Source organism: Haemorhous mexicanus, chromosome 9 (assembly GCF_027477595.1).
Source record: "Haemorhous mexicanus isolate bHaeMex1 chromosome 9, bHaeMex1.pri, whole genome shotgun sequence".
In the NCBI taxonomy this organism is placed as follows: domain Eukaryota; kingdom Metazoa; phylum Chordata; class Aves; order Passeriformes; family Fringillidae; genus Haemorhous; species Haemorhous mexicanus.
Window position 1 is genome coordinate 28,543,289 of NC_082349.1, and position 60,250 is coordinate 28,603,538.

General features: G+C 49.4%; 1 protein-coding gene across 1 annotated transcript; it reads right to left on the reverse strand.

Annotated features, from left to right (window-relative positions):
• Positions 1-1,675: 1,675 nt before the first annotated feature.
• Positions 1,676-42,708, reverse strand: PRRX1 (paired related homeobox 1). The gene is made up of 4 exons (XM_059854691.1): positions 42,214-42,708; positions 11,489-11,664; positions 10,364-10,545; positions 1,676-5,234 (listed from the first exon to the last, which is right to left on the reverse strand). The coding sequence occupies exons 1-4, from the start codon at positions 42,452-42,454 to the stop codon at positions 5,096-5,098; spliced, it is 738 nt and encodes a 245-aa protein (XP_059710674.1). The 5' UTR covers positions 42,455-42,708; the 3' UTR covers positions 1,676-5,095.
• Between the last annotated feature and the right edge of the window lie 17,542 nt (positions 42,709-60,250).

Consider the following 60,250-nt stretch of genomic DNA (forward strand, 5'->3'; position numbering starts at 1 on the left):
CCCCCCTGAGTGCACTCTGCACCTGTGGAACATCTGCTGGTGGGACACACGGCTCCTCCTGGGCTTTCCCCACTCCTTCTGCTCTCCTGATCTTTGCTGCTTCAGGTGATTCCATCCCACCTGATGGACAGGCAGAGACACAGAGGGACCCCCTTGTGCCACAGCTGGTTGGACTGTCAGGATGAGAAGAGGACAAAGTCAGAGGTGTCCCAAGCAGCTGAGGGGCACAAAAACACCTGGTGGGAAAGCTGGGAAAAACAAGGAGGTGAGCCCAGGAGCAGAGCTAACCCCAGAGCCAGGCTGCAGAGACTCAAACCAGCTGCTGGGAGCTGCCCCTGCTCACACTGGAGGGGCAGGAAGGGGAAGGGAGAACCCCAAAGCCCCTGTGGGCAAACCCTCAGTCATGGGGACACTTTGCTGTCACTGAGGGTGAGCAGATGTGGCTTTGCTCTGAAGCAGCACCCAAGTCCTGGAGCACCACAGGGGTGCAGTGCATGTCCAGGAGACACCTGCAGGGTGAGGGGAGGCTGCCACACCCTGCCTGGGCCACAGCTCCTGGGGGTCCTGCTGGAACATCCAAACCAAACCGAGAGCTGGAGCCATCAGGTGAGGAGCCACAGCAGTGCCAGGCCAGGAGAGGGACACCTGCCCAGATGTGGATGAGAGGAGCTGGCTGCAGGTCTGCATGGGCACCCAGGCTTGTTTCAACTCGCTCCAAACCACTCCAGCCTCTAAATCCACTTGGAAGCCATGCTGTTTACAAGCCTGCTTCTTTTGGCAAAAAGAAATAATAAGCAAGAGGGTGATATTATTATTATTATTATTGTTATTATTTCAGCTTCAGAGGAGGGAATAATCAGCTTTTCAAGGAATGCAAGCTTGGCTGAGTGCTGAAGGCCTTGCAGAGATACCCATCTCCCCTTAATCCCAGGGGTCTCTCTGGAGAAGTTTAACTGCCCAGGGAGGCTCAGAAGCCAGACCAGCAGGGAAATAGGATGCCAAGCCAGCCACAGCTTCCTAACAGTTGTCTCAAATCTGAATTCAGCATTTACTGACCAAGAAGGAAAGCTGCAGAAGCCCCTCCAGCATCTCCCCCCAGCACTGGAGCACAGCCCACCAACTCCACCTGGCCCAGCTCCACATCTTCAGGAGACAAAACCAGCACCACTCCCACCCCTGCTTTAACAGCCTTCACTAATTAGCCCTGATGAGCCTCTGAGCTCCTTCTGCCTTACTGGGAGGGAGGGATCTCCCTGCTGAGCCCAGCTCTGCTCACTCCTGCACAAGGATGGGACTCAACCCTTTTTTCCTCTTCATTTGCTGCTCTCCCTCCCTCCCTGCTGGTCAGTCATCCCCAGCACCCACAGGGGGATGTCCACTCCTCCCTCCCTCACCTCCCTTCACTGCTCCCCTTCTGCCCCACGTTCAGCCCCACCTGGTGTCTCACCAGCCTGGAGGGGTGTGGGGAGCTGGGACAAAGCCACAGGTGTGTCTCCATCCCTCCTGAACTCCACCTCTTCCAGGAGAAGGCTTTGTGGGTGTTTCCTGCCTTGCAGCTGCCTGACCCCAAGCCCAGCTCCACGGGCTCCTGTTCCCCCCCTAGAAGGCTCCAGAGAGTTCCCAGCCCCAGCCAACACTGCAGGACACCATGGGGCAGCAACACATGACACAGGTGTGGCAGCTCACAGAAAGGATTGAGGAGTCTCTTCCCCCTTTTATTGAAAATTATCACTTCTATTCTAGTGCAAACACTGTACATTTTACATCACAAAGCAAGAGATAATTTACAGGATGGAAATCCCATGCCATGTCAATCATCCATCCCTGCCATGCACAAAATTCCCACTTTGAGGGAACCAGTCACCTATTTCTCTGCTGAGAGAGGGGGAGCCTGAGAAAACAGTGCTCATACAGAGTAGGCAAGAGGAAAATGCTTGGACACATTTTCTCCTCTGAATGGTACCCAAACTTAATGGTAACTGTGGTAACCATGGCAACTTCCCACAGCTACAACTGGAAATCTGCTGAAACCCTGGAGAGCTCCACTCTTTGAGGAAAAGGCCCTTGATTTGCACATATATTTACAGGGTTTAATAAAATACAGATTAAACACAGACAATTCTGACATTTCACTTTGCCTTGATTGACGAGGAGTCGCTGTCTTTTGGCTGAGGTCATCAGCAATTAACAAACCCCAGAAGCTCTCTGTTCATCCAGCTGGCCTCTGGCTAGTAAATCCATGTAAACAAAGCAATATTGGGGATGTAAAGGTCTTATCTGAACTGACAACAGCCCAGTCAGCTGTGGTGGCACCCCTGACCAAGCAGCCCGGCCCAAGGCAAGACCCAGCTCAAACTGGAGGTGCAGAAGCTCCCACAGCCTCCCTGCAGGAGCAGCCCCGTGCCAGACACTCCAGATAAAATGAAGAGGCTGAACAAGGGCTTGCACTGGCATTTGTGAGCCCCTGGATATGACCATCCCAGCGTGGGGATGGAGATCTCAGCCCACAGCTGGGTCACGGAGCACCAGGAGCTTCACGCTCCCTTGATAACCTCAGAAAGTGGTGTCCCTACACAGACACCACCAAAAGCTGCTCAGGGTGGTTTTTCTACTGCAGAAAAGCTGAGCAAAGCCTGGGGGAAAGCCAGAGGCCAGAGGGATGCTGAAGGAAAGAGCTGAAACTCCAGGGTGAGCTCTCAGGCCAGCAGAGGGGAACCCCCCCAGGCTGCTGGCACTGCTGGGATGGGGATGGGCTCTGGAGGAGGGCAGCAAGGCAAGGGGAGTGGAGAGCACCAGCTCAGGGTACTCAACAGCCAGTTCAGCCTTTGAGTGATGATACTCAGAGGCACTGGGTCCTTTCTGACCAATTCTTCTGTGTGCTTGTGTAAGCACAGGAAGCAGGAGTGAGTTTCTAAGGGCAGCCTGAGATTTCCAACGTGATCACTCGGCTCTAGGAGCTGGACCTGCCCTGTGCAGGATAAAAATATTCTGGTTTACACATGTGAGGTTCTCCAGCCTGCAGGTGGCCAAAAAACGGGATCAAACAGAACATGATGGATTTCTTAAAGCACAGTACTCACCCTGCCTCCCTTTCCCTGGTTCTGCCTGTGACTTTCAGCTTTTTGTCCTGATCAATATTATGGGTTTTTTCCCCTCAAAAATACCCACACAGGGAGGGGAAAAAAGAAAAACCCAGCAGCAATGCATACAAGCACAGGCACAACTTACTCCAGTTTGGATTTGGGGCTTTCTTCCTTGTGCTAGCTCAAATATTTTGGCTGGATTTCCATTCATCGTTTGCCAGTTTAATTTTCACCTACACTTTAAAGAGATTTATTCCTCATTTCCTGCAACATGCTGTTTTAGACTATCAGAGCCCACTGGCAGACATCTACATATGCCCAGTGTGTCTGCAGCAAACACCAGGCTGGAGATCCAAGCCACTCTACCAGAAACATTCCTCATGGCTGAGCTTCATTCTCCTTCCCTGATGGTCCAGCCTGGACCATGAAGAAGCTCTGCTGCCTCCAGTGGGGCTGTTCCATGGCATGGTCCATCTCAGTCTGGACACAAGTGCTCTTTATTTGTCACAAATACTTTGTCACAAGTGCTATTTGTCACAAATCAACCCCTTCCTTCCTCCCCCAAACATGAGAGGCAGGCATCGCCAGCAATGAGAAAGATCCTGATTTCCTCAGGATGTTTTGTATGGAAGAAATGCCTTTTGGGCTGCATCTCCTCCACTCTTCGTGGAGATAAATGAATGAGGTGCTAATTAGGTCTCCAGAGCCCAGAGGGAGGACAGCAGGCAGGGGAAATGGTTAAGGGTATGGACCAAGCCTTACTGAGCAGTGCTGAGGGATCTTTGGTGGGATGCTCCCTGCTGAGACATCACTTGTGCCCAGAGGGATTTCCCTGGGGATATCCCAAAAGCCACAAGAACCAGCCTGGCTGCACAGGAGACCCTTGTCATGTTCTGTGCAGCTGCCCATGGGGAAAATCTGCAAAAAGGAGTGGGGCTCCCTCCAGCACCACTTCTCTGGGGTTCCTCACGGGGGGAACACGAGCTGCCTTTCCCAGAGCTGCCCAAGGCTGCAGGGAAGAGCTCTGCCAAGGCTGAGAGAGGCTGTGGCTGGAATTTCAATGCACAGCTCCACCTGGATGCAGCACCAACATCCTGAACGTTTTCAACGGGTTTTATTTTGTTTAATAAAAAACACCAACCAAGCTTGCATGTATTATCTTATATATATAAATATATACAGTATATATAAAAAAAATGCATCTGGACAATGCCTTTCCCTGTGGCACAAACTGTAAGGCATAGAAAGGAGTGTCCTGACAGTCCTGATCTTGGCACTACAGAGAGATCCCCCTGCTCACACACCCACGGTGGCTTTGCTCTCTTCTTTGGCTTTTTGAGGCAGCATTGCAGGGAATACTCAGCCAAACAATGGAGCTCTGCAGAGCCCAGGGAGGTTTTCCAGGCAGCTCAGACAGCAGGAATCCATCTTGCTGCACTATCAGGCAGACTGAGAGGAACGTGCTGCCTCTGTGGCACAAGGGACTGGAGGGATGAGGGTTGGGTGGATATCATGGGAATTGGTGACCAAACAAATTCTTCTTCTAGGGTGAGCTGGGGCAGCAGGGAGATGAGCAAGCTTTGTATCTCAGCGTGCTGGTGCTGGGACTGGTCTGTGGGCTGAGACTGGCAGAGGTTTCTTTTTGCAGTCCCTCACAAAAATGGAAACCAGCAAGGGTGAGACTGTCCTTTACTGAAGAAGCTCGCAGTATATTGAGCAGAAGCAATAAACCCGACGATAACAAGAAAATAAAAAACGGTGGCATTATCCCAAAAGGAAGGAGGAACCTGATCACTCACAGGTTCTGTTTGCTCCCCGTGTTCAGTTCTGGGTGAGGGATGGCTTTTTTTTCTTCTTTTTTTTTCTTCTTTCTTTTTTTTTTTCTATTTTATTTTTACGGTGGTTTTTTGTTATTGTTCTCTTTTTCTTTTTTTCTTTCAGCACAGACAAGTTGCAAAGCAGGACGGGTGCTCTTGTGTCTTCTCCTTCTGCAAGGCAGCTGTCCCCAGCTGTTAATTGACTGTGGGCACCTGATTCCTCTGTAAACTATATTCCTTTGCCTTCAGTCTCAGGTTGGCAATACTGTTGGCCATGTTCATGCCCTGTGCTGGGCTGGCGTTGGTACACGTGGCAGAGTAGGTGGCCATGGCACTGAGGGATGGAAAGAGAAACATCACGTCAGACATGGCCTCCAAACCACAGCAGAGCCTAAATCCTGTTTTTTTCCATACCTGTGGGATGTCATCCTGGAGTGCTGTCAGCAGGGAGTCACCACTCCCCTTTATTTAGCAAATCTTTCCGCTGCTCTTCACGTACCCAGCCCCAAAGCTGGTTGAAGTCAACGGGAAAAATTCCCACTTCCTATTTTCTAACCCAAAAAAAGGTTTGCAATGAGGTCAGCCTGCCAGTTAGACCATTGTCCTTAAAAGTATTCCCACTGGAAGCAGTGTCTTTTTGATGAGACCAATTGCTGGTTTTACAGCCTGTGAAATCACGTCACTTCTGAAACACATGTTACATTAAAGAAACACTCTGGGAAAAACCCCTTTCAACAATTGTGATGTTTTTCTTGTTTCAGCCTTTTGGAATGAAAATTTCCACATTTTTTTCCCCCCTCAAAACTTCAGCTGATTATAAAGAGCGTGTCCTAAAGGCTGAAGGAAGAAACCCAAAACATAAACCACTTTGTCTCCCTTCAAACTGGACTTTATTCATGAAAAACATCACTTCTGACAGCAGAGGCTGAACAAAGATCTCCAGGTCCTTTCTTATCCTACCAAAAAATCTGCAAAGCTGCTTTCCAGACCGCTAGAGAACTTGTTTAATCCATGTGTCCCATGGGTTTCTGTGAAAAGCAGCTCCCTCTGCCAGCTCCCCAAAACCCAGCAAAGCATTTGACCTGCTGTCCTTCCTTTACATGGCTCCACAGATCACAAGCAGCTGAGAAGCACCACGTGAAGTGGAGGTGCCCACTGAACACAGAGTGCTCAGGAGGAACCCCCAAATGCTCTGCTGGAGGCCAGCTCAGCTCTGGTGCTGACCTTTCCCATCTGCCTGCCCAGGTGGCTCACAGCTGGGAAATGTTCTGCTCCCTCCACACACCAAAACACCAAGATGGGCTGGGGTTTTTTGCCTTTTTGTTTTTTCCTTCCTATATATATTTTTTTTTTAAAGGAAATTTTTTCCAGCACTGATCTCCACAACTGGAAATGCAACAGCAAATCTCCCTGTACAGACAGGGGCACCTGCTGCACAGAGCCAGGCTGGAGCTGTGCCTGCTCACCCTGAGGTGCTGCTGGTATTTCTGACCTCCCAGAAGGTCAGAAACACTCCTGAAATCCTCCAGAAATACTTTCTGACCTTCTGGGAGGTTATCTGCCAGCAGTTTATCTGCCACTCGGTGCTGTGTGAATCCTCAGGCTGCAGGAGACCCAGAGCAGGGAATATCTGCATTTCACCAGCACCCAGCACGTGTGGATGTGCTGTTTCTGGAGCTCTTCTCAACCAGCTGCACCCCCCATTTCCTCTCCATGGCTGGGCTGGTTGCTCTCCTCACCCCCAAGTGCTGCCTGCAGGAGGGTGCAAAGCTCCACAAGGTCTAAAGGTGGTGCCTACTTAGACCCCCATGCCCATCTGCTTCCACAGGGTGCATCTCCCCCATGAGCTGGAAAGAAATCTGGAGACCTTCAAGGGTACCCTACACTAGATAAAATAGGAGTTTTCAGTCAGGGCTGTAAACTGTCCCCATTCAAAACCAGGTTGCTGGCCAAGTCTGGGCTGAAACTCCAGGGTTTCCCTGGCTCCCAGCTCCCCAGAGGTGTAGGGAAGGTGGTTTCACTTCCTGCTGCCAAGGGAAATCCCTGCTAAACCAAAAATCTCTAGAAGTACTTCCTTTCAGCAAATTATTCCAGCAGGAGCAGGGCACAAGAAGGCTGTGTCCAAACACCAGAACAGCTTGAGGCCACAGCTCCAGAGACTCTCCAGGGTCTAACAAGGGTTGAAGTCACCCTGCTGCCCACTCCCTCCACCCCATTCAGGCAGAGAAAAATCTCCTTCCTCCACTCAGCTTTCATGAAACACAGAGGAACATCATGCTTCTGAGGCCTGAAATCCTTCTTTCAAATAAGGTTTTCAGTAGCCTGTGGAGCCAAAGGTTGCTGGAGTGGGAAGTGTGGGCTGCCAGTCTTGTTTTCTTAGGAACCTAGGCTAAAAAATGCCTAAATAAAACATTTCTCAACTTCAAAAAAAAAAAAAAAAAGAATAGTATCTACTTGGCTGTCTGTGTGACAGAGATCTGCAAATAGCTTTGGCTGACCTGTGGCTGAGTGTATTTGGAGAACAAACACAGGGACTGAAAACTTTTCCCAGATCTGAGGGAAGCCAGCCCTGGCCACGCTGCTCTGGGCCCTCCCCAGGAGTGGCTGTTAATCAGGGGCTGCTACAGCACTGCTGGGAAGATGGGCAGGGGGCAGGGGGCCATGCAAACACTCCCCTTGGCTGCAGGGTTTCACTATTTGAATATCTGAATCACCTTACTGCAAAGCCCTTTCAGATCAATGTGATTGCCCAGAGATGATCAGAAGGATCAGAAACGCTGTGCTCTGTGCTCTGGGGAGCACAGAGTGTCTGAGGGTCCTCTGCACCCCACAATATGGAAAGCAGCTGCTCTGCTCCTCTGCCAGTGCAGGGCAGTGGGAGGGTGCCACTGCAGTCTGCTCTGAGGTGTGAGCTGCAAATGCCTTTGCTGAAACCTCTTGGCTGCAGACAAGACAAGGGGAAGGTGTGTCTCTGCATCCTGCACAGGCACAGCCTGGAGCTGAGGGGCTGGAAACCATCCCTAAGGCTGGAAACCATCCCTAGGGCTGTCCCTTCTCCCCTCTTCTCATCAGCACATCCCAGGTGCTCCAAGTGACCTCAGACAGCCCTTCCCAGGGTGCCCTTGGGAGTTACCTCTGCAGGGTGTTCTAGCAGTGATTATGAAGCCCATAAACATCATCTCAAGGAAGGATGATCTCTTTCTGCAAGTGTGAGAGGTGGAAATAAGCCATGAGCATTGAGTAGGGATCTTGTACTGTGAGCAGTGCAGTCCCACTGGGCTGGGGAAGGAGCTCACTTCCCTTCCCTATCTCACCTCCCCAGAATGCCACAGCAAGGAACACTGCACAGGAAGAAAGCCTTAATCCATAAAAGAGGGATTTTGAGAGAGAGCAGCCATCAGAAAGAATCCAAAGGATAATGGCCATTTCTAAGATGAAGCTGGTGGTCACCAAAAGCATCCTTTCCCTTTTCTACAGTGGCTGGGTCTATGACTTGTTCTTCTGCACATACAGGGTGGGTGAGGAGGACCCCACAGACCTGAAGCAACAAGCAGGAAGACCAGACCATGTGTCTGCAGCTCTTGCTCTGCAAACAATGCTTGGAGCAAAAGGAGGGTCAAGGTGACCCAGCAAGAGAGGTCCTGAGCCCGGTGTGGCTCCTGGAAGGCAGTGGGAAGCTGACAGTGACCAGGCCAGATGAACAGGAAGAAATCCAGCCAAAAGCTTCTGGTCCTGACCAACAATGAAGCCACTGTGCTAAAAAACACCCTCCAAGATCATTTTTAACTGCCTGTGAGCCAGCTGGCTCCCCACAAACCAACACATCCTGTGGAGCTTGTGTCCACACCCAGCTCCTGCAGAGCCAGCAATGGCACGGAGAGGACAGGGAGCGCTGTGATGTGCACAGACATCCCAGATCCTCTGAGCCTGGCCTTGCCACATCCATGCCCCTTTCCTGCCATCCCTCGAGCAGCACTGAGCACAGGAGGTGCTGCACTGTGCTCTGGCACCTGGCCCTTCGTGCAGGCTGACCACAGTGCAACACAAACACCTGTGCTCAGGCAATGAAAGAATCTGCTCACCAGCCCGGTGCTGAGAATGCTGCACAGGGATGGAGTGAGATCCCAGCCCGTGCTGGCATCCCCAGCAGTGGGACAGCCACAGAACTCCCTCTTCTGGCCACTGTGTGCTGGCTGAGCCTCCCCAAGTGCTCTGAGCCCCCTCCCCTGGATCTGTGCCCCATGGAAAGGTTTCCTCCTTGCTATAAACTGAGGAAAACCTTCTGTTTCCATGCATTTCTACCTGAGCCTCTCTAGAAATTCCCTGAATTGCAGAGAGAAACTCCCAGAAGCTGCCAGAAAGACACAACAACACTGAGCTGGGACCACACTGCATAACTGGTAATGAGATGGTGTCACATTCACATTTTCTGAAAAATCCTTTGTCCAGGATATCTCTCCTGGGAAGCTGAGAAACCTCAGGGAAAAGGAAAACAATAATTATCTAATTTGCTTCTCCTGTGTTTTGCTCCTTTGGAATGTGTTTGGAGATTGTTTACCCACAGGTGATTGTTTCATTGGATTCTGCTGTGAATCATTTTGACTTTTTGGCCAATCAGGGCCAAGCTGTGTTGGGGCTCTGGAAAGAGTTAAGAGTTTTCATTATTATGTTTTAGCCTTCTGTAAGTATCCTTTCTGTATCCTTTAGTATAGTTTAGTTTAGTATTCTTTACTATAATATAGTATCATAAAATACTAAATTAACCTTCTGAGAACATGGAGTCAGATTCATCATTCCTTCCTACGTCTAGGGGCACCCCAAATACAATAAATAGGGTGGGAACAGGTGAGAAGAACCAGTGGGATGGTCAGACTGCTGTATCCTCCAGCTGTGCATACATCAGAGCTGTCTGAGGGCCACTTTTGGGGTGGTGCAGCGGGGTCGGTCACTCAGTCAGTCAGACAGACAGTCACTCAGACAGTCACTCAGTCAGTCACTCACTCACTCATCCACTCTCACCCACTCACTCTCTCAATTACTCACTCACTCACCCACTCTCACTCACTCAGTTACTCACTCACTGACTCACTCAGTCAGTCACCCTCTCGGTCACTCACTCAGTCACTCACCTACTCTCACTCACTCAATTACTCACTCACTCAATCACTCACTCACTCACTCACTCACTCACTCACTCACCCACCCACCCACCCACCCATCCACTCTCACTCACTCACTCACTCACTCACTCACTCACTCACTCACTCACTCACCCACCCACTCTCACTCACTCAATTACTCACTCACTCACTGACTCACTCACCCACCCACCCACTCTCACTCACTCACTCACTCACTCACTCACTCACTCACTCACTCACTCACTCACTGACTCACTCACCCACCCACCCCCTCTCCCTCACTCACCCCCTCCGTCCCTGCCTCCCTCGGTCCCTCCCTCACCTGTAGGGTGAGGCGGTGCCCCAGGACAGGTAGTCGGTGGCTCTGGGGGCGGGCCGGGGTACGATGGGCTGCTCCACGGCCGCCACGTCCCCGGAGTAGGATTTGAGCAGGGAGGCGTTCTTGCTGGCCAGCATGGCGCGCTCGTTCCGGCGGAACTTGGCTCTCCTGTTCTGGAACCACACCTGCAGGGGGGACAGCACAGGGCCACCGACCATCACACCTGCTCTGCCACTGGCCACATCCCCATGGGATCCCATCCCCATCCCCATTCCCAAAGCTGGCTGCTTCCCAGGCTGTCCCTGGGAACCCTAAGGATGGGAGAACCCTGGTGCCTGCTCTGATCAAGCCCTCAGGTGAGGGGCTGGCTGAGGGACACGGGCGTGTCCCGTGCAGATGGCTGTGGCAATCACATTTTCTGGAAAAATCCCTTTGCCCAGGATTTCTCTCCTGGGAAGCTGAGAAGCCTCAGAGAAAAAGGAAAACAAAATTATCTCATTTGCCTCTCCTGTGCTTTGCTGCTTTGGCATGTGGTTGGAGATCGTTTACCCAACATGTGCTTGTTTCAATGGTTTCATGTGAATTGTTTTGACTTATTGGCCAATTATGGTCAAGCTGTGTCGGGGCTCTGGAAAGAGTCACGAGTCTTTTTTAGTATCTTTTAGCCTTCTGTAAGTATCCTTTCTGTATTCTTTAGTATAGTTTTAGTATAGAATTCTTTAACATAATATAGTATCTTAAAATAATAAGTTAGCTTTCTAAGAACATGGAATCAAATTTATTATTCCTCCCTTCGCCTGGGAACCCCCCAAATACAAGAGATGGCAGCAAGGCCTGGCAGTGCTGTCCAACACACCGTGTTCCACGGTCTGCTTTCACCTGCAGAAGGGGCAGGCCTGCAAGCTAAGAGCTCAGCAGCCTGATCATCCAACATCTTGGCCATATGGACACACCTGAGTGGGCAGGTGGTGAATGGGGGGGCAGGTCAGGCCTGGCAGTCTCCCTCAAGGCATGGTGGAGCCAGGATCGTGGTGACCCTCGTGTCCACACAGACCCCAAGGATTTCTGCTGCCTTGCTGGAGTGGCCCGATGATCCCCCAGGTGAGCTGTGCCCGGGTGTGGGGTTACCTGAACTCTGGCTTCAGTGAGGTTGACTCTGCGTGCAAGGTCTTCCCGTACGAAGGCATCGGGGTAGTGAGTCCTCTCAAAGACCCTCTCTAGTGCCTGCAGCTGGCTGCTGTTGAAGGTAGTCCTGTTTCTCCTCTGCTTTCTTTTCTTCTTCTCTTCTGAGTTCAGCTGATCATCTAGAAGAGACAATTGGGGATGTGAACAGTGAGAAAGCCGCGAGCCCACAGCCACGGGGTGAACGACCTCGATGGTTTCGAGAGGGAAAGGGCTTAGGAAGGGGCTTGCACAGTTTTAACCCCACACATCAACCACACTGGGTTAGTCCCCAGTGAAGAGGAGGTGGAAAGTGCACCAATCTCAAGCATTTCTTTTTCAATTCTACTGTGTAAGACTTGTGCCATATCTCTTAAGCTACCCCAGGTCTCAGCTTCCTTATCTCTAAAAAGCAGCAAAAAAACCCCAAAATGCATCTCCCCATTCCTCACAATCCCAGAAAACTTTTCTGATGGCAAAGGATCACAAAGCCCTGTTCTCTCTGCTTCAATTTCCAAGGACTGCTCTGACTGGGACGTAACACAGCTCCCTGGGGTAAGAGCACACTCTTGGATGCTGCTAGGGAGGAGCAGCTGTGCCCTCTGCAGCATACTCCTAGCCTTGCTGAGCCCAGCAAGGTGTTGAACAACCACCCATAAGAGCATGCATTGTTTTGTACCTGGTTTGCATAAACTCAGAAATTAATCAACACATCTGGATCACGCCAGCATGTATGAGGTGCCACCAAAAAAATCCACGTTACCCTGGGGGGACCTGAGGCAAGAATCATGTCAGCATTAAAGTGTATTGATCCCTGAATCCATAAAAATGCACAAGCTAGGGAATCATATTCTAAGTTCATCCCTGCACACCTTGGCCCAGGTGAGTGTCACCACTGAGAGTGCCAGGGCTTGACCTGCTATGTACAGATGGAGAACACCCCCTCAACAGTCACTCCTTTTGCCATGTACAAGTATGACAGCTCCCCTTATCCCTCTCTTCTCCAGGGGGTATGTGAGGCACAGGGAGAGGCTGACAAGGAAATTAAAGTCTGCAGTTGTTGTCCTCACCACCTGTTTGTGCTGCTTTTCACAGCCCATCTGGTACCAGTTACTGCACCTGAACACCTTTGGAGCAAGGCCCATCCTTTTGAGAACAAAAGGACATTCCTCTTAAATTAAAGCATGGCTTTCAAATTCCTTCAGGTTTACAGTGCCTCCATCCCTAATCCTCCTCCAACAGCCTGATGATCCCCAGAAGGCTCCTCTCCAGCCTGGGGATTCCTGGGTGCAAAAACACACCCTTGGTTTTCCCGTATCCGAGAGCAAGTGTTTGGAGACAGGTTTTTAGCAGGAATGCTGAGTTGTAAAGCTGAGCTGGGAAGGGACTGGCAGAGGCAGGAAGGTGCAAGAACAACAAAGGTATGAATGAACTAAAGCAGCTCAGGTGGTGGGATGGAAGTGCTGCTTGTGCACACCTTTCTCCCTGCTGCGGGGTTTAACGCCGTCACACGCTCCATCCCCTATAAAGGAGAAAAACCCTGCATGTCCCTCTCTTGACTCATCACCAAACCCTTCTCAAAAGGGGTCAGCTATTTCCCCCTGGCTCTGCTGTGCTGCTGTGCACCACACAACACAGCAAACAGGGCCTCAGGGCACAAATGTCCCTCCAAATGCCACGAACACTGCAAGGCCAGCTGCTGGAGAGGCCAAAAACAACATGGCCTCCTTTGGAGTTACCAACTTCATGCTATTTTTTAATCTAAACCCTGCCTATGCAGAGAGCATATGAACAAATCAATAAAGCCTTTGGGACCCCTTCAGAATCCCATCCAGGCCTCTGAAGCATCATTTCTGCCCAGAAGACAACACCCGGCCGCAGGGAACGTGAGTTCGGCCCTGCGTGACAGCTACACATGAGGAAGGGTGAGCACATCCCTCTGGGAAGCAAGAAGAAGGGCCAAAGTCTGGAAAACACTGGAGAACACTGAAGAACACTGAAGAATTCCCCTTGCCAAGCACGTTAGCACAATTTGCCTGGTTTCCTCCTGGCTAAAGCGAGACGCCGGTGATTCACGGCTCACCTCGTAATTACTGCGCCCAAAAATAGCTGGGCTGAGGGACAGAAAGTGTCTGTGCTGGGTGACTCATGGCTGGGTCACTGCTGGCTAAAGCATCCCCAGCCTGGGCTGCCACAGAGCAGGGCTGTCAGTCACTCTCTTTTTCCAGGACAGAGCTGCATGGGGGTGACAATAAAGCACAAGCTGCAACAGGGAGCTCTGGAATTTTGGGAGCTCCCATCGCTGTGCCTCTGGAACAGCACGAGATCCAAATGTCTACAGGAGTGATGTGGGTAGCAGGGAAAAAAAACATAATAACAGGATATTAATGCAGAGCAGCACGGGGTTGGTCAGTCCCTTTGTCTTGCCATGTGCTGCTAAGGAGGAGGGACTGCACACACCTAAACCCAGCCTGCCTGCAAATGTCACCTGGCTCACAGCGCTCCTCAGCTGCCTCCAGCACGTCAGCAGGTGTTTCTTCTTCTCTGCTGTTATTTCTTTATCATGAAACAACCCTGAACACTGGGAAATGGTATTCCTGAAAAAAGGTATTCCTGAAAAATGGTATTCCTAAATGGTGTTGACAGCACAAGTGACTGGGGTCAGCAGAAAGGGAGAAGAGAGGGAAACAGCTCTAAAGCTTTTTAGGTAGGTCAGAAGTCTTTTGTCAATGTTCTTTTAATCAGAAAAGTTTTATTACATGCAGCGTTCTCAAAAGCTGAGCAGCTTGCAAATGTGCCTTGCAGAGAGATCGAAACGTGTGTTCTCCTCTCAGGAACCCAGGGCTGGAAAATCTGGGAATTTCATTGCCAAATCCCAACCTTCCATGCTGGGACTACATTTCCTGTTTCCACATTTGCGTTTTCCTGTGCTATTTCTACATTCCCCCATAACATGTAGGTCCTGCTGTCATACACAAGTGCACCAAAGCATTTTCAAGTGCTCCTAAATGATTCAGCAGGAAACATCCTATTCTTTTTTCCTCTTGCAGGGAGGCAGATCCACACTTGCAGACACTCCAATCTATTCTCACTGCACAGTGTCTGTCCCAGTGCCTGTAACTATCGCTGGGGCACCACCAGGCAGCTCCTCCTGAGATGCCACATTGAAAATAATAAAAAAACCCAAACAACAAAACCCCAAAAACAAACAAAAAACCCCCAAAATTAAATTAAATTAAATTAAATTGAAAAATAAACCAAATCAGAGTTGAAAACTAAATGCCTATGTAAGAGTTTCAAGACTGGTATTTTTTTCATCAATACTTACAACCACAACATATTTTAGATTTCTAGTTTGCAGGAATGCTTGTGCATACTTGCATTCATTCCAGGTCAGAACAAAAACCAATTTCCAGATGGGATTTACATTGTGTGGGCAGTTTGGAAAAGTTTTGACCAGTTCTATTAAGTCCAGAACCAGCAATTATAGTTCATTAATTGGATGCAAACTGAAAGTAAACCACTGGATTTAATTAAGGGAGGGGCAGAGACACTTAACCACAGTATAATGTATGGTAAGGCAGCAAAGATTTGTCACAGGAGTGATAGAAATTGTAAACTAGAGAAAGGATTCCAGGAAGAAAAGAAGGAATCACACTCTAATCACAGTCTTCAAAATAAGAAGCTAACATCTGTACACAGATTTAAGAATAAGACAAATTATTTCACAGTGAAAAAAACCCCCAAACTATAAATTAAAAAGGCAACAACTCAAAACTCTTAAAATATAAAAGAATACTGCAAGCAAGTGAAAGAGAAAGTTTTATTCAGATTGGTGAAGAAAGAAAGGAAAAGGGAGAACAGATGGGAAAGAAACAGGGCTTTTTATTGGGTTTAAACTTAAATTTCATGAAGCTTGAATAGAAGTATTTCTGGGTGTTCCCCCAGCTCTGGGCAGGCTCCTCTCCCCAACATCAGCCATGCAGTTTTTAGCCCATCACACACTCCCAGTCCACTTTCACTGACGCTCTGCTTTGCTTTCGATTCCTGACATCCCTCCAAACACCGCAACACTCTGCGTGCAGGGCAGCTTTGTCAACTGGCATCATAAAAACCCCAAAACCAAAGCCCAGAGCCGAAATGTTTAAGCAAAGCAAACACAAGGTTCCAAGCAGAGCAATGGAGACACACAAAACCCACACAGTGACAGAGCCCTGCCCCACTGATCTGAGACAAGGCTCACTCGATTTCCCACCCCGCTCCTCCCGAGGACTCCTTGTCCAGCAGCAGCATCCATTGTCTTTGTAAGATGTGAGCAGGGGTAGGGGGACATAAATGGATAAGATTTCATGCCCAGGGCTGCCTGAAGTATCTTTCTTTCTAAAATCCCTCAGGAGAGAACAAACTCCAGCTTGCAAGAGAATTATTTCTGAATGGAAGCGAGGTTTAACCTCAGGGCACACAAATGCTGCACAGAGAAGGTGCAGATATCCCACAGCAGCCATCACAAATGTAGGCAATATGGAATGAAGATAACAAATTAAAGTAAATATGTTAAGGTAGGAGATGCCTTTTAAGTCCTGTACTCCAGTACAGCAGCGATACCGAGCTCAGCTGTACGACAGTGATAACAGCAGGTTTTTATTCTGAGTACAGGTCAGAATATAGAGATTTCTGAACTATCATTTTCTTCTCATTACACAACACTAGCTGAGCTTTTTTCCTAACCTCTGCTGTTTGGGGTTATTTTTTCCTGTATTAACTTATTGTTTAAATTATTTCAATTACACAGAAAATCCAAGGATCCAAAGTTCCAGTCTTGCTAAGAGCATCAGGAACACAGGAAAAAAAAAAATGTAACAAAGAAACAGATGCTCTATTTCCTTTAAGAGCCATCTCTTGTGATTATCTTGCAGTCAGGTTCAAGTTTTGCACATAAATAAGAAGTTGTCCTGTGCATGAGCACGAAGCTTCAGAAAGGTGACACCAAATTTTTCACACCAAACCTGAGTTTTCATGTTAAACAGAAAAACATGCATATTTTCAGAATTACCCGTAGGGCTACAGCAGTTCCTCTCCAAAGTGTCTGCAATGTGGGACCTATCAGGGTGATTTTTAGCTGCCTGCACACAAGTAATTACAGATCATTGCAGAGCTGTGAACAGCTGGGATAGCAGGGAGAGCCCTGTATCCTTTGGAATAGGATAATAAATACCTACTTTAATAAATACCTACTTTATTCCTTTAATAAAGGAATAATAAATAATTTAATAAATCTCTACTTTCTTCCTTTAACAATGTCTAGCCTCTGTTCCAGTCAGCCCCCAAGGCATCACCCTATTGAACTTGGCTCAGCCTGCCAGGACCTGCTGAGGTCCTGCACAGCCACAGCCTCACCAATGGGGAGGAGGAAATCCTGGCTGAAAAGGAAACCCTGGCTGTCCTCCCTCAGGACAGTGGCCTGAGCAGAGGGAGCTCTCACCTGCACCGTGGCCAAAGGAGACATTCCCAGGTGGGATCTGAGGCACAGCACAGTCAGGGACTCTTGCCCCCTGGAATGAGGTCTTGGGGCTGTCATTTTTCAGGTGGAGAATCTACAGATGCCTCCAAGCTGCTGAGAAGAGTTTCGAGCACGCAAACAATCTCCACCCAAACTTACCAGGCACTGGGGACTTGAGTGCAGAGGCTTTCCCCGTGTTCTGCTTTGCAGGGATAGGGTCCCATCAAAACCCCAAGCTGCCCTATCCTATCCTAAGTTTGTAAGCCAGAACTCCTTTTCAGGGTGGTTTCAGCTCTGGGGCTCTGTCTCTCATCTGGTGGCAACCTGTAGAGCACATGGGCAGTTTCAGCAGCTAAGATGTGAGCCCTCTCTAACCATTTCAATGTTCCCACTTGCTGGAGCTGACAGAAGAAATTATATTTGGGGGGAAAAAAAAGTAATCATGATCCCATGGAAATCCGGAGAAAGACTTAACATTCAGTGTTAATTATTGGGAGAATAACATTTGTGGGGGCAGAAGTTTACATCCTCCTCCAAAAATTGGTAAAAAGCCATGGAAAGTCCCCCTACATCCCACAGACCAGTCTGAGTTGTGCTGCAACAGTTCTGCTTTTATATTCACTGGAGTTTTCCTTCTGGGCATCCTACAGCTCATAAGACACATGGCTTAGCCCTGCTCTTCTAACAAGCCTTTCTGATGGGTCTTGGGGTCAGAGTGTTCCCATAATACAATAAGCACTGTATGGATCTCATAAGCTCCAAGGCACAGTATGTTATGTGTTTGGAATTCCTTGTATGCTTTTATACTTTGTTTTACATATTGTAATTTTTATATGCATTACCGCATTGATCCTTGGAAAATTAATTTTAAAAAAAACAACCCAAAAAAACAACAGACATAATCAAAAGCAAACACATCCATTTTAAAGCCTGCCAGAGGCAAATCGTGTTCTATGAGGCTGCACTTTGTAACTGACAAAGAGACCAAACCACCAGGCTGTGGCAGAGCTCCAGCAGTGTGGATTCACCAGGGGATCCAAGGGGGCTGAGCTCCTCCATGTCCCCCCCCCAGATCAGCCCCACGGTGCAGAGCTGTGACATAGGAGCAGAAATGCACTCACAGAGCTGTGCTGGCCAAACCCCACCACCACACCCCAGAGTGTCACCCCCCAATGTCCCAGCACAGCCCTGAGCTGCCACGGTGCCAGTGGGACCTCCAGAGCCTCCTGAGAGCCTCTCAGCCTCCACAGCCCCTCCCTCACTCCTGGCTGTGATGCCTTGTGCAGGCTGAGCTAGAACAGAGACTGGACAGAGCTAAAGAATGAAGTAGGGAATTATTAGGAGGCCTCAATGGATCCGCCTTGGGCAGCTCAAGAGCCCAGCCAGGGCTGCACCCAAGATGGACCCAAAATGGTCACAAAAAAAGACAACCAGTCATGAGGTCTCTCACTTTTATAAATTCTGCTCCATTTGCATATTGGAGTTCATTGTCCAATTCCAGCTTTAGCCCAGGCAGTCCCATCCTGCTTGTTTCTCTCTCTCCAGCCCATGCTGTTTGTGCTCTTGGGCTGAGATTTGGATCATTTGTCCTTGGTCCCAGCTAGAGAAGGAATTGTTTTGTCTCCCTGCTCTGTGTACAGAGCTCACCATCCCATAATATGAAGCCCAGACCCACACACTAAAGCAGCACAGAACCTGAAAAATATAAAAGCTCAAACCTGAGGCATCAGTTTCAGATCTGGATCAGTGCTTGAATGTGTGTGACCTCATGGCCTTGCAAGGTCAGGGGTTTGGCTTCCAGCACCTCTTCCCATCAGCTCCTCAGCTCCCCTTCCTGTGCTGTGTGTCCTGATGCTTTATCTTAGGAATGGCACTGATTCAGCACAGATCAAACTTCCCAACCTCCGCCCTGCTCCATCGGTATCTTCTGACTCCCAAAGACGCCTCTCCACGTTCTTGATCCCCTCCCTGTCCCAGTTCACTCCAGAAAAAAAAACCCAATAAAAATTTCTCCTCTTCTGTCCAACACCCTTTCCCCTTCCCTTCTCCACAGACTCCAAAAGCCAAGCTGTGGGACACTGCTCCCTCTCATGCACACATGATTGCTCCAAACCAGCACATCGGCTCTGAGTGTCCTCCAGAGCCACCACTGCTCTTAACTGGACTGTGTAATTAACCCTTTCCATGCAGGAGCATGGAAAGACTGAGGTGTCAGGTATATCCACCTGGATAACCCCACGAGCTGCCTCAAAGACAGTAGCAACAAGCAGCACTGCAATTAGGACAAACAGGCTACTAATCCATTTTCCACACTCAAATCCCCCTGGAGTGAGCTCCATGGGGTTACACATTTTGCAAAAGGCACACGGTATTATTTCCACCCACTCCCCTGCTGGATTTTCCTAGTGTCCCCTTCTCTTTATGTACAGAAGTGACTCCCCAGACCTACAGCTTGCCATGAATGATAAACAGGTGGAAGCCATGAAGTGAAGATCTGGCACCTGAACTCTGGACAACACTGCTTTTAATAAATTTATTCTTGTATTTAGAAAAAGTGGCAAAAAAGTCCTCAGGAACTTCAGCTAGGAAAGCTTTCAACTAAGAAAAATCAGACATTTTTACAACAAGCCGACTAGTGCAAAAATAAAAAGGAGGGTGGGGGAAGAAAAAAGAAAGGGTTTTTGTGAAGACAGAAAAGAGCTGCTTTGGGGGGGATTTTTTTTCCAGTCCACATATCCCTTGCAGATGAGCCACTTGGCATTTCAGCTGGCTCATTTCCAAACGCTGTGGCAGCCACGAGAGTCTGCAAACGCTCCTCAGTAAGCTCCTCTCAGGGGGAAAGACTGACTCAAGCTGAGTGGCTCCATGAGTGCCTCTGCTCGTCCAGGTCCCCACTGTGCTGCTGAGAAGTGCCATTATCCAGCAGCCCTCCCGACTGGATCTGAAAATTCACTTGGATGGGTTTTTTTTTTGGTACGTGGGACCTACACAAGCAGACTGACGATGACCAGTGGGGTGCACATGCCAGCTGGCTGCTCTGGTAGGCAGGAAGACTGCTCCCAATGGATATTTCATCTGTGTATTCCTGGAACATCCAGGACTGCAAAGTGCATGGCACAGAATGGCCGTGCCAGGACCACAGGGCGCCACGAGCCGGGAGCAGGGGAGGCGCGAACGGCAGCGAGAACACGGCAACGAGCTCTCCAAAGGCTGTGCTCCCCTTTCATTAGCATCCAAGAACAAATGGGTTCCAAGGAAATTGGACCATCACCACCCCTTCCCAAGCAAACTAGACTGGAGCCGCTGCAAAGCTTCACTTAGAAATCCATTTTTTTGCTGCTAATGGATTTTATGGGTCCCTCTTGATCGCAACTGGAAAAACGATGGCATCCGAGGTCCAGAAATAACATAACTTGAGCCTGGCTCTCAGCATCCAGCCCACCTGCCTTTTGCAAGGGCTGAGCATCCTGAGCAGGAGCACTCTCCTTGGGTGGGGGATAAAGGATCTTACAGCTGCTGCAGGAGGCAAAGGGATCAGAGCATGTGGGGCCATCTCAGAGCAACTTTCTCCTTCCCAGGTCTATGGTGAAAACCTGCTCTTCTAAGGAGAATGGACAAGGAGGCTGCTGCTGGTGTCTGGGAGATTTTTGTTGGAAACAGGGACATCCAGCAAAACAGGAAGGCAGATGGGACAGAGCATGGGCTCCAGGATGCTCCACACCCCAGCTCTGCAGGACAAAAAGGGAAACCAGGCTCAGACCCCCCTCCATCCTCTGCCTTTTCTGGACAGCAAATGCATTTCACATTAGCTAATAAATTGCTACATCTTATGTTTCCTAGCCTGCTGGAATGATGAATATTTTGGAATGTATTTTGAATGGTTCCTTGCCAGAGTGGAACAATCATCCAGAAATCTGAAATCAGAAAGCTGAGGAATGGAAAGCCCTGTCTTTCCAGAGTTCACCGCAGTTTGAAAAGCACAACTCCCAGCAGAGGAGGCAAAATAATGATTATGAGAGATCCTGTGAATTGAGGCACACAAGGGATATGCTGGAAATGACAATCCTTAATATGGAGCATTAATTTTTGCTTCCAGCTGATGAACATATTATAAGATATCTGTTTATTCCTGCCCTTAATCTGCCTGAAATGTCAGATACTCTAACCTGGAGTTAGACAGGACAATTGGACAATTTAGGGGACCTGTGCAAAAATGTGAGATATCTCAGCCACAAAGCACTGCTTTTGCTCTGGTGCAGGGTTAGCAGACAGCTGCTGCTGCTCTAGCAAAATTTAACACAATTTAAGCCTTTTAAAGGGCTCTAGCTAATGAATCACACCCACTGCCAGACCAGCCAAATCCTCACCTACCCAGGAGTATCAAGACCAGCAAAAGGTTGGATGGCTCATGTGGATCATCAGCCACCAGGCTGAGCCAGCTCAGCACAAACCCCAAGCCTGCATGGAAAGTCTCCATGGATAAAGGAGACCAGAAGTGGTCTGGTCTCACTGGAGCAGCTCCAAGAAATAAGCTTTTCTCTCCCCCATCGAGATGGGCTGTCTAGACACATTGGCAAGGCTGCGCTGCCGAATTTGCAGTGCTGCATCCTTCTCACATCCAGCCTGTCAAATACAGCAAATTCCTGTCCCCCAGCCTGTTAGCATGGGCATTTTTTCAAACTTCCTAGTGTTACTCACGGCCAGAAATGCCATTATGTTTAGTGAGAAGTTTTTAAACAGATTTCTCCTCACATGTAGGACGACATCTTAGATTTTCTTTATCGACCCTCTGGCAAAATAATTATTTTGTTATTTCATTAAATATTTTTTGCTAACAACTAAAGTAAAAATAAAGTAAATCGAGTACAAAGTATTTTTAAGCCAAAAAACACTGATATGTGAATATGATTTGCAATGGAAATGTAGAAAAAAATGTTCTCCAAATAATAAAAAAATACTACTCAGCAAAACCTTTGGGACTTAGGTGATGTTTTTCACTGGAAAAACAATGAGAATGTTTAGAGAGACCTAGCCTCAGGGCCATGTTCAACACTGTATGGAAGTGCAGATTTAAACCCATCCACATCAAAGCCATTCTGAAATAAGCAAATTACCTTCCACCAGATTCAAGACTGCAGGGGTGATTAGTGTGGGTCACACAGATTTCTCCATCCTCAGAGGTCCTCAAAGCAAAAAGCACATGAAAATTCCATATGGGCCTGGAGTAGAGGTGGGCTGTCTCTTTGTTCATAACACATCCAGCAGCCCCATGGTTAGAGGGGTGCAGACAAAATCACCTCCAAATAAATCACAAGTGAGATGCACTGGCATGATGTTCACACTGTTGACCTTCACAGCACAGAAAATAAAACAACAGCAAGTAATGAAACCCACTGTCAGTGTGTAGTATAAAGGTACACACAGCAGCTGTTTCATTTCAGCTGCATACACAAGAGATAGCTGGTGTGCTGGTGAGTCCTGCAGCCCCATTTCCCAGCCACTGCCAGTGCTAGCAGGGCACAGAGCCTCAGATCACCCCACTGCTGCACTGCCTTGCTGACCTACTGACTTGGGATTTAGACAGATTTAGACAGAAGCATCCATGGTGTTGGAACCCTGGATGCTGAGAATTTTGAACTTTCTGTGCTTAAAGGCACAGACCCACAGAAGAACACTGCATTTGACCTGAGGCCATGGAGAAGGCTTCCAAAATTGATTCTTAACGCTGGGATTATGGGTGTGTAGTTGGTTAATATCACAGGGTGGAAAACTTAAAAGTTTGGGGTTTTAGAATATAGAAATAAATATGAAGCAAGATGGAGGTTTTAGGGTGGAGGCAAGTTGTTCTTCTTTACCTTCTTCTTCCTTCTTCTCCATGGGTTTGGGTGGCATTTTGTAATTGGACAGAAAAATCTGCACTGAGGGCTTTGAGTGATCAGTTATTGGGTTAAAAGGGAAAATAATCCAGGTGTCCTTTCTTAATTGGATAGTTTAGCCTTAAAAGACCTTGTAACAAGAGATTGTTGGCCATTTTGTGCCTTGCTAATGAAAGGCTGCAGAACTCATGGTTGTGAGACTCTTTCACTGATAAGAAATAATAAACACCTGAGCCTGAACATGAACCACTGTCTCAAGTGCCTTCAATCCAGACCCAGAGAAACTGATTCCACGGGATGGGCTTTCTCTCTGCTTCACTGCAGCATCCCTCAAGGGGACTTCTGAAACCACCCCATCCCTAGGAAAGAAAGCTCTGCTGCTTCTGGCTGCTCAGAGAAACCTCAAGAGCCTTCAACTTCACTTAGGAAATCTCCACCAAGATCTCTGGTCCCAAGTGCGCAGGTCAGACGTGTCCCTGTCAGAGGAACCCTCCTCCCTCTTCCTCAAGCACCTTTCCACACATCTCCCAGACCAGGGGACCAGGGATGGCCAGCTGAATGCCCTCTCTGGCCAGCCCCATGTCCCCAGGTGCTGGACATGCTGAGCTGGAAGCAAGCTGTGAGTAACCAGAGGCTCCTGGTTGCTCACAGCTTGCCACCACTAGCCCAGACTCCTGTGGGCACATCCTCCAAGTGGCCCCACGGCCCAGTCCACTCACACCAAGTCTTCAGGCTCCCCTGTGGTCACAGAAATTGAATTCAATTCCTGCATGGGAATCCTACAGTGTCCTGATGTGCCAACAACTGTATCTGCATCCTGGACAGAGCCTGGGTTTTCTGGTACAGGTCAGCTGCAAATGTCCTTCCATTCCAGGCACAAGGGACACTCCAGAGTGGTGCTGGGTGCACTGAAACACCCCCCAGTCAGGTCCTGGAAGAAGCAAATTGCTACACAAAGCCCACTACCATGCAGCATGGTGTAACAGAGATCAGAGCACCCAAAGAACCCCAAACCAGCTGGGAGAGAACTAAAGCACGACGGGCTGCTCCTGAAATAGGCCCTCTTTTTCTTTTAAGCACAGCTCATTAAATGTTTGCTGGAAAAACAGAAAAGCATTTTCCACAGAGAGGAGGACATCCAAGAAAAGCCCTTTTGGACATAAATTGGCAAGAGACTCCCAAGCATTTATCTTCAGCATAGAATGTGCTCTGTCAGGAGGGCTGTAACTAACAATACGCTGAAAAACACGCCACAGACTTCCACTGTATTTTACTTGGCACTAAGGGGTTATTCCTCAACACAAAGTATTCACAACTGGCATCAGTTAAACGAGAAATTACAACCTTCAAAAGACCTATTTAGCATCAGCTGCAGAAAGTATGGAATTTGCCACGGGCTTTGATGACAACAGATTATTCCCCATAAAACGCTGCGAAGGCGCTCGGCGACAATGCTCGGCACGAGCTGCCGGTTCGGCGGGGGGATTGGGAATTCAGCACTTCCTGCCCCTTCTCAGGAGGCTGCTGCCTGCTTTGGGACTGCTCATATCCCTCTCCTCAACTCTCCAGTTTGCTGGCAAGCTCAGCCACAGGGCTTGGGACACATCAAGCTGATTTCTGCAAGGACCTTGCTAAGCTGATGGCTGCTAAGCTCTAAGCAGGCTGCAAAGATACCCTGAGCTCATTCACCCCACAGCTCATTAAGTTAAGGAGGAATATGAGGAAAGCATCCCATTCCTCCAGGCTGGATGGTCAGCTGGGATAGACTGAGGTCAACAGCGTGGAGGTTTGGGAGCTCCATCACCTCCTGACTCTGCACAACTCAGCCACAAGCCAGGACAAAAGGCACCGCCCCTTCCCTGTCCCTTGATTATTCCCACCTCCGCAGCAGGAGAAAAGAGCTCTGCCACCAAACTCCTCAGGCCCTCAAGCTTTTTTCTACTCAGGCTCTGGAAAAGGAGAACTCACGAGCTGGGAATCCCTGCTGGTGTTTCTCAGGATGAATGCTGCGTCCATGCAGAGTGCACGCAGGAGAGGGAGCACGCCTGGGGAAGGGAAAGGCCATTGCTGGCTGCCTGCACTGCACCAGGGCTATCTTTAGTTAACCTGGAAAAAGTGACACTCCAGAAAACAGTCCAGAAACAGTCTCCACCCTGGCTCTCAAAGGGGGCTCCAGAGGTCAGCCTGAGCTATGTTTTCCTGACACAAACCTGGAGCCTGCTCAGTGAGCTGTAAAACGTTCCTGTCCCTCTGCTTGGCAGAAGCTGTTCTGTTTCCTTCCCCAGACCTACAGAGACAGGGGTTTATTGGGCAGATACCCTTTGTCTACCTTGTCCTGGAAGGAGATTTAACCATTCACAGGACTTGTGCAGCACCAACAGAGAAGAAAGGGAAAAACGAGTCCTTTCTGCAGGCAGCTGCAGCCCATGGCATGCAGCCTGCCCGCTCCAGCCCCTGTAAAACCCAGCCTGCACCAGTTAACCCCTGCTCCTGCCAGGCCAGCAATCGTCACCTGGCTTCAAATTCAGTGAATCTTACTGGGCTGGGGAAAAGGGAAAGCTTTGCCATGGCTGTGCCACTCAGAGCTGTTCATGCACAGCAGGAGCAGCCAAAGCAGGACCAACCTAAATATTCACGCATCTTAAGCTGGATCCACCCAGAACTGTGCTACTGCCCCCGCTGGAGATCAGCATCGACACAGGCTCCAGACTGGCTGTGCCTTCTCTCACTGCATTCTCTGCTCCTCTTGAACCTTAAAGCTGGCTGAGTCTCATCCTCCCGCCGTACACACACTGACAGACTTGTGCTTTTTTTATCCCAGGTTTTAACACGACCCCAGAATCTGAAGCCTAAAATAAAAATCAAACAGATAATTAAAAGCCATGATCCTTCAAGCAATGCTGGGCTTCGCTCTTGCTGTGCTGGCACAGCATATTCAGGTAGTAAGTGACAATCTTCCCATAAAGGCTCTGGGTATTCTGTCTGGGGAACCAGGCAAAAGCTGGCATCCTGGCACTAATGGCCTGTCATTAGTCAATGGTTTTGTTTTTAAAGCTGAAGTGTGTCAACTAAACCCACCTGCAGAGCCAGATGTTGCTCTAGCCACTCATAGTGAGGTACAGAACTAAAGGCTGAAACACCCAACTTGAGACAATGCACAGGAAAATCACAGCCATTTCCCGGTGCACAAGTCAGATGGCAATTTCTATAGGGCAGAACCTGGAAGACAAACCCTGGAGTCCTCTAGGGAAAAAAAAAGGCTTTTTAAATTTACTCTCCCAAGCCAACATCACCAAGTGAATGTCCTGGAATCCTGCTTTATTTGCCAAGTTCTGACGGGAAGGAGCTCATCAAAGCACGGTCACCCGCTGCCACGGATGCTGCCCCACGCACAGCGAGGCACCCACCGCTCCCAGCTCACACTCTGCTTCCACTCAGCACACAGCTCAAGTGCCCCCGATGAACAGAGACACTTTCCTGAATCAAAACCAACAGGAAGAAAACCCCAAGTCTCCACACAAAGTAAACCCAAGTTGTATTTCAACTGAATCAGGTCTCAGCATTAGAAGCATTACAGGAGTTGGAGATTAAAATCTCCTTTTAAGCTGGAAAACTCATCCCCGATGAAGGATGGATGAGTTACTAAAACAAATGTTACATTTGGTTCTGGCTAACAGGACTCTGCTCAGGGGAGCTAAAGTACTCCCAAAGACTATCATTTATGCACAGCTGACTTCAAGTCCTCTTGCTTGCTGAGCCCAGGCTGTGATACAACCAACAGGTTTCTCCCACAAACCTCTTCTGTTGGTCAGGTGTTTGTTTTTCAGTCGCTCTGGCAGTTTTATAGACTCTACCACTGGGGCACAGAGGTGATAAAACACCAAAACTCTCAGTGCTGGACATGGGTTATACCCTTTCCTGGTTACCTGCCAGCCTATGGCCCAAATCAGGGGACCCATCCTCAGTGCCTGCCTTGGAGCCCTGCTGCTGCACTCCCCCAGAGAGAAGGGTGCCTGTGGCCACCCTAATCACAGATCTGCCCCAGAGCTCCATCAGCACTGACCGAAACAGGCTGCCCCAAAACAACACCAAATCCCTGCGACTGCCCAGACAGCTTTGGGGTATCCTGCCCCAGGGGGCAGCCCTGGTTACTGGGGACCAGCCTGCCTCACTTTCACCTACTCCCCACGCTTCCAGTTTTCACACAGAAAGGGCTTTGACTTCTCTCAAATCATCAGAGGAAATAAGGAAATAGAGGAATTAAGGAAATAAATGTCAAAGGCTTGAAACCCAAACAGTTTCAAAGTTGCTACTGACAGTAACCAAAGGGGTTAGAGGAGGGGAAATGCCTCCTGTTTGCTAGAGCAGAGATGCTGCTCCTGCACCATCTCCTGCTGTGGGTCTTGCCCTTAAACTGCAAAATCAAAAAAGAGGGAAAAGCTCCTAGAAAACCCCACCAAAGATCTGTTCCTCTCTCCTGGCTTCCCATCCTCCCTGCTCCCTGTGCTGGCTGAGCTGTGCCTTGCTCAAAGTCCAGCTTGCCACGCTGGAGCGAAGCGAGCCGAGGACGCGCCTCGGCCCTTTGAAGCAGCCACAACAGAGAGAGAGGACATCCTGTCCTCAGGGACCTGCCACACGGGGCTGGCCTGGCCACCAGCACAGCAAAGCCAGCCTGGAATGTGTGGCAAGCAGGAGACAGGCAGCGATGGGGAAGAAGCCATGGGGCAGAGCTCACAGCAGCCTCCCACAGGAGCTGGGTGTTTTGGACTGTGCCCTCCAATCCCAAATCCCTCGAGGTGCCTTCCAGAAGGGCAGCCCAGCTTTCCCAGCTGGTTTCAGCTGGCTCACCAGAGGAAATGCTTACGATGCAACAGGCTCTTTGCCTCTGATCTCATGGCAGTTTTTGAGGAATTGGCCAATTTCAACCACCTTTTGATCATTTGAACAGAAATAGTGAAGGAAATTCAGCTCCTATTAGTTTTTTGAAAACCTGGTGGCTCAGTAAAAGGAAAGAGTATTATTAATGTCAGCAGCAAAGACCAAGCAGCTGGGTGAGCCCAAGCTTTTACAAGACCCAAGAACCCAGAGTCTCACCCTGCTGCTCTAACAAAGCAAAGGAAAAGCCAGCAGAGCTCAGCCCAGGTTGCTCCACGGGCATCCCTGGAGGTGCACAGCGGCAGGAGCAGCACTGCCACCCATTGCCACCTTCACATAACATCCCCCTCACCTTCCTGGTAAGACCAGGACTGGAAGAGCTGACTGAGCAGACCAAGCTCCAGATTTTGGTGGTTTTAACTATAAATCGTGGGGAAAGCAGAGCTGGAGACGATGGGGAGTGCAGCACCAACTGTACCTGTGTGCCCTGCAGGGAGGGAACGCAGCCCCCGCTCCTGGGCGGACACTGGCCACCCCACCCCGGCCATCCGTGCTCCAGTCCCCGCTGCCACAGACCTTCCTGAGGGCCTGGGCCAGTAGATGGCACCAAAATAACAGAGAAACCCCTCTGCATCTCCCCACACCTCCCGCAGCAGCATCCCTTCCCCAACACACAGGGGCACCGGGCACTGGCACCAACCGATGGCTCTCAACTCTCTATTTTGAAAACCTGTTCAGAGCTGACTTCTTCAAAAGTTCTACCACACAAACTCCGGGAGAAAAAAAAAAAGAGATTTCAAACTGAGATACCCTGATTTTTGGAGGCTTATAAAATCTTTTTTTTTATTCCTACAACTTAGATGCTGCTTTTAAATGAACCACAGAAACAAAGTATTTACCCAAAGCATCTGCTTTGTCCATAATTGCTTTAATTTGGAGAAGGCTTCCTCTATTCAGCTAGAACTAACAGAAGTTCTCTGCCTGCTGCATTTGAACAGGATCTGTATTTCTTGATGTAGAAGCAATTCACTTGAGAAGTGCCAGGCTAACTTCTAGGTAGGAAAGTCCCCTTCTCTTTGGCTCTTGTGACTGTCAACACTGTTAGAGGACAGACCAGTGCTGCCTCCCCAGCTCTCCTCTGCTGTCAGCTAATGACAACATCCCTGACTCCAGCGGGTTCAGCATCATCTCAACCCTCTCAAAACAAGCACCAGGACTGGCCCAGGCCAGGGTGGGCATTTTCCCCAAGAGGTCCCCACCCCTCTATTGCACATCAGATGTGCAAGAATTTTTCTCTTTACAAAGATGCCCCAAAACAGAATTAACAGCCAGTGCACATCCTGGAGCAAAATCCATCCCCATCACAGAGAGTTAAGGATGAGCCTATTCCCATTCCTGCCTTGTGGTACCTCCTGATGATCATCAAGGTGAAAAACCATATTTTCAGAAGGAGCTGGGCAAAGACGATGGTGGTCTCCAGGGATGGTCTCTACAGGACAAACAGGATTCTCCCAGTCCCTGTCTCAGCTGTGACATGTGACAAGATGTATGTGGGCACTACATGGTGGCACCAAACACCCTGCAGCTGCAGCCACGGCTCTGCCTGGGGCAGGTCTCATGTGCTTAGGGAGGCACCAGGATTGACTTAGAGCCCTGAATCCTGCTTGGAGGATCTGGGACAAATTCAGAGACCACCTGACTTTTCACACCCAGACTGAGATTTGAACATGGCTCAGCCCAGCAAAGTCTTTAAAGCAGTTTGATGATTTTGATCTTTCCCCCACATCCCCTTTATTAATCATACTGAAGGAAAGTGTAATTCCTCCAAACCAAACCACTGCCAAACCATTTCTTGGCACATTTTTTCCTCACTGTCCCTTCTAGGAACAGAGCACATTTGGAAACCTCCACAACTCCACACTCCTTGGCCAGCAGCACATCCATGACCACATGTCCACAAACACTGAGCTTTGGGGCTGGAAAAAGACCACACCAGCCAGGTGGAGAAAGGCTCCCATTGCCATGGGCTCAGTGGTGGAGCAGGGAACCAGCCATGAGGGCTTTGTTTCATGAACCTTCCTGGAAGAGCTGCCCCTCTGCAGCTCTTTGGGCATTTCTGGTTTAGCAGCTCTTTCCCTGCTGGTGACAACTGAATGCACAGCAGAGTGTGGACCAGGGGATGGGTGACTGCTCTGATCATCCCAACCCTGCAAACCCTCCTGCTCCCTTGCCTTGGTGCCAGCCCTGCACAGCCACCTCTGACCTCCCCAGGGAGCTCACCCCACCACTTCAGAGATGCTCTGTCCCACGAGGATGCTGAGCACGTTTATCCCTCTTCCCACCACTGATTAGATTTGCAGCTCTCCCTGTTTTCCTCATTTTTCCCGAAGCTGGCGGGCTGCAGCTACAGGAGACACCACTCACTCAGAGCCTCAACCTGGCCAGAAATAGGAGAAATCACACACAACAGCCTGCTGCCTTCAGAGCTGCAGTTAACTCCAAAGAGGTCCTGAAATACAAGAGAAAGTTGGGCTATTCCCATGGCTGATGTTTGCCCTTCACAGCCCTGCAGAGGCTTTCCTATCTCTGTTATTCCTAACAGTGGGATTTTGGAGATTTGGGATTTTGGAGAGGGGACTGTCCCATAAATGTGAGGCAGCTGGCTCACATAAGGGCCTGAGTTAGGATCAGAGATGAGGACATTGCTTTCCTGTTGTGTTTCTCACAATGTTTTGGTTCAAACCTGTAAACAGACTCGTACCAAGTGGATCTGTGCTCTCCATCTGGTCCTGTGTCCTGATTTCCTGGCAGGAACATCCCTGCAGCACATCTCCCATCCCTCAGCCCAAGCTGAGCTCTCCAGTTGCTGTGTGAGACTCAGCCATAGCATTTCACCCAGTTACCCCACTGGTGAGACCAATAATTCATGGCTGACAAAAGCGGCTCTTCCAAAAGGGCTTCCAGACATTCATGGATGCAGCAGCCAGCGCTCTCCTTTGGAGTTATTTCTAGTGATCACACAGCATCTCACAGCTAAAAAATGCATTTCCTACCTCCTCTGAATGCATGTCTGGCTTGTGCTCCCAGCCACTGGCTCTCATTCCACCTTTCTCTGATGGATTAAAGGCAGGGAGGAGAAAGGCTTCTACCTAGAAAGTCACAGAAATGTGGATTTCACTCCATCATCACGAGTGTCTGGAAGAACCCTTGCCACTTTGTGGCCCAAAAGGGACAGTGATCCATCACACAACCTAGAGTGCTCCCACTCAGAGCGGAGATCAGGGAAGCAGAGCAGCGAGCAAAGTCCTTCTGAGGATTCCTGGGGAGCAGCACCATGGGTGTAGCAAGAGAGGCAGGGAGAACAGGGAGCAAGAAAACCAGGATTCAGCACCCATCTCCACACAGAGCTCTTCAACCCCCCCCCAGAACAAGGCACCCCTTCATTTGCTGGCTGTAACCTCCTCCAGACATCAGCTCTCTTCTCAGAGGAACACACAAAATGCACAAAGATCTGTCTTCATCTGTCCAGAGTAATGAAGGGCAGCTTTCTGGGTTGGTTTTCCTGCTACGTTATTATCCTAGTTGTTCTTTTCCATCATTCCATCCAGTGACTGTGACCCTTCCCCATCCACACTCAGCTCCATGGGTGCCCCCTGCCCCACAGGCATCCCAGCTGAACACAGCACAGCACCCTGCCTGGAATGTGGGGGAAATTCAGAGAATCTCAGGATTAAATAACTTCCCACTAAAGTCATGCAGCCACTGAAACTTGGGAGGATCCCTTCCCAAGGCAGGATGAGCTGTATGCTGTTTATTCCTTGTTTGTCTCCATCAGATCCGTGATGAAGTCTCAACAAGGTTTCCTTCCAAGGAAATCTCTTCCAAGGTTTCCTTACCCTCTCTAGACCTGGGACAATTGCCCTACTGCCTCACATCTGCAATGGCAGTTGGTGGGCTTGGAAATCAGTTTTTACTTGAGCCTGAGCACCTCTTCTTTCCTTCTAAACTGGAGCCAGAGCTCTTTTTATCTCTTCTCTGGACTCTTCTGGACTCAGTTTGCACCTTCTTGACACACAGAGCCCACCTGGAGCCCTCCCCAGGGCCGAGCAGCACAGGGAGAGGATGCCCCACAAACAAGGCAAAGCTGTAGGACATGCTGGGGGTGAAAAACATCTGCCTCTCATAAAGATGTGGTGTTCTGCATTGAGCAGGAGAGCTGGTCCAAGGCCAGACAAGCAGATTTACAAAAGGCAATGGATCCACAGCGCTCCAAGGGAGCCTCTGCTCCCAGCTCATCCCAGATCCCGTGCTGCCCTCCTTTCCAGGGAGAAACACTGCACTGTGACATGGGGAAATCTCTGTGATCTCACCAGAGGAGCATGGGCAACCTCTTCCCCCGCAAGGCCAACTTCTCCACTGGGAATCCCTGGTGGAGACAGAGGGATCCACCCTGCCAGGGCTCCCGTGGGGGAGCAGCTCCCCCGCAGCTGGAGGCCTTGGCTGGTGGCAGGGCTTTGAGCAGGAGGCTTTGCACCAAAATAGGTCATTAGTGAGCAGTGTGGGGTTCTGCATTCTTCTCCAGGCCCTGCATTTTCCTAACGGGAATGCCTCAAAAACCCAGTAGGGGGGAAAGAGGAATTTACAGCTCCCTTCCAAAACCCAGTCTTTGTTTGTTTGATCGTTTTTTTAAATGATCGAGTAACTTGTGAATACATTTTCTGATGATTCCCACATCCTCCCAGCTGGAGAACGGCTCATGAACAGACTCCAAGCTCTGTAAATGAGCTTGTTAGTCATAAGTCTTCAAACAGGCTTGATAAACAACTTTCAGCCTGCAGGATATTCATCAACCATTCTGTCTGCCTGGTCTCCTGACACTAATTTATTATTTACAATGAGAGATCCCTCTCCTAAATCACAGGTGATTGTTTCTTTTTACTGATTAGTTGATTTCTTTTTTAAAAAAATTGAGGGGAAACAATGAAAAACAAATCACAAACAAGCATAGTGCTGCAAGCACTTATTCCTGAGCAGTCCTCCTAGTTTCCATGACACGTATCAGAAGTTTTCCAAATGAAACAAACTCTAAGTAACGATCTTTTTTGGCCAAACATTCAAGAGCAGGCTGTAGCCAAGAAAAAGAGTGTGACCATCCCAACCAGCCGCTGGGAATTTCACTGCCTGCCACCAAACACTCCAGGGACCTTCCAGCTGATCAGCACGTGCTGCTCCTTGCATCCCTTGGGCTTGTGGAGAGCCCAGGCACCCCAAGATGTCCAGGAGATTCACATCCATGTGCAGAAATCTAAACCTGAAAGCCATCCCAGCCCATGGGTGGGTGCACACAGCAAACAGCTCTGGCCCCAAGGGCATGGGGTGCACTCAGGAGCATCAGGTGGGGTCCCTGCCGGAGCAAACCCTGCTGAGGTCTTGGAAGGAGATATTCTCAATGTTAACTCCACAAAGACAAGCAGATGGAATAGCAGTTTGCTGGGGATGGCGCAGGAAGAGGAGAATCTTCCCAAACTGCTCTTTAAGCCAAGCTCTTACATAACACACATAACCAGAAAATTCCAAAGCCCCTAATTAGGGCTCAGGGTTGTACCCAGTTATATTGGTAGGAAAACTGGAGGCATGGCAAGGTGATCCTGGTCAAGTTATGGCAGGGAGTATAGAGTAAAACAGACCTCAAGATTCTGTGGCCAACACACAAAGGTGTATTTGAGCAACAAAAGACAGGCTGGGTCATCTGGTCTGATGTCTGGAGGGAGAAAAGCCCTTCTGTTCCAACTGAGAGTTTGGGTGCAACCCTTTTCTGGGTAGGCTGCTCCCTACATCAGCACACACCTGACCCTAAAAACCTGCCCTGCAGTTCTCCCAAGTGGAGCAGCCCTCAGTGCCTGGGGAACACACAGAGCAGGGGCTGCCTGCTGTGTGTGCATCAAACCCACACTGTGCTTCCAACCCCACCTCAGCTCCCCTGGACAAACACGGACAGAGTCCCATCAGCAGTCACAGTAAAGGCAGTAGGATGCAGAGCTTGGCTCTGGGCTGGTCTTGAGAGCTTTTTCCTCTCCCTGAGTGTAAAATCACCAACACATTTCCTCTGACAAGCTCAAGTACTCGGCCCTGGACAGACAGAGCTAGCAGCCCGTGCCTACAGCCAGTGTGCCCTGGGACACATCCTGGTCTCCAGCCTTCCTGGTTCACAGGAACCATGCACCCCGAGCAGGAACTCTGTGCTGGATTCACAAACCCCTGCCCTGTGCCCTCCACCCAGGGTACAGGTGATGCTGCTGGCAGGACGATCAGCACGAAGCGCTACCAGCACTTCGGGCCACAAGGCAGGGAGAGGACTCTAAAGCTTGATGGGAAATCAGCCCAGGCACGGTGGGGACAGGAGCTGCCTGCAGAGCCACCAGCAGGACCAGCCCTTTGCAGCAGCAGCCCCAGAGCATTAACACTCTGTTTTCACTGTTACGGCTCAGGCACTTTTCCCTTTTAAGTCCAATCCATCCCCGCCAAGCCCCGCCGCGGCTGAGCTGACACGGGGAGAAGTGACAGCTCTTTGAAAGCTGCAAGCATCTCTGGTTTGTTGGTTTGTTTTTTTTTTTTTTAAACAAATATGGATCATATTAGTGACACTTCCAAAAAAGAAGATGATTTCCAGAGGCACAGAGCAGGTCTGAGAGCCTTGCTGGCACACGGGCTGCAGCTCAGCCCAGCTTTGCCACCACTCACTCAGCAGAGCAACAAAGCCCAGAGCACACAGAGCACTCCAGGCCCCCGTGAGCTCAAAACCTCAACCTTCACTGCTCCAGCACCTTCACTGAGAGGGCTGGAAGCTGCTTGGATGCTGCCTTCTGCAGCCACCCACCCTTGCTCCATCAGCACCAGGCACCCTGCTTTGATCCCAGTGCCCTGCTGCTCCCTTCAGAGCCTGATTCCATTTTCCTTTCCCAAGCCTACCCACTCAGCAGCTGCTGCTGGCAATTCCCTCTTACCCCAGACTGGCAGGACCAAGGGGAACTTGGATTTTGCTTTGGTCAAGGAGGCCAGAGGAGAAGTTCATCCGCTGGTGGGCTCAGAGCAGGAAGCAGCGTCCCCAAGCTGCTGATGAGTTCCAGCTCTCGGTGCAAAAGCAGTTGTGCTGCCTGAGCAGCTCATCAAGACGTGGAGAGGGTCCCAGCCAGATCCTGAGCGTCTCTTTGGAAGTTTGCCCTGCCCAGCAGTCTTGCTGACTGGCTGGAGCTTCTCCTGTAGGAAAATTTCTCTAGCCAGAATGGGGGAAAATTTGGGTGGAATACGAACTGGATGCTGCAATAGGATGTAGTGATTTGTTAAGAGTGCAGCTGGCTCCCTTTGCCTTTCATCTACCCTTCCCTTCCAGGAACACGAGGCACCAGGATGTCCTGGGCTGCCACCCCAAGGCAAACATTCGCTTCACATGGGCACGTATGAAATCCAGACTGTCTGGGACAGTGCTCTAAACAGTGGTGTAACCTTTTCTCGGCCCCTGGAGGTGAGAGAGGAGCCCAGAACGCTATGTTAGCTGAATTAGATGCTCCCTGGCTTGCTCATCAGGCCTCTCTTCCCTCTTGGCCTTCCCACACTCATCCTTGCAGATGCTTTCCACTGCAGGAGGTGGCCCTCAGCTTCAGCACCACTGCTCCCTTCCCTTCTCAGCCAGAATCCTCCAGACACTCTCACCTGAAAGAAACTTCTCTTTAAGTGATGCCCCCAAAGTGCCAGCAGACAGGCATGGCAGCTCTGCTGAGCTCCCATCATCACCTCACAACATCTTCCAGGGATCAGCTGGGCCCAGCAGGAGCAGGGCAGGAAAAGAAACATTGATTAGGAACACAGCACAGATTTCCAGGGCAAACCTACGTTTACAATGCAAAGGTGAGCAGGGCCGTGAAAAACTTCAAATTATTTCCAGCTAAGGAATGAAATGGATGGATTTTTTTCCCTGTGAGGCCCTGGCACAGGTTGCCCAGAGAAGCTGTGGCTGCTTCTGGATCCTGGAAGTGTCCAAGGATAGACTGGACAAGGCTGGCAGCATCCTGAGATGGTGGAAGGTGTCAGGATTGGAAATGGATGATCTTTAAAGCCCCTCCAACCCAAACCATTCTGGAATTCCACAAAACCAATCATAGCTGAAAAGCCCCAGAGATGATGAGGAGCTCTGGCAGCTGTGCTGGCCCTGGACAATGGGAAAACTGCCCCAACACAGGGTGACAAAGGACAAATCCCTACATTGTAAGGCCAGTGCCACCTACACCTACACCTGTGAGTTTCCACTGAGTCTGTAACACAGAGCCTCCACAGAGATCTCCAGTGGGTGGTAAGAGGTTGGATTTCTGCTACATCTCCCTCTCAGGAGGAGGCACTGCTGCCATCCTTCTCCATGCCCTCCAGACTGCCATTTCACCCCTCCTTGGAGCTGTCTGCTCTCCCACCAGAGCAGCCAGGGAGTTCTGAAGATATTTCCCACATGCAGCAACCAAACAACAGGTTTTTCTTGGGGGAACCAGACTAAAAACCTGCTCCACCACCCAAGCAGAAGCTGAAGCCTTTCTGCCAAGAGGTCAGTTCAAACATCAGAGACATGGACAACAGCTCCTCCAGCCAGACTGTGATGGGTCTCGCTTCAAATCTCCACAATCCGCCCCAAAATCCAAGGCTCCTTTAGGAAAGGCGAGCAGGGTGGGGAAGCAGCAGTGCAGTGATTCATCCTCCCCAGAAACAGAGGCCCAAGGCTGGAATATTGTGACACTTGGTAAATATTCGTGATGTACTTCATTATGCAACAGAGGCCCAGCAGGAACACAGCTCCCTCAGGGCTACTTAATATGGGCTTCAAAAACGATTAAATATATCATAAACAACTCCCAACCAGGAATAAACACCTATAATCCCATCAAGTCATTTTGGTGATGTCAAAAACCATGGGAGTCAACTCGGTTACCGGGGGGAAAAATAAAAATACATCCTTGAAGGAATTACAGCCCTGTAATTCTGTGTCTGCCTTGTCAAAGACCCAACTCTCCCAGCCCCTCCTGCTTTTGCTCTGTCTGGGCTCTTGCTCTTTTCCTTTCAGGCTCCCTCACATCACAGATTTTGACGCATTCTGCACTTCTGCCGAGAGGAAAAAGGATCGAGCTCCCGACTGCAGACAGCAAAACCGCTCCATGCCCGCACAAAAATACTCCACTGGACGAAAAAAGACCTTTTTTGCATGACTCAAGGCTGCTGGTCAGGTCTTCAATGGCACACACATAAGTGGTCCATTGAATCACATGCAATGACTCGTGTGAGTAAGGCCTGCACAAATTAACCCTGAGATAATATTTTCCCATGCAATCACTGCTTTATACATCATCAAAAAGATGGAAAATCGACCGGCTAGCAGTGGAAACTCAGTGCAGATGACAGAAAGCTGATGTTCATTAAAAGCATTCGAGCAGTTTAGACCAAACCTTTCAGTTTTATGAGAGATTTCAAAATCTAATTTTCATGGAAATGTTTTCATTACATTAAGGGGGGAAGGAGGGAAAGTAAAAACCTTTGGCAAAATCTTTTTCAAATTAAAAAGTTGGAAGCTCTGAGTGGATGGATTGAAAACACAAATACCATCAGCAAATTATGAGACCATGAGAACCAGGAAGCAAAACTGATTATGATCAAAAAAAAAAAAGTGAAATTCACAAACAAATAGAAGTTTCTTTTCACCCCTCAAAAGGAAAAGCACTCCCAAACAGAGCCAGCTCCCTCCTCTACAATTCACATGGTTCTTTTTTCTTTGTTAATAACAGTACCTTGACCACTTTCGTTTATTTTCTTGCGCCTTTTCTTTTTTAAGAGTCCAGATATGTGGCAGAGCCACATGTCCATCTTCTGTCTTTGTCCAGAAGCTGCAGAAATTTACACAACAAACACAAAACGCTTTTGCACTTCAAACTGCAGGATTCAGGGATGTAAGAAAACTGACACCGCGACAGTCGCTGCAATAACCACACGTCTGCCAGCCTGAGGCCAAAATTAGACAGATATGCCCAAGGAACATATATGGAAAGGAGTTCATCAAACTTCTAACAACTGCTTGGTGTTAGTTCTCTGTTACTCAACCTTTAGTCAAGCGAGATCTCGTCAAAGCCTCGAGGATACGCGCAGTAAAACCGGCACGCGCAAAGATGCTGCCGACCAAGAACTGCGTTTTTCAGGCAGATAATTTACAACAAGCACCTTAAAAATGGCAATAATCTGATTCTGGCTTTTCCTACATCGGTTTCTGGAAGAGGAGAACTCTGGAGAGTGTTTCTTGAGGAAGATTCGCTGTTGTTGGTGGGCACCGAGGCGCCAGCGGCTTGCCCGGCTCACGCCGCTGTAACCGGGGGACACCAGCAGCAGCTGCTGCCCCAAGACTCTCTGTCCATCAGCAAGACAAGACAGGAAGAAAACTCCTGGGTTTAATCAGTTTTCCCCTCTTCTATCTATTGGTTGCACATCTCCTGTCTACGGACTCTGGGAATAAGGGCTGTGATTTACTAACAAAAGAGATGCTCAACACTCCAAGATAAAGCAGAGGTTTGCAAAGCAGACCCTGCAGATGTCCCAGGTGCTTCTTCTTGCCTTTGTCCTCAGCAACTCAGCAGCCCAAGGAACTGCATTCCACATTTCCAAGCAGTGGCAGAGCTTTTCCACCTCTTTTTATAATTTCTTCTGGTGAAGAATGGGGAGGCACAGAAGCACAGACAATTCAGTACTTAGACACTCTCTTTTACTCCTGCAGCAACCTCACTTGTTCTCAATAAAAAGAGGCAATTAAGGCAAAATGAACAGCCATGTGGGAACAGACTCCAAGTCCTCCAGCTCAGGATGCTGTTTCAGACAGCCAGGAACAGCAGTCAGAGGGTTTAAGCCCAGGCAGCAAGGGAGAGATCCCTGCCCCAGCTCATCCTTCCAGCCTGTGACTGGCGGCTCCCTGAGCCGGACGCTGCCTCCAAACACTGCTGCAGCAAGCAGCCATGCTCAACCCTCCCTGAATCTGCCAGTCCTTTCTTGAAATAACACCTATTTCTCACCTGTACAAAATCCTGGGGTGACAAGCCCCATCATCCAAGAGTGAGAAAGCTGAAAAAGCCTTTCCTCAATCTGCTGCCAGCGCAGAGGGGCTGAAGGCACAGCGATGCCCTGCCTGAGCAGAGGAACTCACTCACCTTGTCCCAGCAGGACTTCTGGGATTTCCTTGAGAAGGAGCAGCAGCACTGAGGAGTCACGATGCTCACTGGGACAGGAAAAAAATCATGGGGGGACTCAGGCAGCCTGTGCCCAGCTTTAATTGTGAATCAGCCTGATAAGAGGGATTAAAGGACAGCAAGACCCCCAAAACACAGAACTTGAGCATGCAATGGACTGGAGCACAGTTTATTCACTCCTTACAAAAGAAATCCCAGCGTAACAATTTTTCTTTTGCTGTTCATGCTTTCTCCACACCATTTTATGAGCCATAAACAGTGCGCCTCAAACAAACCAAGCAAAAAAAAAACCCATGCAGAAGTAAAAAATGCCCATCTGAAAAAAACCCCAAACAATAATTGAGGATTACTCTAGAGCCACAAGCTTTGGGAACCCACAGGCAAGTGACAGGTTTCTGTCACCCTCAAAGGGCACAAAAGCAAGAGGAGATCATTGCCTTTTCTGGGAAGTTTAGGGGATCCCTTCAACTCAGCATTTTCATCCCAGCTTTAGCTGGAGTTAACGAAAGCTGTGCAACCACAGCAAGAGTTGGTTTTATCTTAACAGGTTATTTTGTGACAAATTGGAACTGGGATTGCAAAGCCCTCCCAGCCAAGCAGCAGAGGCAGGGAGGTTTGCCCTGATGTTCATCAGGTTTTAGGGTAAGGTGTTCAGAGCTACGAGTTGAAGTGAACTTGGTCAGGATGACAGCTCTGCAGCACTGCTGCAAACTCAGCTCCTTAACCCACGGACAGCTCTCCCTGCAAATATTACAATCACAGTTACTCCCGGGAATGGTTTTTTTCTTTTTAATAAGAGAAATGTTTTATCCTAAATCTCTCTCAAATAAAACAGTGGTGAAGTATTTCCTTCAATTTCAAACATCCAAACAAAACCTTTTGTAATTTCTGCATCAAACTTCTTAACTTTTGTTTACAAAACCAGCTCCAATAATTTGGTTTTTCACTTCAGTTTGGAACAAAAATCAGTGGCAGACCAGCTGATTGTCCTTCAGGCTGGAAGAACATTTTTAGTATTCTTGAGAAATCCACAATTTCTTCAAACGGCTTTTACCTTTTCTCACTTAAAAACATGGAGAGTAACTGAGCCCTGTGTTAGCTTTTCCACTGAACCAGTTCTCATTTTTCGCTGAGAAAAGCTCCTATCTCTGCTGCACTTCCAGCTCCAGCACAGTCCCTTTCCTGCATGGATTGCTCACACTTCACAGAGCACACACAGCAGGTAGGGAAACTGAGGCACAGAGACTCCCGGGATGTGCTAAATGCATCCATGAGAGAGCCAGAAAGCCCAGATGACAGTTCTGCCCAATAAACCTGGTGGAATTTATTCCTCTCCCTTTCTTTTTTTGTGGTCGTTGCTTACTTTAGAATACTTCTAAAACTTTCTAATTCACCGCAACGGTATTAAAACTTTTACAGCATTCAGAGAATTTCTAAATTATTTGAAGCTGTAGTTTTGTCCCTGCTCAGCAGTGCTGGCTAGAAAACAAGCCCTTGGACTGCTTTTTTGTTTGTTTTTTTTTTTTTAATGCTTTAAGAACAAGGTGAGTATTGGGGAAACGCTGTCCTCCTTTTCCACACTGACCGAGCTCGCAGTTGGCAAGGAGCAACATCAGGAGTAAATCAGGAGTAAATCCAAATAAAATATGATAAACTAAATTAGGTAGAGAGCAGAGGTAAAAAAAAGTTGCCTGCATCCGATATCTTGTGGATTCTCCAGCGGCTCAAGGAGTTGAACCAGGGGCAGCCGCAATCACTGTTTTCCCCACTACAATACACACCTTTAGAGTCAGAAATTGTAGTTTTTCGGGTCCTGGGAAGGGAAATATTTTTAAGTCACGTCCCAGCGGCGGTGGATGCGGCTCTCGGGGGAGCAGAGGAGCCGCTCCGGCAGCCGCGCTCCCTCGCTCCGTTCCGAGCGCGCTCCTGGAGGATGCTCCCCGCCGGGAACGCATCCGGCCGGGCCGAGCCCGGGCATCCCACGGGCGCTTCTGCAAGGAGCGGCTGCTTTTGGGAAGGCTTCCCCCTTCCCCAGCTCGGTTTCCTTCGGAATACCGAGAAAACCACGTCGGATCCACGGAGAAAAGAGGGTCGGAGGCGGCTCCGCCGGGGGAAAAAAAACCCACAGAAAACTAAACCAATAAAAAAAATCGAAAAGCGAATGAAAATTGAAAATGGCATTTTCGTTCGCTTCTCGTTCCGTTTGGTTGTTTTTTCCCCGTTTTTCTCCGGGAAGCGCCCTCGGAAGCGAGCCCGTGTCCGCAGCCGCGGCCAGCCCGGACCCCCACGGAACTCCCGGCGGCCGGGGATGTAATTATTTTAACAGAGAGCGGCTAAAGGGGGGTTACTGACCCTGCACAGCCCCCTCAGCCTTTCTGACAGCGCTGCCCTGGGAAAACAACACGCGGCGCTTGGAAAACGCCGCGCAAGCCGGCGCCCATCCCGCTGCCCACGGCCGCTGGGCCACGGCTACTCGAGCTGCGAGCTCGGACTGTTCAGGATGGGAAGCTCAGAGACCGCTCTGCCCTGTCCGGCCCTGCCCACCCGGATCGGCGAGAAGCGGGGCTCGGGGGAGCGGCAACCCGCGGCTGTACTCGAGAGCCGCGCACGCACCCTCGGGCTGCTGGCGAGCCCCGGCGCTCCCGGCAGGGCACCGGAGGATGGTCCAGACCCCATCCAGATCCCTGAGCAGCCTCCCGGTGTCCCGCTAACCACGGCGCCGTGCCCGCTGAGACGGGCCGGACGGGCGGACGGATGGATGGGATGGACGGATGGATGCTCAACGCCTACCGCGCCTCGCCCCGTCCAGCCAAGCGCCGTTCTCAGCGTACCCCGGCAAGGAATGACGAGGGGGCCGAGCCGGCGGGCCCGATCCTGCCCGCTCCTGCTCCCCGGGATGTTCTCCGGTTCCCCGCAGGGTGCAGGAGCCGCGGCACCGGACCCGACGGGCGCGGCGGCGAAGGGCAGGCCGCCCCTTCGCCGGGACGCGGCTGGGGGAACACAAGGGTTTTCACACTGCGGCGGGTGCCGACTCCGCCGGGGCTCCCTGCACGGCAGGGAAGGGCGGCTCGGGGAGCGGGGGATGCGGGGCTAAGCACCAGCGGAGCCCCCTCGGAGCCGGCACCGCCCGCCGCGGCTGCCCCGGCGAGAGATGGAAGGGGAGGATGCCCCCGCACTTACTGTCCTGCTGCGGGGTGTCGCTACCGCTGGTCAGCCCGGGGGACTCCAACAAGCTCCGGCCGGGCTCGCCGCCGCCCTCCTCCGCCTGGGCGGCCACCATGTCGCCCGCCTCCTCCAGGTCCAGCAGGTGACTCACGGAGAAGTTCTTCTTGGCTTGTAAATTGTCCAGGCCGGCGGGGCCGTCGAGGCGGGCGGGCAGCAGGGCCTGCCTCTCCATGGCGTGGGCATAGCTGGACGCCATGGTGCCGAGCGGGGCTTCTCTGCCCTCGCCCCCCGCGGGCGCCCACCGCCCCCGCGCCCCCCCAGCCGCCGGCGCTTCCAGGGGGGGAGTAGCGAGGAGCAGAGCGGGGCGAGCGGGACGGGACCCGACGGCAGCGGCGGGTAGGGAAGCCCGAAGGGGAGCGGGCAGGGCCGGGCTTAAAACATGCCGGAGGGGAGAGGCGGCGGCCGGCTCGGGGCGCCGGGGCGGCGGCGCGGGGAGCTGCCGCCGGCCGAGAGGCGCAGGGCGGCTGTGGGGCCGCTGGGGCGGGTGCGCCCCGTCCCTCCGCCCCCGCTGCCGCCGGCTCCGCTCCCTCCGCCCCTGCGCTGCCCTCCCCTCCCCTCCGCCCCGCACTTCAAACGGCGGGGGCGGCTCCGGGCACCCGGGGGAGGGCGGCCCGCGGGGCCCCGCCGGGACGTGGCACCGGGCCGGGGGTGGCAGCGCGGGCCCCGCGGCCGAAGGGGGAGCTGGGCAGGCCTCCCTTGTGGGCCGGCGCTGCACCTGGAGGGGAGGGTGGACGCGGCCCTGGGAGTGAGTGAGGAGAGGAACAGCGAAAATGAGAAATGCAGATGAAAAGGTGAGCGAGGGTAATGGAAGAGAAAGTGCGAACAGGAGAGAGGGAAGGAAGAGGAAAAACAGCGAAAGAGGAAGGAAAAGTGCAGCAGAGAATTGAGAGAAACAGAGCAATAGGGGAGCAAAGTGAAAAGAACAGAAGGGAAGGGGAAAAAGAAAAAAAAAACCCCGAGGACACAGTCGGAGCTGCTCAGGCCGGCAAGCACAGAGGTCCCCGCAGGGTCTGGTGGCCCTGGTGGCCCCTGTGGCCGGGGACAGGTGGTGGCCCTCGGGCCGTGCCCGGCACAGCGGGGCTGGCGAGGGACCGGGGCCGCGGGCAGCGCGGGCCGCTGCTCCCGGCGGCTGCGGCCGGGGCTCCGAGCTGCCACAGCCAGCCCAGAATTTCCATCCCCCCTGATCTGGGGAAAGAACATTTGATGCCATCAAAGGGCTCCAGATTGAAAACAGATGTGCTTCCCCGAGCCTCTCCATGCATTTAATTAAGGCACAGGCATGGAGGAGACATTTCCATCATTAGTTTGCTTTCAGGCCTCCCCTCCTCTGGTCCTACTTTACCCTTTGCAGTCTCAAAGACCCAAATGAACAGGGCAGGGCTGCAGAGCTCTGCTGTGCCCAGTTTGGGGGGCTAGACAAAGGTGGAAAGGCCAAAAAAAACCAACTTTGAGGCAAGTTGTGCATGTGCACAGAAGCGTGTGAGCGTACATCCACCCAAAATGCTGTGGGTGCATCTGTGTGTGCAGCACAGAGGGACTTCTGCATCTGAAGGAGGATTTGTGTGATGTCCTCTGGTACATGTCCACGTGTTGGATGGGGAAGGAGTTGTGCCCTCACGTGGGTGTGCAAGGCTGGCTTTTGTATACTGGCATCCTGTACCCTGGCTCTGCAAGTTCAGGCAGGGCAGGGTGGGTGATCACCTGTACATACCCTGATCATGAAATGCCCTTTTCTCTGCCTTTCCCAGATATCTAGTTGCTGCCTCCTTTCTTGCTGAGCTGGGGTTTACCCTCTTTCTCCCTGATCTGCTTCAAATGGATGTTTGCAGCTGGCTGTCCTGAGTGGGTGCTGCAGAGGCCCAGCCATGAACATCCCTTTCCGTGGGCAGTGGAGTCTGCTCTCAGCCTGGGGGGTGTCAGCAGGAGCCACAGAAACCAGCCCAAGAGGTCTCTGTGACAGCAATGCCCTCACTGACATCCCTGCCAAGATCTCCCCATGTCTAAGTGCATCCTTCAGACCATGCTCCCTGCCAGCCCTGGGGTTGGGAATGCAGCCTGAATTTCCCCTGGAAAGAGGAAACAGCCAGCTCCAAAACTGAGGCTTCATCCTGAAGTGAGTCCTGGCTGCTGCCCTCACATGCAGCACCCAGAGGCTGAATTCCAGCACAGGGTGCCTGATTCACATTCTGAACATGACCAGAACCCCTCCTACAGCAAAACTCTGGATTTCTGTCACTGGGTGGAAGGGACAAGCTGAGTCCAAGGGGAACTCTGGCAACTCTGTCTGTCCCAGAAGGAAGGAGACTGGGAGCAGTGCCTGCACAGAGCACTACAGGGCTGCAGTTCATCTCTCAATTATCTCTGCTATGGCCAGACAGGCCCTGTGCCAAGGCACACCTAGGATGTGGAAATGAGTGCAGCAGGAACTGCCTGGGCTCTGACAGCCCGTGCTGCCACCTCAGTTTGTGATGCATCAGACCCAAAGCAGAGGTGATAGCATATCCCAGTTCTCACAATCCTGAGGCTGGGGAGGACTGCCATGCCACAGATGGCCCATGGCAGCAGAGCCAGGTACCCTTTTAAAATCCCACAGGCCACCAAGAAGTGATCAGACATTTGTTTCTTCCTTCACCACTGCTCTGGGGTCAAGCTGAGCAGGTAGCTCCCCTTCCTCCCATCCTCCCATCCCACTTTTCCTCTCCAATGTGCACCTGCCCAGAGGCTGCTCACAGCCCCATTCCTCCCTTTCCCAGCTGTCCAGCCAATGGTTGCCTTCTGCTCACACTCCCAGCAGGGCAGGAGCCTCTGAGCCACTTCTGCCAAGGGAAAAGAAGAAAAAAAGCCCAAAAGTCCTGAAACAACCAGAAGTCTGCCTGGTGAAGCACCACACCTGAAAGGCTCAGCCTCACACCACAGCCAGACCCCAGTTTTGCCTTTCCTTCTCCCAAAAGTGCTTATAATTTTGAAGGACATCAGTGAGACTCACCAGCTGGAGCCTTGTCTCAAAACCTACCTCCCCTCTGCTGTGATCATGTCCAACACTGGGAGAAAGTGAAGCAAAAACCACAAACTCCCCCATTTTTCCTTCCCTAGTTGCATTTCAAGAAGGGGAACCCCAAATATCTGCGTCTCTGCAGATGACCAGCACGTTTTGCTTCTGCTTTCCCTTCTCACAGAAAATCACAAGCACCCTGCAGTGCCAGTGAGAAAGCCCCTAACTGGAGGGTATTTTTGATTCTTGAAGTTTCCCATGAGGTCCTGCACTGGCAGCTCCTGTGGTTCCCAGCTCCAAGGATGTGCTCAACCCTCAGAAACATTCCCTTCACATCTGTCTGAACAGCAGCCTCAGAGCTCCACAGTTTTGGTGCCACTTTTCAGGCTGATGAGCCTCCCAGGGTCTTGGAACCAACAAGAAACAGCCAGAGCAGATGAGCAGCTGTGAAATCCCCAGGGCAGCTCACAGCCCTTGGGGTTGGCATGAGTGGGATGCAGGAGGATACAAAGCAGCAGGAAAGCCAAGCCTTCCTCTGCCCTGCCCTGACCACCACACCATGTGCCTCTACCAGCACAGATTGCCCTCTTCTTTCAGGTGCCCTAAATATCTTTTCTTCCACCTGGGTTTGAATAAAAGAAACCAGGCAGAAGAACCTGTGGTACCCAGGTGTGTCCTCAGCTGGCTGATGGTATCATGGCATTCAGGTGAAGAAGCATTTTGCTCAGTGGGGGAAAGTCCTTTGGGTCTCCCCTACTTCATTTTCAGTGTTTAAATTCTTAGAGCCTTTTTTTGATCTACCAAATGGGTTTCATCCTGGAAATTAAGGACAAAACTAATGCAGGGGGGCAGTGAGGAGCAGGAGCTGACAGCCAGAACAAGCTTGTAGGAAACCTGACCAGAATGCACACACCATCTATTCCTGCTCCTTGCAGGGCACTGAGGTATTTGCAGACATGCTGAATGCCCTCCAGCTTTGCTCTCTTGAGGGCCTGTATGGGGTGCAAGCAGTTTAGATTGGTGATTCAGATGGCAGAGGGCACAAATGATGTCCACTCCTCTCCTAGGCCCAGCAGCTTTGGGGAGGGAGTGTTCCAACAGACATCTTTGCACTCTAAAACATCAGCCAGGGCTCCTTAGGGGAAAGCTGATGAGAGGCAGGGATTCAGAGCATCTCTCTGCCTCTTCTCAGCCTGTATCCAGTGTCCCCCACCCTGCCCAGCCCAGTGAGATCCCCACTGCTGGACTCCTTGATGCTGCAGTGCTGTGGAGCCAAAGCAGAACTCTTTCCCCCTGAAAAGTTTTTCCCCAGCCCTCCCATGGTGCTGGTTCACTTTCATGCCTGGCCTCAAGCTCTTCTGCACTTGCAGCAGCCAGGGCTGGGTGAGATCTGCCTGGAGCTGGGGACAGGGAGCACCTGCAGGGACACTTGTGTGCATCTCACATCCCTTTACAAATTCTGGGGGTCTGTGCTCATATTGGGGTCTGCAGCCAGACCTGTACCCCACAGACTCCTGCTACACACTTGGACCAAGGCTCCCTCTTTTCTTCCCTCCCCACACAGAGGTGTGTTATTACATCTGTGGGGATCAGGTAGTCTACAGTCCTTCCAAGCTGTAAACTCAACATCAGGGTTTCTTTTAATCCCAAACATCTTGATGTCATCTGGAAATGCCATGAGCAGTTTATAATTAGGGCTTAGCATGCAGATTAATACCAGCAGCTCCAGGGTGAACAGACCATCAGAGTCTAATCAAAGCTTAAATGGGGCAGCAATTTAGTACTGAGATTTATTATTCCTCTGCACAATATTTTGAACCAGAGGCTGAGTTCACAGCACACACAATCATTCCTGGAAGTGCTATCACATCTCCAGTCAGAGCAAGGTGCTTTGTTACTGGTTCATGGGGGTGATAAAGACTTGGCTCTGGGAACTTATTTAGGAATATCACAGCACTGACACTGTACAAGATTTAAAACCTGAGGCAGGAGAACACTTGAACACGTGCTCCAGCCCATGTGGATGCTGGGGCAAGACCATGCACTTAGATTTTTTTTTTTGCTGTGCACCAGGTGTAATAAGGGAGGTGTCCCAGGATAGCAGCTGAGGGGATTTTTTGCCATCTCCCCTGGCAGCGTGTGGGGGAAGAAGGATGGAAAGCTTTGTGGGGATGGAGCCACCTCACAGCAACAGAACCTTCAGGGGACCTGGAACTCTGTAGCAGGCTCAGCTGAGGGCTGGGGAGGGAGTTCTCTGCCCAGTGCAGCCAGGGACAACCCCTCCTGAATGGTATTTCTGCCAAGCCCCCTCTGGATGGCTCCTGGGAGTACCCCCAAGTCTCAGAGGTTTGATTTTCATAGTAGGGGCAGCTAGGCTAGCTGTGCAGCACCTGGGCTGGAGTTTTCACCAACAGGGCTCCAACCTGCCTTGCCCAGACCTCCTCTGACCCAGCCTGGGCTGGAGCCTTTCCCTTGCCTTGTCATTTATAAAACACAAGTGGAGGAGAGGGCTGAGAGAGTGGAAATTTGTTTTTCAGTTTGTCTGCACTAGTCCCAGTTTTTAGACTCCAAGGCAGAGCTGCCACAGCTGTCACCCAGCTTTCAGCAGGGATGACAGGCACATTCGCCAGCTGCCAATGGCAAGAACTGCTTTTCTGGTTCCTTTTTCCATCATCTTTCCACCAAGTGGGAGAGGGGCTGGGAGGAATGTCCTGATCCCAGCCTGGCTGGCTGTGGATCTGAATTAGAGTTCAGCTCTTCCCTCCTTTGGCTTTGCTCTTGCCAGGGATGCCATGGGGCTGGCAGCCCTGCCTCAGGCCCCAGGGCTGGTACCACAGGGCTGCAGGGGGCAGATGTCACACACTGTGACCTCTCAAGACAACCCATGACCGTGGGTTCCACCAGGAGAGCACACAAGTACCAGCACAAACAGCTCCTCACCGCAGTTTTGTTGCAGTTGCTGTGAGCTGTGTGAGCACAGGGCACAGTCCTGCAGTGGGTGATGCTGTGTTTATTGCTCCAGCGCCTTGGAGGCTTTAGTGGATTTACCTGCCTGGGAAGAAACCAGGCTGTGGCACTTCCAGGGTTCCTATTCCCCTGTGACAACGACCTGGTGGCACTGAGACAGCCACCAGGACCTGCAGCCACTCCCCCCTGCCCCAGGGCAGCTAAGCAGGGTTGGCCAAGCTAAAAGAGGGCTAAGCTGCTGTTCCCAAGGGCTCAGACTCGAGCTGGCTCCAGAGCTGGCTGTGTAAGGAGCCTGGGTTTGGATAAGCCAGCCGTTTAACCGGGGTTTTATTACCAGGCAGGGGAACAAAAGCACTCAGAGGTCACCCGGGAACTTTAATCAGCACCGAGGGTCATTGGATAGCAGGGTAGGAGGGAGGAGGGCAGGGCCCAGGGCACACAAATAAATAAATAGATGTATTGAGAACACCTCCTTCCTCCAAGTGATCTCTCTCTCTCTCTCCCTTTCTCCCTGTACACACTCTGCTCCTTACAATCAGACCTTCAAATGGCCCTAATTTCCCCAGCAGAAAGTCCAAGATCTCCTGCAAATTGAACTAAGACGTTTATCCACAAGGTTTGGTTGGGTGTTTTATTTTAAATCCCTTGCTGCTGGAGATGAAAGTTCGGTCTGCTGGACTGCTCTTGGGCTGTGTATCAGATATCCCTAACCCCGGAGAGAGAAAATGTCCCACCAGCTTCTCTCCCCTGCAGGAAAGGAAAAAAAAAACCCCACCACCTCCCATAATCAGAGTCTGGGCAGACAAATTGGCACCACTCTTTTCTCCCTCCACCCCCCTTTCTGGAAGAGGACTAACCCTTCAGAGCACAGTCACAACTCACAAATATTTGTGGGTATTATATTGCAAGAGGGGAAAAAAATCCAAAGGAAGGTAACTGTTAAAAGCTTAGCCCCTCTCCCATGGAAAGCAGCTTTATGCACGTCCATAAATCTCCTTTGTAAGTGGCCATTAAAATTGCGTCTTGTTTAATTTTTTTTTTTAATCTCGTTTAAACACTTTTTCTCATCTTGCAAACGAATGATGTCATTGGCAGGCCCAGTAATGAACTGAAAAAAAAAATAAAAATCAACTTTCTAATGTTTTGGGGGCTCACTCTAAACGCAAACCCTTCAAAACCAGTTTGCTAATCCAGCCAAATACTTAAGCACGTGCTTAACAACCGACTTGTGTTTAAGTGCCTTGCTCCCACATCTGTCCACACTCATCTCTGGGCACAAATGATGTGCCTGAAGGGAGGAGAGGGTTTAAACTGTGGCAGGGTGAGAGTGCCTGGCTGCTGAACTGTTGGGCTGCTCCTTGCATGGGCAACACAACAGGACAGAGAGCCAACAGCATCTGCATAGGACAAGATCCTCACTTTGGCTGAAAGGCTCCTTGCTGGCTACTTCTGTTGTTTGGGTTTGGTGAGTGGCTGGAGGTTTTAGTTTGTTTTTTTTTTTTTAATTTTTTATTTTTTAAACTCTTTTTGGAAGCTGTTTTAACAAAGTGGGAGCAAAACCAAATAGCCGGCTGAGCAAACGGGGAAAAATAAATATGAAACTTGCAAATGAATAATTGGTGTGGTTTTAATTAAAAAGTGGTTAACTGTTTCGGGGTGAAGAGCATGGCTTTGGGTTGACACCATGTGAACCCTGGAAGGAGCACGTTAAGCTGTTCACCATACTGTGGGTTAAGAAAATGGGAAATAAATACATCCCAGCCCCTTGGAAAACTAAACCATCTTTAGGGCTCAGCTGTAAACTTTCTTCAGCAATTTATTAGAGTTCCAGAAAACACTTGTTGAGTAGCCTCGGCCTGTAATAAATATCAGTCCTTGTTTGTTTGTTTTTGTAATGGGAACAAAACCACATCTTTTTCTTTCTCAAGTGGATAATTTAATTACATGGCAAGAAACACATTCATTGTCCAAAATACCCAGAGAAGATTGCCACGAAACTCTCAGTTCTGTGGTGAGAGGAGGAGAGCAGAGCCAGCTGATACCAGAACAGGATTCAGGGAAGGTTTCTGTGGTGGCACCTCCACTTTTGCTGGAGCTGGGGTTGTCACTACAAACAGGAGACAGGCTCCTCTGTGCAAGGCACTTCTTACCCTACATGGAGCACCAGAAGGGAAAGGCAGAGGGAACCAAAGGGAATGAGGAGCAGGGCAGGGAAGGGCCCTGTCTGGGCCACACAGAGGGTCTGAGGTGGCAGTGAGGGAGAACTGATCCATCTGTTCTCATGTGCTCCCTCCAGCCTAGCTCTGGTCTGAAAATAGCCTTGTTTTCTTCAAGAGGCTGAAATACTTGAACATTTCTTGCTCTGCAGGTTGTCACCCCTTCCGTGGGGACTTGTCCTGGCCTCAGTGGTAGGAGGCAGAGAGGGATCCCTTGAATGTCTGGAGGTGACCCCCTGTGAGAACAGGGAGTGCTTGGGGGCATCCATCCCCTTCTGTGCTCCCATTTCTGGGAGCCTGCCTTGCAGAAAGAGAAACAGGAGTCAATCCTTCAAGATCAACTCTTGATGGGCTTGGTTCACTCATTCCCTGCAGGCAGCTTTGGTTTAGCCCTAGAAAAGTCTGAAATAGCTGAAGGGAGGCACTATCCAGATAAGCAATTATCCAGTGCTCCTTGCCAGGGATAGCCTGGCAATTATGGTCAGAATCCAGGAATCAGATGGTTGCAGAAAGACAGACCCTCACTCCTCTGAGCTCGTCTTGAGGGGCACAATTAATGTGATTAAAGCCACGTTCAGCTCTGGGATACAAGAGCCAGATGCACCAGGTGACTCCTCTGAAGGTGCTGGTTACCTGATTTGTAGCAAATCAAGTAGAAATCAGCCATTCCTGTCCACACAGCTCTATCGTGCTGTTAAACAGCCAAACCCTCTTCTCTTACATGTCTTTGAGGGAGATGAAATCCATATGGCCCAGAGAGTGAGCACAGGCCAGGGATGGAAGGAAGGACAGAAACACCCTTTCTTCAGGACAGAAGACAATGGAAATGTTTCCACTGATTCCAACAGGTTCTGAGTCAGCGGCTGCAACCAATTTTCCTCCTAAATGGACTTCCATATGTCTAAAAGAGTCTTGCAAGTGCTGGAATTTGTTACAGAACAAACCTGTACTTTATTACTCTGCTCCCTGATTCCCAGTGTTTCTCCCTTTAAACTCCTTGCTCAGCCATTTCTGGGCTTGGGGGTTCACTTCTGACAAATGCATTCATTTCTAAAGCAAACCTTTCCCAGGGGACAGACAGAGTGAAGCCTGCCCCCTCTGCTCCCAGATTTCACTTGGCTTTGCTGGGAACTTGTGCCTTCAGGTTCATCAGAAAATGATGTGGTTCTCTGTGCAGAGGAAAGCATGGTGAGGAAATCAGGCTCATCAGACCTAAAACCTTCTGTATTTTACAGATTTCCTCTGAAACATTTGGGCAAAAGTTGAGCAAAGCTGGTTTTTACCAGAAATTTTCCGTTTGTCACATCTCTTAAAACAGAAGAGGTTTTGCCCTCTTTGCGGCAGGAATCTTTAAAGATTTTTCTGTTTCCTTCTTTCATTAAATCAAAACAAAAATTGGCAAAATGGACTTTTTCCTTTTCATCAAAGGCTGTTTTTTATGGAAAGAGAGTCACTTTCCTGCCCATGGCACCATTTACTACATTTAAAGGGATTTAGGAACTGTTGTACCATTTTCAGTAGTGGTTTGGGGACTGCATGGGACACTTGCATGACTTGCTTCATATCCATGTTTGAGAGCAATCAGTAAAGGTTAAGCAGTTAAATACCTTTTATCTCATTCTGAGGTGTCAATGAAAGACAGGCTTTCTACAATGTCTTGAAAATATGGCTCAAGTTTGATTAAATTCCTTAAACTGAATACACTTTTCAAAGCTACTGCTAATGCTACACTGAAACACCATAAATATTACAGTTTTCAAATTCATCTATTTAAGCAAAAATATTTTCTGTTTCCTTGCAAGAACAAAAACACAGGAAGAAACTTTCAAATCAACTCCCCCAAGGAACATCTCTAAGGCCCCATTTAATTCAGAATTTTAAGAAGTTTCTCAGTTTCCCAAGTTTTTTTTTTAGTTCATGCTGACATTAGTTTAAGGGTGTTGGTTCAAAATGAAATCTCAAAACTTTTCATTAGAAAACAAAGCCAAAACCCTTGGACTTCTTTTTTTTATTCCTTTGCCAAAACAGTTCTTCAAGCTGATGTGAATTCCCAAATATTTTCGGCCACTCTAAAGCACAGCCTTTGGCAAATACATAATTTGCCTACAAAAAGGAGCAATTGTCCCGTTCTAAGAACAAGGATAAAATCCATCCGTGGTTTTAAGTGCTCAGACTGAACAATGATGAAGTATTTGCCCTGATTATAGGAAAAAAAGAAATAAATTTTGCTTATTACTTTACATATATATTTATACATTTCTGAAATTTATATAGACGCACGGCCCTTTCCGCCCAACATGAATATTTTCAACACAGAAAAAGTAAAGAGAAGAGATTTAGTGCTGATTAGAACAAAAGTTGCACTGTACCTTACAGATTTCAGCATGTCTCATTAAAACTGGGCTTGAAATATACATATCCTTTAATAAATAAAGCTTAAGGTACATAAACACTGCAGCGGATATAAATTATTTTAACCAAAGTATGTAGGGAGAAAAAAAAAAAAAAAATTACTGGAACACCACGATCCAGGGCATTTTACAGTAAATTGGACTTCATCAGCGGTTTTGCATTTTTATTTGATTTTGGAGTTCCTCCACTAAAGCTGTAAGTTTTGTAGAGTTTATTTCACACCTTGTAATTTAAAACGTTACACTCCATCGAAATTCCTCTCAAAAAAAGGACCCGAGTAATTAATGTCTTTGGGTTCAACGTTCATTATATCCCACTAGTGTGAAAATTCATAAAAATAAGACATGGGATTAGGAGCTTAACAGCCTCACACATTTGCAGAGCTGCTGCATTGGCAAATATTTCCCTGCCCTTTCGGAGCAGAGCATTCTCCTGGCTGCTCTCATTTGTTTCCCTGGATCATCCAAGTCATTAGAAAGTGCCTGGAAATAAACTTCCATGTCTCACACTTGTATATTTTTTTTTTGTTGGAAGCAGATAAATAAGATGGGTCGAGGCCATTTCTTCTCGTGCTCTTCTCCTTTCTCCATTTGGTGTTTTCTCCATGCCCTGTTTTAACTCCTCATGGAGACAATGGGAATTTTGGCCACGTGGAGCCAGGGGACTCCAGATGCTCTTGGAAAGGAAGCAAGAGCTGGGGTTTGATTGCAGAGAGCTGAATCGTTTCCTTTGTGCAAACCCCTGGGTTCTCCTCCCTGGTTCTAACAGCTCCAGGCTGAATCACAGGCTCCGTTTTGCCCTGGGTAGATCCATAGGTACAGTGGGTGAATTTGTGCAGCAAAGAGTCATTTTGACCAGAGTTTAATTCTGGAGGGACATAAACCACTCATGAAATTGGGTTGAATTTGACAAGCACTCTTTTCCAAAAAACCAAACAAACCCAACAAGCCTAATACAGGAGGCTCTTTTTTAAACTTCAAAACATTTCATTCCAAAGTGTTTTCAAAGCAAAGTGGTTGACTTCATGTAGGTGTTTCTGAAATGAGCCTTTTGGAGGTTTTATTGAAAAACCCGACTTTAGGGGAAAAAAAAAAAAGAAATTCAGCTCTAAAATGGAACATTGTGTTTTGGATCAAACACCATGTCCTAAGTTGACTCAGTATTTCTCGTTTATTTTATATCTATATAAAAATATATAATCCCTCCCCCAATTTTTTTTTTTTTTTTGGGGACTGTTTTGGTTCAAAACAAACAGAATTGCTTCAGTCCCTGCTCCCCTCCCCCAGGTATCTGAATCTGACACAAAGCATCCTTTATCCACCCAGGTCACCATCATTCACCCCAGAACATGCTGGCCAGAAACCCTAAGAGCAGATCAGATCAGGTTGGCTCTTCCTGCAGCAAGGGCTGCACAATTCCCTTCCAAACCAGGAATTCCCATTGTGCTGAAGTTCTTCCACATCCCAGCCTCTCATCATGGCTCCCTCTATGGCTAACAGGGAGAAATTCCAGCCCAGGATCCTCAGGACCAGCCACATTCCAGGGAACCAAGATGTCCAGTTTGGACTCGGAGATACTTTAATCGAGGGGAGGTGAAGTCTGCAACAGATCTGTTCTTGGGCAGAAATATCAGTGGAAATTGCTACTTTCATTGCTGCATGTGGCTGTGCAAAGGAAAATCTTTGTCCAGGATGGATCAGCTATTGCATCCGTCCTGGAAATTAATTTGGAGACCTGCAGCAGCATTTGAGTGCTTAGCTGCTGGCTGATACTTTGGATTAGCATTTCTGCCAAACACTTTTTGGCACAGTTACCAATCCAAGAAAGGGGTTTTCAGAAAGTTTTCTAAAGAAGAAAAAGCATGCCAAGGGAAAGGCCCCTTAGATTTTACTCTGTACATTTTTGAGCAATGCAATTAACTTTTAGCATTCTAACTCAGGTTTGCACATTTTGCCCCACGACAGTTCTTCTAACTGAGTGTAGTTAACACAACACTTTCAAAAAAATGAAAAATTACACCTATTCTTTGAGCTTAAAGAAAGAAGCCCCTATTTTAAGCTTGATCTGGAGGCTCTGCTGAAGCCTCCCATTGCTCTCAATCCCTAGAGATCTGTTCTGCCCTTAGAGCAACCTATCTTTGCAGCAAAAGGGCAAAGGGATTCTAAGGAAACATCAGGGCTCCTCAGATGGGTGAAAACTGGGAGATCTCTCAGCAAAGTTATTCTCTGGTTCAATCAAAAAACCTGTCATCATATGCTGGGGCTGGTGAAGGGGTGATAAAATCATTCAGCTTTGGGGCACGAGCAGCTCTCTCAAATTTAAATCAGATGGAAATGGAGTCAGTTTGTTTGGAGAAGTAGCTCAGCTCTCAGCAAGGATTATGACTCTTAGAATTTTCCTGTAGCTGAAAACAGAGTGTGTTTCAGAGCAGTAAACAACCACCATACTTTTCTTAATAACTTACCTTGCATCATAGCCCTGTCTCCTCGTGAGGACAAAGCACCAGGAACCTGGGGCTGGTTTTGGGGCAGCAGGCAGGGAATCAGAGCCTGGAATCAGAGCCTTGCTTGCTCTGAGGATCTCTCCATGAGCTGACGCACAAGCACGGGGATGAGTCACAGATGGCTCGGGTGCTGTTGGAATCTCAACAGATCTGAGGGAGTTTGGGATGCTTCCCACCACAAATTCTTCACTCCCTGCCTCACTGCAGAGCCTGCTGTGCACGTGCTTTAAGGGGTAACACAGAGAAAGGCCTGTGCCTTGGGAAGAGAAAAACCATTCTCCACAAACACAGTCCATGGGGCAAGGAAAGCCAGGTTCAAGTGTGGCAGTGGAGTTTCCAGTTAGACCTTGGGTTCCACTCAGCTCTCGGGTTTCTGTGGTTGAGATGATCTCCAAGGTGTTGGAAAGTCTCTTTTTCCCAGCCCCAGGACCGAAGAAGTGGAGATTCCTCCGTTCTGCTTCTCAAGGTTGTTTATTTTCTCTTATGTGTTCCATTCTTTCTCTGCCCTGCTGAGATCTGTCCCAGGTCGGGTTGTGGCACAGTCCCTGCCCTTGGGGTGGTGTTGGCTTTTCATACTAAGAACTACGTGTGCTTTATTTACAATAATTTCCAAATACCTCTCACCTATGTTAGACAGTCTGTCTCTATTCTAAACCAATCCAGCAGTGCCACTATCACAGCAGAAGATGGAGGGCAAGAAGAAGAAGGGGAGGACATGCCCAGATTCCTCCATCTTCTTCTTGAACCCCCATTCTAAATCCCCAAAATTCTACTTTTTCACCTGTGACAAATTCACTGTCATTCTACTCAAACCCTTGTGGCTTGTAACTCCTCACACAAAGTTGGTAATTGTTTCCATGGGCTAAAATCAAAGGCACAGGTGTCTTTGACTCTGTGCCAAGGTCTCTGAGCCCCTTGCCAGGGTCTGGAGTCACCCAGGGCAGCCAGAGGGATGTCCTGGGTTCTGACACTCAGCTTCCACTGCTAAGACAGATTCTCCATCACTGCAGGAGGCAGGATATCACCAAAGGGGTATTGGGGACAGACAGAAGTGAGACAGAGACTCCATCCTCCAAAGGCATGAAAAGGCACTTTATTATTAGAACTCCACAGTTCTTATAGAAACAATGGTGGACCTAAGACCTGATTGGCCTTCAGGAATCTTCTCTCACCTATTGGTCAAGAAGGCACCACTCTTTCCTGTAAACATCTTTGACAAACAGGGTGCCTGCCAGGTGCAGAGATTGAGATAATAATTGTTTGAATTCTTTCTCTGAGCTTTTCACAGCTTCTCAGGAAAATCCTGGGATAACTGTGTCTCTGTTCAGAGGATATGTGATTTACCACAGCAGGAACTATCAGACAGTTACCACTCAGGACACACAGGGCTGTGGCTATGAGTTGGAGGATGTGTTGAGATCCTATCCAATTTTGTCATTCCAGAAGAGGAGATCACCCCAGCTACATCTTAATCTTGCTTGGAAGGTACACTCTGAAGAGACACAGGCTACAGGTCAAGTCCGTGCACAGCAGCTGCTGAAGTAGCAGAGTAAGAAATAACAGTAATGCAACCTTTCAGCAGGAGCAGAGTCATGTTTTTCAAGGAAACATCATAACCATAACACATACCAGCACAGCTAGGCAGTACAGAGACAGAAAATTTTGTTTGAGGGTACCCAGGATGTGATTAAAACTGTTGTGATCCCATGCAGCAAAACACTGATGGAGTGTATACCACTCTGCCTAGTCCAGTTTATCCTCTGAATTGTCACAGGGTAGCTGTGCTCCAACAGGATTTATGCCAGATGTGTCTTCCTGCAGTCAGTGTGAAATGTAAAGCCAATAAAAACACTATATACCATGTTCTAGCTAATTCAACACAAAGAGCAGTGTGCACACCCCTGACGGGGAGCAGATCTGTCCTGCCAGGTGATTTTGCAATAAACAGCCTGTGTTACTGAGGTGGAATCCTAGCCCCATCTATTGTCCTGACAAGCCCCACGTCGTGTTCCCTGCCTAAAGAACCCTCCTGTCAGTTCAAGCTCATGTGCAGCATTCAGGGACAGCAATTCTGTTCTGACAGGTTTTTCACCATGAGCCAAATCTGTCAGGGCAGCCTGCAGGGAACTTAGCAGAGATGCAAGAAGGAATATTGATGTTTGCTTTGTTAAGCTTTGGGTTTAACACCAGAGACTCTCCTCGTGCCTCTTGGCCTTGAGATAAAGGGAATGTCTAGAGCTGCCACAGCCCCATCTCCTCAAGGCAGTGCAATTATCAGCTGAAGGCCTGATTAAGCTTGACTAAATTTCCCCAGAAGGAATGCTAAACCTTCCTTACACAGAAACACATCCCAAATGCACAGTCACTGGCACAAAAAATGACTGGCCACTCATTTTGGGGTAATCTGGTCATTTCTACCACAGAAACGATTGTGTCAGCATCTGCAAGCATTTAAAATTCTCAAGCTTTCTTGTTTTTATCTGCCTTCTGGGCTTTTTTGAGGCTTTATGTCAGATGGTGCTGAGTTTCCAAGTTTTTCTCCACAGGGATGAGGCCATTGGGTGATCCACAGAGTGCAGAGCTAGACCCTAACCCTAGCCCTAACCCTAAACCTAACCCTAACCCTAAAACTGGGGAGTTGTGATGGGACCAGATACAGTATGGGAAGGAAGTTGCAGAAGGAAGGGGGAAGACCTGGCTGTGAGGGGTTTAAAATGACCCTGAGAAAATCTATACATTGAAAGTTTGTAATATTGAAGGGGTGAAGAGGAAGGAAAATATTAGACAAGAGGAGGAGGAGGAGAACTTCCTTTCTGTCTGAAGAGACCACCTGAGCAGAGAGTGGAGTGGAGGTGATACCTGGGCAGACACACTGGAGGACAGTGCAGCAGGTTTCCATCTGGGCTCTACCTGATCACCAAAAGCAATCCCACTTTAGGAAAACAAGGAGGCACAAATTTAGCAGAGGAGCCTGGGGAAGTACTGTCAGTATTGTCTTTTAAGGACATGGCCCTGACAGGAAGTTTGGCATCTTTTCTTCCTGACATAGGTGAGAAAAGGAGACAGAAGAAACCCAAAGAAATGTCAGCTGTTCTTCAGGTCCAAAGCAGAAGCAGGAGTCTACGAGGCCAAGCAGGACAGGGAAAGAAAAGCTCAGAGTTGCACTAGCTCTGTACCAGTTGGTGCTGTGAGGGAAGCCAAGTTTCTACCTTGCATGGATTCCCTGTGCTCTGGTGTGCAGCTGAGCCCTGGCCGTCCACAGGGTGGATGTTTTAGTGCCTGGCTCTTTTTAACTGGCACATGTTAAGAGCTTTGAATTAACAGGTGCATAAAAACTGTCAAAAAACACTTAGCTCTCAAGACAGTCTGTCGGTTGTATTAAAAATATGGTTTTATGTAACCACATTCTCTCAACACTTGCTGGGTATTACGGCATGGGAAAGTCACTCGCCCTTTCCAAATGAAAGCAGTGATGTTTAAACTCTCCTGCAGGAAAAAAAAAAAAAAAAAGAAAAAGAAAATGAGAAAGACTACGGTTCCTCTGATCTTGCCAAGGATTTGCTCCTGTTTTAAACACTAAAGGTCGATTTCTTCCAGCAGAACAGGATGGGCTAAAGCTCCAGACTAGGGGCAAGCACCCCAGCAGGTCAAAAGGCCAGTGTCTTGCAGGCTTAGTGAGGTGGAAATGAGGGGTTTTTGACAACTGAATGGGAAGATGTCTCTCCTGCTGACTGAGGAGGTGGTATTTACTGTAAGCATGGCCTGGGTTTTAAAAAAAACACCCGAGTTTAACAGGGGTTTAAGGGGTTTAGAGCTAGGAAAAAAAGCCAAACTATTTGTGCCCATATTTCAGAAGAGGTTTAGAAATAGTTTTAGTTCTCAGTCTTCCCTCAGTCATGAATCCAGAACATCTGGGATCCCTGAAACAAAAGCATCAAGTTTCCAGAGTGGAAAGAGCTCTAAGACACAGGTCCAGAAGAATTTTTAAAACTCTTGAAAGCATTTCTGAAATCCGTTCCCTTTCAAATATGTGGCAAACACATTAAAGTGGGCCTTGAATTAGTTTTACTGCCTCTTGATAAAAGCCATTCTCACCTTTGATGTGTGTGAGGATAGCAGCCATCCCAAATGCCTTCCCCAGGCCTGGCCTCCACCAGGAAGTCTCTTTCTAGCTCTCCCCAGGAATGCCCAGCTGGGATTTGATTTGTCACCTCCCCAGAGGTGACCAGCTCAAACCAGCCACCTCTGGGGTTACAGACACTGTAGGTGAAAGCAATGATTTCTGAGTGTTTAGGGTGTAATGGTGAACATGGATACCCCGAAAGCTTGGGAGAAATGGGAAGAACAGCAGGGATGTGGGTTCTAAATCTGGCTGTGAGTTTAATCCTACTGAGTTTTGGTTCTATGAATTAAAGCATTTCCAGTGCCACTCTGTGCTCACCCATCTCCTGGTGGCTCTGGGGAGCCATGGTTGTTTGCCTGGCCTGGAGGACAGATGGGTCCATGAAGTTTCTTGGCAGCTGCTGGCAGTAGAAAGGGAAACTGTTTGAAAGACAGAAGGAGAAAAGAAAACCAGTGGCTTGGAAGGGTGCAAGCAATGAAAGGCTCCAGTGTGGCAGGAAGCTGGGGCAGAGGAGACTGACTAGTCCTTGAAAAGCAAATGGTGACTCCCTTCTCTGAAAAGCAGATCGAGCTTTGTTAATGTTGAGGCCAGAAGGAGCAGAGAAGGAGCACCAATGAGGGCCCAAGTGCAACTTGCCAGGCCAAGGAAAGTATTTTCCAACAGCTTCTCAAGTTCTGCCAGCAAAAGCATCATCCCTGAGAGACTCACAGGGGGACTGTCACTGACAGTACCAGATACTGTCCAGGAGTGGAGCCTGCCTGCTTGGCAGTGCTGTTTTC

Excerpts from the sequence above, each read along its gene's own strand:
- PRRX1 (XM_059854691.1), bottom strand. The coding sequence starts at position 42,454 with ATGGCGTCCAGCTATGCCCACGCCATGGAGAGGCAGGCCCTGCTGCCC. Across the intron at positions 11,665-42,213 it reads CGACACCCCGCAGCAGGACA|ATGATCAGCTGAACTCAGAA; the intron begins GTAAGTGCGGGG and ends TGTCTCTTCTAG. Across the intron at positions 5,235-10,363 it reads GGCACCGCCTCACCCTACAG|TGCCATGGCCACCTACTCTG; the intron begins GTGAGGGAGGGA and ends TCCATCCCTCAG.